This window comes from Ipomoea nil, unplaced genomic scaffold (assembly GCF_001879475.1).
Source record: "Ipomoea nil cultivar Tokyo-kokei standard unplaced genomic scaffold, Asagao_1.1 scaffold1096, whole genome shotgun sequence".
In the NCBI taxonomy this organism is placed as follows: domain Eukaryota; kingdom Viridiplantae; phylum Streptophyta; class Magnoliopsida; order Solanales; family Convolvulaceae; genus Ipomoea; species Ipomoea nil.
This window is the reverse complement of record NW_017617524.1, coordinates 774,337-845,070: the sequence shown is the minus strand read 5'-3', so window position 1 is coordinate 845,070 and position 70,734 is coordinate 774,337. Positions and strand designations below refer to the sequence as shown.

Here is a 70,734-nt window from a genome sequence, read left to right as displayed (position 1 = left end):
AAGACATTTGAAGCCTTGCCAATCCAGCTCCCAGAAGTGCCACTGCAGCATTGGTTCTTGATTCCCATAATGTGCCAATGAAAGTTCCAGTTCTATCAACATTTTCTACTTCAACCTGAGTGCAGAGAAAGTTCCAAAAAGTTGAGCAACTGAAGAAAGTGAAAGGAAGCAAAACTAATAGATAATAATAAGATTACCTCAACATCCCTCTGCATTATCTTCCGCCTCATAAGGGCAATGGCTTCCTCTGAATATGGCTCTGCCCGACCTGGGCATCTCACACCAGAAAATGAGAAAGCAATGCTGCATGTTTCTTTTGGAATGTACAACTTAAACCGATGGCCACTAAGAACATATTCCACTATAGCAGCCATCCTCCTGTTCCTTTGCAGGAAAGGCAAGAAATCCCTGGCTTTCTTCACAGAAGCCTGAAAATATTCAAATGATAACTGGTTAATTCTTTACTTCATCAACTCTCTTAAGAAATTTCAACATAAAAAAATAGGACACTAACCGTTGTCAGGTCTGTAATATGCATCACTGGTGGTTCCTTGGGAGAATGCATACCCTTCTTTCCAGCCACAGCACGTGACTCAGCAGAGAGAAGGGCATCGTAATAGTTTGATCTTTCTTCAAAATCACGGTGCCTAATAACAGTCGCAAAACCACGAGCAACCAATAGTTCAGCAAAATTCACCCCAACCTGTTGATTAGTCACAGCAGATGGAGCAGAGGAAGCTTCATCTCCATCCTTAGACACTAGGAAGACAGATCCAAAATCCATAACCCTTGAATCTGCTCCATTGGTGGCAGGAACAGCTCCATCTGCCATGTTAACCTTCCTAGAGTACTCCATTGAAACATGCACCTGAAAGGAGTTAAGATCAGTAATCCTACCTGTACAGTCTAATAGTCTATCAATGAGCCCAAAAATATTGAAGTGTGCATTCATACTTGCTTTCCAATGAGTCGTGTTCTCAAAAATTCCTTTGCTTCCTTTGCGTATGGAGCAGGTTTTTCATCTCTACGAGGATTCCCCATTTTGGGAGCCCTAATACTTGAAAGATTGACCCGTCTCTCAGCAGATGGATCTCCAAATGGCAGAGAATCATCAGCGACAATAATGCAATCCCCACTTACAACCTCAACCACCTAAAGAGAAGCAAAGCAAGATGAGTACAAGCTCTCAAATAATGTTAGTCTAAAAGGTCAATACAACACACACTTACCTTTCCTGAGAAATTCTGATCATGAATAGCTTTTGAATTTGTTGCTGGGGGAACATAGTTTGTCCACATTCTCAAACGAACCTTCTTTGCTTGAAGTTCTGCATTTTTCAATCGTCTCTTGGCATCATCTTCAAGCATGCTTGCACTCCATTCAACATATTTGGCAAAACCCTAGAAAGGATTATGAAAGTCATTAGAGTTGACAACAGTAGCTTTAGGGTAGAATCTTAAGATGCAAATATGTAAAGAAAGTATTTAGAGAAAGACATGATGCTGTTAACATCAGTCTGGGTACTGATGAGAATAACAAGAAGAAATCAAGAATATGGACCTTTGAAAAACACACACACACACAGAATAGAGGTCCTTTTTATCATTCTCAGAGTCTGGCTCATCCAAGTATGCCCATATACCTTTAGATCTTATTGCTCTTGTTCAAAATTTTATTAAATATTAAAAGAGATAGAAAGTTTGCAGCATACATTTTCCACAAGCTCCAAACCCAGGTCCTTTGGTGATTCACCATCTGAATAATATACTGAACCAATCAGATTGCTAAATTTATCAACACCCTCTAGGATGACTCTGACCTGCAATTAAATAGTCAGAACAAAAAATTCTAGAAATATGTACACAAAATCTAGAGCTATCAATATAACAAGTACACCCACATCTCTATTTAAAACACGGATTTCTGTGAAATGTTTGGCTTCTCTCCCATATGGATCAGATGCAACTTCTGTTATCGAGGCCGTTGAGGCTGCAAGTCTTTGTGCTGATGTTAGGGCAGCACGAGGCTCAGCAGATGAATCTCCATTTGCCTCATGTGCAGTAACTTCAGTTGCTATGGCAGTATCAGTTGTAGCTCTTCTGCCCATGGATGGTGCCTACACAAGCAAACGAGTAAGATTGGTAGAGCATAATTAAATATTTCACTGAAAAAATCTTCACAAAACTGGATAGAACCTGAATTCCAGCAATGAAGACTTGGACAAACTGGAAGCCTGGAAGTAAATAGACACGAAGGGTGCTTCCATCGCGAACCTGCTCCACAAAAGCTTCCATACTTCTACCTTTATTTGCAGCCAAAAGACCCATTGCATCAAAATTACTAGGATCACCAATGGCAGATGGAGGTAAGTTTCTTATGGATGCATTGGAAGCACCAGATTCCTGTGCAACAACTAGTTAGGTCATTAAGGTAATAACATAAGCCTGTCAGATGCATATTTTATCACTTCTGAGTACAAATTGATATAGAAAAACAAAAGAAATAGAAGAAGTTCAAGTAACACCAGTCATTTCACATAAGAGAGTGAGAGAGAGAGAGAGAGAGAGACTAGTAATATATTAGTCTGGAAAAGAATATTAGTTTGCAAAAGTACAATAGCAGCTTAGGAATTCATTTGACAACAAGGGTGAAGTAATATAACAAGATTACAAGTTGTAAATAGGTGTATGAGTAGAAGGGGAAAATTTTTTGTAGATGTGGAAAATATTAGCAGTTCACAGACAGAACTCAGCATGACTTTAGAATCTTTCTTCTTGTAATAGGAATCAAATATAAATCTAGATACTTATTTAACTAAAAAGTATCAATACATTGGAACTTACCTTGGACCAGCAACCTAGACCCTGTTGCTTGGCTTGTTCTTCAAGACTCAGTAGTTCTGCTAAGAAGGGACTAGCTTCTGCTTTCTGTTGATTCTGACTTCTAACCTGCAACCATCAGATTAACTGAACCATAAGAAACAAATGACAATTCTAAAACAGCACTGTAGATTAAGATAACAGATTTAATGCCAATATAACCTTTGCCCAGCCTTTAGCAACAACCATTAATGCAACATTCTTATCACCGAGGAAAACAGAGCCAAATTCTCGGCCTATGGATGGAACAGCATAGTCAACTTTGAAAGTAACCTCCTACAGACCAAAAAAGGGGCAAAATTAATGGTCATATTATATGTGCAAAAAATAAAAGTTCAAAATTGCAAGCTAGATATAGTTTAAATCATGAGCACCTTTCCAATGCAAAGTTTCCTTAAAAACCCTCTGCTGTCCCATGCAAATGGTTCATCAGTACCATCACGACGGGCCTACATGTGAAATTAAGAGCAATATTCAAATCATGTGGAGTTCATGTTAGATATCAAATGCAAATACAATATAGTTAAGCAAGCCCAAATTAATAACTTTGGCATCATAGAGATGCAACCAACTCAGACTTGCAAAATTGACACGCATTAAATGACTCTGCATAGAACACTTGGAACTACTTTCAAGTTTCAAGACTTGCAAAAAATATTCACGTATAAAAGGAAAGCACCCTAAAGTCATAAAATATAAAGGATAAACCTATAAAGGCAGTTCAGATGGCATGAAATTATGGATTGGCAAAATCATGGAAGATGAGAACTGAATGGAGAAGTTTAAATGTTTGTTAAACTGCAGACAGCTTAGCTTAATTTAAGAAATATGTAATTGATGAAAATTTAATTGCCATACCAATCTTGGTGCAAGTAAAGATGATAAAGTAATGGTCTTTTCTGGGGGTATTTCAGCCTTTGTACTCCCCATAATCACCAAGCTGTCACCGGAGGGAACTGCTTTCACTCTTCCCCTCAACCATCCTGTGGCTCCAGCTGTTGATGCCATTTCAACAGCAGCTAAAGATCTGCAGAAATATAGTCACAACTCCTAAAAGGTTTCCTCATAAGGCATGCTTGGATGCAATTAATTTATTTACCAAATATACACTAGGCAAGAGAAATTGGGGCGCACATATTCTCAAGTTCCAGACACACCAAAATGGCAAAGTGAGTGAAATTTATGCTTCTGGATGAAAGATATTTGGTCAAACCTTTATACAAAATGTCCACTAAACACCAAAAAATTAGTACTCCTAGAAGGAATGAACCTTTTTCCATAAACAAGCCAAAATAACAGTGATTCAAAAGTAGAAACTTTTTAAGTGAATGAAAAACAGGGGGGGAAAATGCATTTATTTACATTCAAGGAGCTTGTAGTTTAATGGTTCCCTTCTCTTTGAGTAACCAAAAAAAATAGTATTTTCTCATAGCTTGAAAATCCGGAAAAAAAAAAAAAAAAAAAAAAAAAAAAAAAACGGGACTTAATCTAGTAACATATAATCCGTAGATCGAAAAAAATTAGCACATATGCACATTCAAACAGCCAGTTAAAACTCATTAAAACTCCGAAACCAAACAAATGCTAATCGGTCAACTGGACTACGCCTCTATCCCAATCTTAGTTCGGACTTCAGATCACTCTCATAGAAAAGTGATAAAACGATTACTAAGAACAACTAGAGCGAGTAGATACAGATGCATGCAATACAAACATACAAATTTACAGATACGTATAGATCTAAAGATGATACATTTACGATCGATGCAAAAACAATCACAGAAAAGGAGAAACTCAATAACGAGCTGAACTCAGTTCTCTCACGCGCATGCAGAAACAGAGACATGGGGATCCGAAAGCAATACCAATTCGATCAGAGGAGCAAACCGGTCGGAGGAAATCGGAAAACGATCTGATTTGCGACGAGTTAAGAACACATCCAAACTGAGATTTGTGGTTCAAAACTGAAGCAAGGACTGGTCGGAAAAAGCCGCCGGACAGTTCAGAGGATATGCATATAGATCGTGTCTATTGTGACCGGTATATGAACGCTGGGGAAGTCAAGCGGCTAGATATGCACTGAGAGTCTGGGACAGTGTGTGTATATAGGATTGGCCTCCTCTTTGCAAAGATTTACTCAAATGCCATGGAAGCTTACGTGTGATTTCTTGTCTCCTGTAGAGTGTACACAAAAGTCATCCAAACCATTGGGAAAAAAAAAAAAAAAAAAAAAAAAAAAAAAAAAAAAACTCATATAGACCTTGAACTTTATTTGAAAATACAACTAAATTCTAAAATTTTTAAAAAAGTATAATTAAACATTTAAATTTGTTATTTTAGTACACTTAAACTCAATAATTGGTTGGTTACCCACTTAGAATAACATGTTATTAAGGTTCCGATGACAATTTTGACGACTGACAAATTCTATCGACTGTTCAAATTGAAAGAAAAATTTTGGCGACCATAACCAGTCGCCTTCTTCAGGGGAGAAGATGAACGGGTGATCATCTTCTTCGGTGAAAAAGGTCACTAGTAATTCAATTTTTTTAATGACGGTGAACATTGGTCAAAGGTAGTCTATGATGGTCAACGGTGATAATTTTATCCGTAACCTATTGGTTACTAATAAATCAGACTTATTTGACTCATATTGACAAGTTCAAGTATTTAATTGAACTTTTTTAAAATTCAGGAAATTAATTACATTTTCGAGTAAAGTTCAATAACACTATTTTTCCAAAAATAATTATATTCTTATCATAATTTTTAAATCTTCAAACAATCTTACTTTTTAGAATCAAAAAATAAACAAATTTTTGGAATATTTGTGTAGTGAGATTTTGAACCCATGAAATCCCACTGCTTTAATTTCCATTTTAAAGTAAAGAGAATCAATTTCAAGGATGGCACGTGCTGTAATTATGCATATTTTTTTTGGAATATTACGTAAGTATCAGCAGCACACTCCATTTTCACAGTTTTACTTTTAACCGTTTGATCCGACGGATGTGAAGTGCTGACATCCGAAATGGACGGACACAGATCCAACTGCACCTGTAACCGAATATCTAGTGCCCCACCTCGGTTTTATCGAATTCGTTGGGAGTTGAGAAACTGACTGCTTTGGACCGATGTGGACAGCGGGTTTATGACGACTTCAATATTCCACGTTGGATTGGTAAGCCAATGGAGTGCGGACACGTCAAAGACAGCGTTGCTTTTCGCCACGTCCGCGTTGAACGAGTAGGCCGATCTGTCGCTCCTCAGATTTTACAGCTTTACCACAGTCTCTGGGTTCTTTTTACTGAGATTGGCACTGTTTTTGGAAATAAATACGGAGTAATGTTTTTTTTTTTTATTATATACTTTCACATTCTATTCCATTTTTTTCTCTCTATTTAAATGATATTCTTTGATTTATTTAAAAAATGTAAATTACAGTTTTTTTTTAATCTTTTCATATTTCTCCAATAAAATCAAAACAGACGAGAGTTTTACTCCCCAGAAGTCTATTTATCATTTTCTGTAATTTTTATGTTTTTCTGTAAACAACGCACATCTTGCAGAAGCTATGGCGGTCAAAGAGGCCCTATCTTGGGCTAAAGAAAATAATCTGCAGCATATTGTTATTCATTCAGATTGTCAAATGGTGTGTAACCTGCTAAATGACACTTTGCAAGATTTTTCTTTCGCAGGTGGTGTTCTCCGAAAATGTCGGAATTTAAAACGACACTTTGAGGTAGTGTTTATTCGGTTTATTTCTAGATCATTGAATAAGGCTGCACATATCTTGGCTACGACAGCACGTTCATATACTGATCCTGTTTGTTGGTTTTCTTCTATACCTGATTGTATTGTCTCGTTGATTTAATAAAAGTTCTCTCTCGTTGTTTAAAAAAAAAAAAGCAATAAGTACTATCAATTCAAATATTCAATTACCTTTTTAAGATTTCGAGAATTTATATAATTCATTATTATTACTCATATAAAATTACAATCATTATTTTTAGATTTATTAACAAAAATAAACGCTTATATTTTGTTGTAATTATATTTAAAATTTTCAAATTTGTCAATTTAATACTAAATATTTATATTTTGTAACGATTTTATTCAATTATACTATTCAATTCACCATTAAAATTACGTGACTCAAATTTGTTAAATCGGACTCTTATTTAGAAATTAAGCATCTATATTATAATATGATTTGACATTATTGTTATAATTTTTTTCAATTTATGTAGAATTGTAGACTAACATAATTTTATTTTTTTTGGCTTATTTATTCATATGGAGATATTTTTCTTGCAATGTTTAATAATATATTTATTATTTTATTTGAATAAAAATATTAATTTCTTTATTCTTTGATTTTATAATCTCGAAATGTAACTTTCAAAAGTGTACTACCAATGTACTAAAAAATTTCATTCCACAATTTCTTTTAAAAATACACACACTTTTAATGATTCAAAACTAAATGCTATAATAAAATATTAAAATAAAATAATAAATTTTATTATTATGTATCGAAAGAAAAACATCTCTAGGTGAGGAAATATTTTTTTTTTTTTTTTTTTTAAACGTAATACTAATTTTCAATTCAACATAATTTGAAAAAATTATGATTAATGTCAAATCATATAATGATGTGAATGCTTAGTTGTCAAATAATAGTCTAATTTAATAATTTTAGATCGGGTCATCCTAATAGTGGATTGAGTAATATAATCGGGTAAAATTTGTTACAAAATATAAACATTTGATATTAAATTGCTAAATTTTAACTGGGCGTTTGGTTGGAGAGGGAGAATTATGTGGAAAAAGAATTGCAATTTCATGGGAGATGAATTACTGGGAATAAAGTGGGAATTTAAATTCCAGTGTTTGGTTTACAAGAATATAATTACTGAGAATTTTAATTATAATGTTTGGTATACATGGGAATTGAAAGGGAATAAGTAGTATAAAGTCAAAAATATCTATTGTTGTTGTTAGGCATTAATTTTAAGTAAAAAAAAAAAAAAAGAAGGTAATTTTGATTCATCACTCTCTTTTTTTCTTCCTAAAATTCAAGGAATTAAAATACCAGGGGGACATGGGATTTTAATTCCATGAAAATAGGGGAATTGTAATTTCATGGAATTACAATTCCTTTCAACCAAACAAATGAATTTTGTGGCCTTTGGAATTAGGTTGGAATTAAGTAGAAGAGAATTTAAATTCCCTTCAACCAAACGCCCTGTACAGGTTTGCTACGGTAAGAAAGTGTGCTTTAGATGAAACATGTCTTGTAATTCTAGTTGACAAATGAACATAATGCAATAAATCATTCTAAATTGCTCATAGTTAACTAACTCAAACCAAGAAATGCCTATAAAGAGATAAATTTAGATTGTCCATGAATGATAAACTCAAACCAATAGATAAACTTAGGTTGCCCGTAATTGATCAACTTAAATCAAGAAGGTCAATTGACAACTCCAACAGAAATTCGAACATTAAACGATATAATTACCTAATCAATGTCTCAATTCAGTTGAGGTTGCTCCAAAGTTATCTTTCTATTGATATAATAATGGATAGACACCTCCAATCATTATTCATAGATCTCTAATTACTAGCAAGAGAAAAAAACAATGACTATCTATTTTGTAATTTTCATTCCAAAGTTTCTTAATTTTTTTTAAAGACAATGCTAAAATGTGATTCAATATATTAAAACTAAAGTTGTAGCTAATTTGACTTATTTATTGTATTAGAATGTTATGAAATTGATTTTTGTCAATATTTTTTTAATCGAACTTGTCACACATAGTTTTCTTAGTGTCTCATGTTTGATTTATGTGTTATAAGTGAAATTTATTCACTGCACACTCCAAATATTGGTTGCAAATTTCTATGGTCGACCAGAAAATATTTTCGAAATACAACTATTACCACTTTTTATTTAGCAATGACATTTTTACCAACATCATTATAAGAAAATTCAATTTATATTTGTAATTTTTCATGTATTAGAAATTTAGAAAGTATATTGATGGTAAGTATATTCTCTTATAATATTATGCTAGTATTTTATATGTGCGATGCGTACAAATATATGTCCAATATTAAATATTATTAAATATTAAAATCTTAGTTATATATATTTTTTAAATAATAGTGTGTGCATGTGCGTGTATAAAATTGTAAAATCTATATATTGAAGTAAGAATTATAGAAATGATAAATTACTAAATAGAGGAAATTTTAATTTTGGCCATATGACTATAGGGGTCTTGTTAATTTCAGTCCTTGACTTTTAAAAGCGTCAATTTAGTACCTTAACTATGTAATTTTTGTCAATTTTTGTCACTCCGGCCAAATTTCGCCGGAAAAATTTTAATAACTAAAATAATGAGACTATTTTAGTTATTGCACACCCTCATTATTTTAATAATTAAAATTTTTTGACGAAATTCGGCCGACAGTTTGACCGGAGTGACCAAAATTGACAAAAATTACATAGTTAAAGTATTAAATTGACACTTTTAAAAGTCAAGAACTGAAATTAACAAGACCCTTATATTCATATGACCAAATTGAAATTTCCTAACTATGATAAAATTTAATTAAAATCTAAATAAAATTAAATTTACCATTGAAGAATGTAGGAAACAATATTGTGTATGCATGTGCATCGTAATAATAATGTGAAAAGATAACAAAAATTATAATAGTAAGAATATTTTTATTCAAAAAATGATGTACTACAATTTTTATAACATAAGGTACAAAAAAAAAAAAAAAATTAACAGAAAAAATAGACATAAACCAGGAGTATAACCTGGATTAAAGATTATTATGTTTTTAAATATAGAGAAATTGTACAATATCAATCAATAGAGTGTCTCTTTATATCTAATACTATCATAGTGAATAATAATGGCGTTAAATTTGTATAAGTACAAACTCAAATGTCTTTTAAAAGTTTTAAGACTTCAAAAGAAAGTATATTGAACAAATACTACACTGTAATAGAGTCAATAATATTTATAAAAAAAAATTCAAGAGATACGGTGAGCTTCCTGTATTGTTTATACTAGTATTTTCACTGTGCGATACACGAAATGAATTTGTTATAATATATTAAGAATATTTTTAAATCGATATATAATTATTTAAATTATAACATCACATACTGAATATTATATAGTGCAATTGAATATATAATTTGAATCGTTTATGCTTGTTGATGTTATCATTACTTGAATTTGAGCAAGTAATTACTTAAATTAATAGTTAATGTGTAGATATACGCATACGGTGATGTAACTTAAGAGATTTTATATATCATTGTTTATCATTTTTATAAATTGAACAAGCTCGTTTTTTAGGAACTTAGTTATAGCAAACAATTGCTATCCTAATTTATTTGTATAAATGATATATTTTTATCTAGATATATAGTAAATTTGTCATTTAAAAATAAAATAAAATATAATACCATTGATTGTAGTTACACATTATTGAAAACTTCTTTATAGAGCCAAACAAATTCCTTTAAGCTCAATCTCATGACTTGCCATATGGGAGAATCACTACATGCCATCTGAGAACAAGCTATTTAATAATATATGATTACTTTAAGTAAAATATATTTACTTTATAATACCCAAAACCTATAGATTGACCTTGTTAACCTCTTACAAATTATATCATAAATCTATAAAATGACAGGACCGACCTTGTTAAGCTCTTACAAGTTACAGTTATAATACAGTTCGTTTTCTGCCGTTTGCTCTTTACTCAACATCCTTACCATTGAAGAATGTAGGAAACATTATTGTGTACGCATGTGCATCGTAATAATAATGTGAAAAGATAACAAAAATTATAACAGTAAGAATATTTTTATTCAAAAATGATGTACTACGATTTTTATAACAGAAGGTACAAAAAAAAATAGACATAAATCAAGAGTATAACCTGAATTGAAGATTATTATATTTTTAAACATAGAGAATTTTTACCATATCAATCAATAGTGTATCTTTATATCTAATACTACCATATCAATCAATAGTGTCTCTTTATATCTAATACTACCATAGTGAATAGCAATGGTGTTAAATTTGTATAAGTACAAACTCAATGTCTTTTAAAAGTTTAAGACTCAAAAGAAAGTATATTGAACAAATATTACACTGTAATAGAGTCAATAATATTAAAAAAAAAAAAAAGTTCAAGAAATACGTTGAGCTTCCTGTATTATTTATACTAATATTTTCACCCTTGCGATACACGAAATGAATTTGTTATAATATATTAAGAATATTTGGATCGATATATAATTATTTAAATTATAACATCACATACTGAATATTATATAATGCAATTAAATATATGATTTAGATCGTTTATACTTGTTAATGTTATAGTTACTTGAATTTGAGCAAGTAATTACTCAAATTAATAATTAATGTGTAGATATAGTAACTTAAGAGATTTTATATATCATTGTTTATATTTTTTATAAATTAAACAAATATGCTCATATTTTAGGAACTTAGTTATAGCAAACAATTGCTATCCTAATTTATTTGTATAAATGATATATTTTTATCTAGATATATAACAATTTTATCATTTTGAAAAAAAAAAATATATATATATATATATATATATATATATATATATATATATATATATATATATATATATATATATATATATATATATATATATATATATATATAATACCATTGATTGTAGTTACACATTATTAAAAACTTCTTTATAGAGCCAAACAAATTCCTTTAAGCTCAATCTCATAACTTTCCATATGAGAGAATCACTACATGCCATCTAAGCACAAGATATTTGATAATATATGTTTACTTTTAAGTAAAATCTATTTACTTTATAATACCCAAAACCTATAAAATAATAAGATTGACCTTGTTAACCTCTTACAAATTATATCATAAATTTGTTAACGTCTTACAAATTATATCATAAATTTATAAAATGACAGGACCGACCTTGTTAAGCTCTTACAAGTTACAGCCATAATACAGTTCGTTTTCTGCCGTTTGCTCTTTACTCAACATCCTTAACCGATTATCAAGTAGTACAACGGCTCTGTGCCATTGTCCCATAAAAGGAAGAAAAAGATGGCTAAACAAATTAGTTCTTTTTCTTTTCTTTTTTGATAATAAAAAGAGTTTCTTGTTGAAACGATCATTCTGATACCATAGTGTCACAAATTTTTCATATCATTTTAATAGGTTGCAACATAAGCGACAAGAAAAGTGAACATCTTAGTTAAAATCTCGCCTAGGTAAATAAGATTACCTATGAACAAACAGCACTGCAATTCGAGCTAATAAGCACGCAGTTGTCTGGGTGGCACAGGGAATATAGGTGGATTTGGGATGTAGTCATTGGGGCCGAGATCGTCAATTGGTGGGCGCTGTTTGTGATGGTCAGTGACCGACTGATACGCCATTGCCAATGCCAAGGCCTGCATTTACAAGCCATATATACCAAACAAGTAAAGGGATGAACAACTCATAAACATCTTTAATCCACCTTAAAATTCACTACTATCCTTCAGCTATGTCTTTGAGTCCATTTAAAGAAAAAGATAATATGATGCAAAAGCAATTTTCGATTGCAAGCATGAAAGCGGTACTTACAATATGGTCATGATCGGGAGGAGCATAAATGCCGGTGGTGATTGTAGTTCTCCTCCGGGTGTCGTTTGAAGGCGCGTTAGATATCTTCTTAAACCCTGTTGGGACAACAACGACGGGCATACCCACGAGATTGCCCACGCATACTTTCTCCCAATCAGTTGCATTTCCAATAAATGCATCCACTTTGAAACTCTCTTGCACTTCCCGGATTAATTTCCCTCTAGCCCTTTGTGCCTGTTAAAAACCCGGAATAAGAGACAAATGTATCTTTGGGGTCACGAGAGAAACCCACAATCACTATCCGAGGGTATGCACAGAATAAGAGACAAATGTATCTTTGGGGTCACGAGAGAAACCCACAATCACTATCCAGGGGTATGCACTGGGTAAACAAACCCACAATCACTATCCAAGGGTATCTTTGGGGTGAGGAGAGAAACCCACAATCACATCTTTGGGGTGAGGAGAGAAACCCACAATCACTATCCAAGGGTATCTTTGGAGTGACGAGAGAAACCCACAATCACTATCCAATGGTATGCACTGGATAAACTCTGCCTTGTTACCCTAGCGGGCAAAAGATCACAAGGAGGTAAACCAACCTAGCCTAAATTGCTCATAGCTGACCGGCTCAAACCAAGAGAGCTGGGATTTGAACTCCAGACCTTGTGGTTACAGGTTTGTATCCTTAGCCATCTTGGCGGGAGTTACCCCGAAACAAATGTATTATTATAGAATGTGAATACTGTACCTGAATATAATCCACCGCAGATATTACTCGTGCTCGCCGAAGTTCAAGAGGCCATTGATCTTGAGCCTCGTACTCATCATCCTTGTTCGAGCGTTGCCATTCATCAAAATGAGCCAGCATATCGACATCCATTGTGAAATTCAGGATGCCTTGAGCAGACTCAATGGTGTAATTCAGTTCGAATGGAACCACTTTAACTCCTTTTGACTGGAGTACATTAACAACCTGTATTTGCCATGACACGAGACAGATGGGGTTACTGCATTGATATAGAATACCAACGGATTTCTAAATAACCGCAAGTTATCAATTTAGTAATTTACCTCCATCTCAGCATCCTTAAGATATCCAACAGTAAGTGTCTTGATATCAACCGAAAATGGATCAGACAGGGGAATGTTCCGGGACGAAAGATCATCGGGATCCTTACCCCTGATTGCATCCAAAACGATTGCGCAATCCGCAGCATCTCTACAGAAAGGACCTAATTTGTCCTATCAAATAGATACTAGTTGAATTTCCCAACTCCAGTCAAGGAAATAAGGGTGCAAAACAAAAAGTGGGGATAGGCTAGAAAAGTAAAACGGTGATACCAGGCTCTCGGATATGCTCATAACTCCGGTTCGACCAACAGCTCCAAAAGATGGCCGTATTGCAGTGACGCCACAACGAGAAGCGGGGTAAGTCATGGACCCAGCTGTTTCAGAACCAATTGCAAACGGTACCAAACCTGACTCACGAACCACAAATTTATGTAAAGGAATAGCCAAGACAGGTATCATCACTTCCTATAATCCGCCTAATTACGTAGAATTCATGTGTGCATTATCGTTGGAATTATAATGGTCAAAAGTATAACATATCGAGAAGAAAAAATAAAACCTAACAGGTACCTGCAGAGGTGCAAGCAGCTGGCCCAGCTGATGAACCGGTGGAGTATTCCTCAATATTCCATGGATTCCTTGTCCTACCGCCAAACCAGATGTCATCATATGCTAATGATCCCGAGACCAGTTTTGCAACAAGAACTGCCCCAGCAGCTTTCAACCTGTACTCAACAAGCCATGTATGAGCTAAATCACTCTATCAATTCCCCGTGTTACGAGTCCCACATTGAAAATATAAGAGAGAACATATGGGTTTATAAGGTCATGGGTTGGGTTAGACTAGCTAGTTGATTGGATTCAATCTGTTAGTGTGGTTTGGCCCATGTGCATTATATTATAGCCCAATTGAGTGACATTGGCTCAATCTCAGACTACAACATGGTATCAGAGGAGAGGAGGCAACCCCAGCCAAGTTGGTCAGGTTGTCGAGCCTATTGGCCTTCTTGGTTTGAGCCAGACAGCTATAGACAACCTAGGGTCGGGTTACCCAATGCACACCCTCCTAGGGTCTTATGCTGGCTAGGGTCACAAGGTAGAGTTTACCCAATGCACGCCCTCCGGTTATAGCTACGGAAAGGTCAATCTTTGATTACAACACCCCCCTTACACTTTCAGACACATCAGTTCTTACTAGCAACTACCTTTTATAAACCCAAGCCTCAATATCAAGAGTCTGATTTTTAAAAGTTCGGGATCCCCAAGTTGTCTTGTACTGTGGTACTGAAATAATATCCTTCAAACCATATGGAATCCCATGAAGTGCACCTGTTCCCATAAAAAGCAAATAAAACTTACACCTATTAAATAATGCTTCTACATCAGAATAGTAAAGCCTACCAACATATACACCAAAATAATGAAGTCCATCAGCATTTCGATTAAAAAGTAGTAAATGAGTAAATCAATCCTTTCTAAGCAATACCACGAGAATTAATTCATGTTTAAAAAGTAAATAAAAGAATTATAACAGATATATGAAGAATAATTCAGAATTAAAGAAAGCCACCTAGTAAAATTCATAGAAATAAGATGTGGCGTTCCAGAGGTTGAAATCTTGGTCCAAAAGAAACGAAAAAATGTTATGTTTGCAGCAATTGAGATTTTACTAAATTTTTTAGGCTTTCAGGAGAGATGCTAAAGAACCTAGCAGCATATTCTTAAAACCAGGTTTCTTTTTTTTTTTTTTGGAATAACTCCGAGTTTCAATTAGTGTGCCAGAAACATTAATAATGTTATGTTGCTCGGATCACAGCAACCGCTCATAATTTCACTCACTTCTGTGTAGAGAATCTATATTAATCTTCCATCCCGCTAAAAAAGCACAAATAAGTAGATAAATACTCCGTAAAAAGTACAGCATATACCCAAATAGTTTCCATTTGCAAGCAGCTGATCCGCCTCTTTGGCCTGTTGATATGCTAATTCTTCAGTAACAGTGACCACGGATTCCAACACGGGACCATACCTGTCACAGTAAATTTTCCCGAAAATGCATCTTACAAAAAGGGGAAAACAAAGCACTGCAAAAAAAGCCTATTGTTAATGTAAAACGAAATACCTTTTCAGTCTCTTCAAGAAAATACGAGTAAGCTCCTCCGATGTAATTTGTTTTGTCTTAATGAGTTCCCCCAATTCTGGGATCTGTCAAATTTATCATGTAAGTCTAAAAATGCAAACGAAGAAAACTGTGTATATTGTCTAGCAATCCAGGTAGTTCGGGACATACACTCATAAACGAAATGTCTTCATCATCTCCCGGCCTCTGTACAGACAAGGGAGAAGGATAAGAAAATCTTTCTGTCATAGGCTTCACATTTTGGTCACTCCAAGCAGCGTTGAAAACCAATGGAGATGGGTTATGCAAACCGCCATTAACAGAAGCAACTAACTTCCGGTTGGCTCGTACGATAGGAACATTAAACTCCTTCGCAGCCTTTTCAATCTCAAGCATCTAAAACATACGAAACAAACAACTTACCCACACATCCATATCGAGTAGTTCTTTAATTTGCACCAACAAAACGGCAAAAGATTGTCTAGAGTTCACACATCGATAGAAATTAGTAAATTACCTTTGCATCGCTGAAGAAGCTCGAGTCCAATAACGCAAACCCACATTTACAGAGTGAAACATTGTTATCCTTCTCCAAGGATTCGCCATTAGTTTTAGGACCCAACTTCCCACTGTCCTGATGAAAGATGTAAGATAACATGATGAAATTGAAAAGCTAAAACAGCAGAGGATTGATTGTTATCTGGCGTTCCAACAAGTCTAACCTGGAAGTATAGGCCCGGGATTGAACCCGAGCACGCTGATTTAAGATATTCCACACATTTTTACATGTACTACCCTGTTTTAAAAAAGTTATATAAGACACATCCAAACATCTTAGGATGAAGTGGAAAATAACAACAGATGATTGAATGGCTCATCATTATTTCCAGTCTTCCAAATTTCCCCCAAAAGCGTGAATACCAATTTTAGTCCCACGAGTATTAACAAAATGACAGTTTTAGTCCACATATTTAATTACTACTAATTTTCATCCGCAACTATTATTTTCGTGTCAAAATTGATTACGCCGGTCACCCCTGCAGCTAAAACATGCTGGAAATGTATAACTTGTAAGTGTATTTTTGTCCATTCATACATTAATGAAATTGGCATACTATACATGAATGGACGAAAATACCCTCACAAATAATGCAATCTGGCATGTTTTAGCCAGAGGGGTGGCTGGTGTAATCAATTTTGACACGAAAACAATAACTGTGGATGAAAATTTGTAGTAATTAAATATGTGAACTAAAACTGTCATCCATTCAAAAAAAAAAGAAAAGAACTAAAACTGTCATTTTGCTAATACTCGTGAGACCAAAATTGGTATTTGCTCTTCCCAAAATGTTGTTGAATGATAGCAATTAATACCCAATCCTTACTTTACAAACTTCCACTCTTACCATAGATTCATAACTAAGCAATTAACAATACAAATTTATCATATCCTCAAACTTGAAACATATACACATCAGAGATTCAGAGCTCTCTAAATTCTACTGAAGCTCAAATTGTTTCATAGTTTTCATGGCATTGATCCATCATTTCAAGTCACATGACATTTACCATTATTTATAAATTATACTGCAAATAAGAGCTCATATAAGCCACTTAGTGGCAGTAGAAAATGGAAATGCGATTGACAGATACACAAAAGCAGCTGAGAGACCCAAGAATTTCAAATACATAAAATGAAGAATTAAAAGAAAAAAAACGTTAAAAAGATTTTTTAAAAATGGGTACCATTTGGGTGGAATTCCTCCCAGGAAAGGTGCAATTTTCCGATGATGAAGCAGAGGCGCCGCTATAGCATAGGTATAATACGATGATGATAAGAGCGGACAACAACGTGGGCTGTGGGAACAACAATCGACGTGTAAACCGCTGCGGCTTCCATGGAAACATGTTGCCTGCGGCCTTTGCCACGTTGTTGAGCCTTTTCGCTATCCTTTTTTTTTTTTTTTTGGTTAATGTATTTGAGTATTTCCCTGTAGATCCTCTTCTCTTCCTCTGCAATTTCACCGCCTAGATCTCCGAGGCTTTGAATTTTTTTGGTCTTTGGTCAACGTTCATGGCCGGCTAATTTGGAGTATCAAGTGTAATACTTTACTTCAAAAAGGAGAATACCACTTCAATCAAAACGACAAGTGAAGAAGAAAGCTATCACAGGTAACCCCTAACAAACGGATGGTTAACAGAATGACCAATACCGAATAGTCAAAAGTTTATTTCGTCCAAATTAAAAAACAATGATCAATTTTGAAAAATCATATCATTACTGGAATTAACTCTAAATTCTATCTCAACTTTTATTCTCTCTAAAAAATTTTGGATATAAACAAATTTTTCTAGACTTACAAGATGAAAATGTCATATTCATATTTATTGAAATATAATTGATGGAGTAGAATTTAAAAATCCTCATAATAGAACTCAAAGAAAAATCCAAATGCATTCCAAACTGGCCAAAACACAGAAGAAATTTGGAGAAACCCAGAATGGTACCCAAAACGATCAAACGTTGTTGGTTTCATAAGCTAATGACTTCTTCCAAGTTGCTTCAAAATTATAAAGAACTCAAAACGCAACCCAAAGATGAAAGATAAGAAGTGACAAGTTAACAGAATTTTTGTTCACTTCTGATCCCACCACTATTTTAAATCATTTTTATATCTAATTCCTAATTATTAATTTTTTACAATTAGTCCTACGACTAGTAAATCATTTTCATAATTAATTTTCGAATACGGAGTATTAGTTTTCCACTTTTTTTTTTTTTTTTTTGAATGCTACTAGCTCTATTACATTGTAGTATCTGTTCATATACTTTCTCAACCTACTGAAACACAAAGAGCCAATAACGCCTCAACTGAGGCTCGAAATCACAACCTTCCACTTGGAAGTCCACCCCGGATACCATTAGACCACATAGTCCTGGTAGTTTTCCACATTTAATCTAACAACTTTTAAAACATTATCACCTTTGGTCTTCCAACCTAATTTTCGATCACCAGTAATTATATTTGTTTATATATATTATTTAAAATGCATAATAGGTCAAGTGTCTTATCTTGAAAGATAAAATTATCATTTTTATAACATTTTTTAATTAAAAAATTTGATCACCGGTGATAAAAAATAAAAAATAAAAAATAATTATGTCGAAAGATAAAATGTGGCAAGATTTTTAAAGTCATGGGACCATATATTGAAAAGTTAATAGTCCAAGATTAAATGTGAAAATGATCTAATAGTTGTGGGACTTTAAAAAAATGAATAGTCAAAGACCAAATATAAAAATGATCTAAGAGTCGTGAAACAAAAAGTGAAAAAAAAAAAAAAATTAAATTATCCGGCTCCAACCACCTCACCACAACTGCCATTGTCGACTCAATTATTATATCATGGACCATGGTCACCTTGCATTGTAAACCTTGGTCCAAAATGCATTCAGATTATATCCATGTAGTTAATATATTATGTATTTTTACTTTTTTTAGTTAATAAATTGTATACCTATTATAATTAACATATTATGTGCGTGCAATTAACATATTATTTACATGCATTTAATAAGGTATGTATATGCACTCCTCAAAAAAAAAAAGTAATGTATATGCATATAACATATTATGTACTTTCAGTTAATATATTATTTACCTAATATGAGTAACATATTATGTACCTTCAGTTTATTTGCAAGTACATAATTTGTTAACTGACAATACATAATATTTTATCTGCAGATACATAATTTGAATGTCATTTTTGAATCAAGGTTCACAATGTAAGGTGAACCCTAATCATAGTATAATTTGCCTCTTGTATTGTGTTGGACGCGTAGGTCATCCACAATAGTTCTCCCCCGATCGTTATACCCTACACCACGGCGCGCGTAGCACTGTGCGCCGCGCGCCTCTCAAAACGACGTCGTTTTGGGAGGCGCAGTAGGAAGTTGCTGTGATTATGTATATTTGTTCATACAATTATGTATATTTTTTATACAATTATATACACTTTTTTTTATACAATTATGTACATCCGAATCAGGAAATTTTTGTGTATTATGTTAAGAGTTGATGTGTATTAGGTTAAAAGTTTATGTTTATTATGTATTATGTTAGATTATGTGTATTATCTTTTAAAAACAGTATGTATATTTTGTTATACAATTATGTACATTCATGTATACAATTATGTACATTCATGTATAACATTATGTACATTTTTGAACATGGATTTTTTTTAAAGAAAACTTAGCTGCCAAACACTGGGGCGGAAAATTTCAAAAAAAATAAAAAAAATAAAAAAAAATTGAAACGACGTCGTTTTGCATCTGGGCGCACAATGCAACGCGCGCCGTGGTGTAGGATATAATTTGCCGGTTCTCCCCCTTTTGTGGGCCCAACTCTTATTTCTCCCCTTTTAATCCCATCTCTTATTTTCTCTCCAGAGTTCTACTACATGGACTTCAAAATCTTACTCTCTAAATGGAGTTAAACCCACTTTTGATCCTACATTTAGTGTAATTTGCCCATGTGTATTAGGTCATCTCCAAACCTATGCACCAAATTTTACACCAAAAGAAATATTCCTAGCATATTCTTACACCAAAATTTTTTCATCTCCAACTCATTACACCAAATTTTATTTCTTCACTAAAATCATTTGTTTTTTCATAAATTAAGACTTTGAATTATCTTTAAATATTTTAATATAAAATATAATTATATACAAATATTATTTTATTTCGCAATTAATAATAAATCATAGCACACTCAAATGATATTTCGCAATATTTTATGTCGTTTAATTTTTATTTAATTTATATTCAATATTAGTCTTGTTTTAATCGTCTTGATGAAATATTTCAAATGATATAATTTATTTTTAATAATATATAATTTATATTTAAGTATTTAGCAAAATAAGTAAATATAACCTTAAACCAAAAGGATATAAAAAGAATTAAGAAAAAAGAACAGGGGTAAAACAGTAATATATAAACTCCACAAAAAATAGCGCAGGTGAACAGTACAGCGCCATTTTTATGCCACAATAGTCAGAGACGGAGCCAGGAATGGATAGTGCGGGGGCCAATTACCGTTCAAGTGCTAAATCAAATATATTGATATCCATTTAACATATTTCAAAATAATCATTATATTACAAATTTACTAAAGTTTAAAATAGATTATTTATAATTGAATCTATATTAAATTATTTTGCAATATACTTTCTAATGTACATTGCTTTGTACGATTGAAAGAATAAAAACATTCTCGCATGTTTTAAAAGAGTATTGATTATTTATTGAAAATATAATAGAAATTTTTTTCTCAAATATAAATACTACATAATAGCAATTGTTTTCCTCAAATATAAATACTACAAATTTTTTACATTATTATGCATGTTAAATTAAATATAAAATTTACCACATAACTACAAATCTACATAACTAACCAAATAAATATATCCATTATTTAGAATCAAACAAAAAAACTGTTTAAAATAAAAAAATATAATATAAAACAAAAATTAACCAAACAAGTAGTTAGAAAATAATTCAAAAATTAACTTGAAAAATATGCATAGATTTTAATAATGTGAAATTATCTTGTTATAACGTATATGGAGTATATATGTATGATTCTAGAGAGAGAAACTAGTAAGTAGGTTAAATAAGGTTTGAATGTGAATGGACAATATAGAGAAAACATAATTTGAAATAGGAGAAATAGGAGAGAATGGGAGAAGTTGAGAATATATATGAAGAAGTTTATAGCTTAACTTGCATTGTAAGATTAATTTAAGTGGGAGGGGGCCAAATATTTTAATTTGATATTCTATATAAAAACAATTTAAAATTTAATATTACATTTTTTAGTACATTAAAAAAATTAGGGGTGGGGTGGGGGGGGGGGGGGAGGGGGGGGGGGGCCAAGGCCCCCCACGAGATACACTTGCATCCGTCCCTGACAATAGCGACTTGGTTGGAGCAGTTTTACGCTAAATTTTCTTGCATTTTGGTGCTTTAGCGCACCCCTTGGAGATGGTCTTATAGCGGCAAACTATGCCGTGGAAACGTGTTCACCATGCTTGGTGAACACGGTCTGGAATGGCAGCGTTTTTACGGGAAAAAAAAATTAGTTAATGTGCTGTTAACAGCATTTTGCATTCTATGTCCAGATTATGAATTTACATTTATTAAATTATGAATTTTCTGTTACGAGATTATGAATTTACAGTTATGTAATTCTGAATTTTCTGTAAATTCATAATCTCATAACAGAAAATTCATAATTTCATAACAGAAAATTCATAATCTCATAAAAGAAAATTCATAATTTCATAACTGCACATTCAAAAATCCATGTCTGCACATTCCAAATTTATGAGTATTGAAGAAACTTGCGCGAAGAGGAAGTGATGTTGGAAAAATTAGCTTAAAATGGCATATTAAGTGGCTATTTTGTGGTACAATTATCAGTGAGGTCCACTTCCGATTTGGGTCGGGTCAAAGTGGATTTGGGTTCTTCGTAGTAAGACGAAGAGATTGATATATTGTACGCTCAAAACGGATAATGGGTGAATGAGATATTGATTCTCAAAGTAGACGCATTTAAGTTGGGAAATGAAGGGAAAATGTAGGACTTTGTCCCACATTGGTTTGGAAACAAGATTTGCCCCCCTTATATACATGAGCTCTTTTCAAGCTTGTAGAATTGTATAGCATAGAGGCTTTCTCGTGCGGGGGGGGGGGCCTGAGCTCGCGTGCCCCAGCACCTGCGGGCACGAATGTCGTCCGGAAATGGGCTGGCCTTGCGGGCTAAGTTATGCCTAATTTCGGTATGCACCGAGAGCACAACTCTCGTGCATCTGTGACCACGAGAGATGTACTCTCGTGTTGACTGGTCCGTGTGCTCTCGTGTGAACCTGCACCCCAACGGTCTGAGTTTAATCCTACTTAGTGGTGACCGTTACAGGTGTTACACAATTGGTTTTAACACCAATTTAATGGCCATGTTGAATGCTATCACTCCAACATCCCTATATAAAGAGAGGTAGAAGCAGTAGCATTTCACACAGTGAGAAACAAAGGAATTCCAGTAGCTTTTCATCTCAAAACTCTGCTTCTACTCTCTTCTTTTAGCCAACCAGTGTTCTAAGCTTTGCTTTGTTTGCCGGGTTCCTTGTTTAGGTGCTTAAACAAGGAATCGTAGCACGTTTTATCCTGGGAAACCTAGGCTACAACGCTCCTAGCACTTCTGGGAGGTAGCAAATAAGGTTTTAAGGAAAAGAACTTTGTGTTCGAACTCGTGTTAAACCTTTACCCAAACACTCAACCTTTTCCTTCCCAATTCTTTCTGTTTTCCCATATAATATTAATCTTTTCGTAGGATTATTATTTTTGGGAATTTTCAACCATATTACCCAACAAGTGAAACCGCAAAATGTGAAAATGAAGAAGAAAAGTCGCGTGCTTAGTTAAGGAAAAAAAAAAAACAAAAACAAACGGTGGCACCATTACCATTTGGGACCACGGTGAACACGGTTCCATGACATAACGATTGTATTATAGCCTAATTGAGTAACATAAGCTCAATCTCATATTACAACATAGTATTAGAAGAGAAGAAACACCCCTAACTAAATTATTTAGATGATTGAACCTATTGACTTTCTTGATTTGAGTCACACAACTATGGGAGTACTTTTATAAAGCCAAGCCTCAATATCAAGAGTCTGATTTTTAAAAGTTCGGGATCCCCAAGTTGTCTTGTACTGTGGTACTGAAATAATATCCTTCAAACCATATGGAATCCCATGAAGTGCACCTGTTCCCATAAAAAGCAAATAAAACTTACACCTATTAAATAATGCTTCTACATCAGAATAGTAAAACCTACCAACATATACACCAAAATAATGAAGTCGATCAGCATTTCGATTAAAAAGTAGTAAACGAGTAAATCAATCCTTTGTAAGCAATACCACAAAGAATTAATTCATAAGTAAATAAAAGAATTATAACAGATATATGAAGAATAATTCAGAACTAAAGAAAGCCATCTAATAATTAAAATGCATAGAATAAGATCATTAAGATGTGGCATTCTGGAGGTTGAATATTTAGATTCCAATATTATTCCAATTCGAATATGAATCAGAATATATTTGATTCGACTAATATTCGAGTATATATATATATATATATATATATATATATATATATATATATATATATATATATATACTAATTCCACGTGTTAAGCGGTCAAGGTACTTAGATAAGATCAAACAATAACAAATAGAAGTCTTTTATTGATCAAGGAGGACCTAATACAATCTAAGTGATTATCCCGAGCGCCGACTGACTGCGGTCGGGCAGCTCTGTAGATAATCTATCGATCATTCCAAAAATCCCCCACACTGTAGCCGCCGTGGGTACTTATAGCCGCTAGGTCCGAGACACAGCTCCGGCCGGCCGGCATGTGACCCACGTAGCATCCACGCGTCTTCACCCCGCGAGCCCTCTCTGTCAACGTGTAGCATTGCCACGTGCCTCTTCTCGAGATCCTTGACTCTTCGTAAGATAAGGGCCACTAATCGGGTGATAAAGACCCCGGTCGGGAAGTCTATCGATCGGGTCCGACCATCTTCCTTAATGAATATCCGACCTGTAAAACCTGCACAAAGAACGAGAGAAACCAAGCTATGTCGGTCGGGATATACCCTACCAAAAGCCCCCCAGCCCGGGCCTTTTTGACCGCTCGGGGAAAAATGGGACGGGATGAAAAGGTCCAATCACTCGGCCTGCGATCCCGACCGGACAGCTGTCGCTTGTCGTACCACGTGTCGGTCTCTACGCGCCTCGGAGTCTGCAATGATCACGTCGCGCAAGTGGGCCGTTTTCCCGCCCAAACTTTTCCTATAAATAGGCGCTTCTGAGGTTCATTTGAACTTTTACCATTCTGCAAGAATCAACCGGAGCTTCCCGAGTGAGCAACAGCTTCCAATCTTCTCGACAAACATCATTCAACCGGTAAGCTTCTTGTTTCCCTTCTCTTTCTTTTCTTCTTTTATCTTACTGCACAACGGCCGACTTCGACGTTCCACTAACCCCGACCGAATAATAACTGACCCCCTCCGCTGAACCCGACCATCTCCTTTATGAAGGGGACATGTCAGACACCGACAGCCAAAACGTTTCGGGAGCGGATTATGACGACGCGGTCGAGCAGCTTAGCGAGGAGATGATGATAGAAGCGTCATCGCCTGAAGTCGTCGAGGTCGTTCAACGACTGAGCAAGGTTCCTGAGCAACAAAGCTCATCTAGCTCGGAGAGCTCATCAGGGTCGAGCGGTTCGAGCGATTTGAGTATTGATAGCGATAGCGATAGCAGCAGCGACCCTTCTACGAGCGGGCGTGAACTCCCGACTAAGGACGTTCGGGAAACGCCCACGCGAACCATCGGGGCTGATCACGGCGCTTCCATCGCTACACCCGATCGGGAAGCCACCCCAGCTCTGATGGACGAAGAAACGACCACAACGGCAACCGCCGCGCCGGAGTTTATGTTTTTAAACAGCGAGAGTGTCGAGCGGCAAGAATGCCTGCTGACGACCCACGAAGCGGCGAAGATCGCCGCAAAGTTGAGCGGTCGGGTGCAATTCGACAGCCGACGGAGCCTCGGGGGAATTAGGGAACGTCACCAAGGAAAATGGATCGGGCTACATTTCGACGCGCTACTAGCCCCGATCACTTTCCCCTTCTCCCCCCTACTGACCGCGTTCTTGGGCTATTATCGGGTATTGCCCACCCAAATATGCCCGAACGCGCATCGCATCTTGGCGTGCTTCCCGCAAATTTGCGCTCGGCATGATGTTACATGCTCGATGGAGCTCTTCAATTTCATATATCAGGTCAAGCCCTTGGCGGCCAAGTATGGGGGTGGCTTCCTAATGGCTCAATCCCGGGCTGATCTGTGCTCGATCGAGGACTTGCCCGGGAACAACCGAGGGTGGAAAAACCGGATATTCTCGGTCAAGTACGACCCGTGGAATATCCCGGTCGACCGAACATGGGGAACGCACTACAGGAAGTAAGTGCAACCGGACGAGACCCAAGCTCTTCGTGCCGCGACCTTCCGGATCTCGAGTGAAATCTACGAATATAAGATATTCCGGTCGAGGGAGAGCTACGACGCTGCCCGATTACCGCCACCTCGATACGACCTGAAACAGAAGTACAAACCCCGACTAACGGGCGTACCGGTAACAGTAGCGGCTCCTCAGGTCGAGCCGATCAACGAAAGTCTAACGCTAACCTAGCCTTCCCGGCCATAACTCTCCCGATCGTAACTTGATTTGGGTTTCTAACCATACGGTTTTTGTTTGCAGAGATGGGTCCGCCACGCAGCTTCCAGACGGCCAGCGCGCCCCGAGCCCCCCCGAGCTAAGATAACGCTTGGGAAGAAGAAGGCTGACGCCGGGTCATCCGACGATAGGGAGATTGGAGGTGACTCCATCCCGGACACTCGTCCGTTGGGGGCTTCGACGATTACCACAGCCGAAGGGGTCGTGGTCGTGGAGACAACGATCGATGCACTGGCTCCACGAGCGGCCGGCCGTAAGGGCAAGGAAAAGATGGTCGTGAAGGACACTGAAGATGGTGGCGCACTAAAGCATCGGCGGAAGCAGAACAGCCCCTCGAGCGGGGCTGTCACGGGCGATGAGTCCATCCTTACCCGGATCGGTAATCTCCGGCCGATCAAGGAGGATATCTCCAAGCTGACGCCCGAGCAGGTGGGCGAGAAGAGCGGTCACGAGCTGGTCGAGGTATAACTTTTGCTACTTCTTTATTTTCATGTATAACTGCACTCGCTCGAGCTAATACATTTTCTTTTGCAGCTATCCCGAGCGATCCAACATCTCTAGCGCCGAGCGCTGTTGGCCAACGAGGTCGAGGCTCTAAGGGACATCGCCGAGCGGCGAGGAAAAGAGAATACTGAGCTCCGCGACAAGCTGAAGTCAACCGAGGATGCTCTGTCCATTGCCGAGAAAGCCGCTCGGGAAGCACTGGTGGAAGCGGCCGAGCTCAAGTCCCGACTGCGCAACCTCGAAGGCCTGGCCAGATTCCTCTGCCGAGACGAGGCCTCAGCCGAGAAATTCCTCAAGGAGTTGATGAAGAATAAGCTCTGGGAAGATATGATCTGGGTCTTCGGGCATTGGGCATTCAAGTCCGGTCAGCAGACTATGCGGGAGGAGACCCGATCCATTATGGAGGAGGTCTTCGAGGGCGACGATCTGAAGTCAGTACTGTCCACTCTCCCGGACGAAGTTCCCGACCCCGGCCCGGCCCCTTTCACCGACCCGTCCGCCTCCGAAGACACGGCCGAGCCCAGCAGTGCTGCGAAGAATGTAGACAAGGTCGTGTAGTTACCGACCATGTAATAATTTTTTTTTTTGCGTTTTTATGAAGTGTACTTCATCGGGAGCCCGGTCCTGTTTTGTGCCGGTCACTTTTATTATCAAATATATTAACTTTTCGTCAAACTTTATTTTTGCTTGACTTTTGCGGCGTTAATCGATCATTTCTTGGTCGTTCTTTGCCCGACCTATTGGCCTACTGGCCTCCTTTTGACCTGTTGGCCTTTTCATCCGGGCGTTGCCCGACCTCTTAGCCTTTCTTCCTCTCACCCTTGCCCCCACACTGCCGTGCACATGAGGCACGAGTGAGTGCGACAGTGGAAAGAAGTGAAGCTAATCGGGTATATATCTTGAAGCTCTGCTTTTCCCGATCGATGGCGTGACCCGAGTGTCCGCCGAAGATGAACGTTATAAATCGGGCGTTGTTAATTGTCCGGCTGAAATGTAGATGACTTTTTAAAGCCAATTTAGGTTTATACCCCTATCGGTCGAGACCGAGGGAGAGGTGTGTACCTTTATCAGTTATAACTGAGATTAAACCCCGGTATATTCGGGCAAGTTTAAGCGACATTGTCGTCGTGGGGCTTACGCCTCTCTTCGATTGTTGATGCTGAGTCTCGGTTGGGCGAAGAACGAGCAAGACCAACTTCCGAAGTGGATTCTACTAAACTACTTAAGATTTAAATGAAGCGCAAATCGATCGGGCCGCCATATACAAACGGTTGAGCAATCACCAGTCGATGATACATTATTTGTTCCCGTACGCAGACGGTAAAATATTTACAAGTTTTGCAAAGGCGATTAACGATGGACGTGCCCACTCGCAGGTTGAGCCCCCACTCCATCTACAATTACACGATTACATCAATGTCTAAATAACACAAGATTTTCCGAGTTCCATGTGCCCTCGATTACTCTCCCGGTCGTTGTCTCCAACCGGTAAGTACCCGGGCGAACAACGACCGTAATAACATAAGGGCCTTCCCAATTTTGGGCTAGCTTGCCTCCTTCCAATGGTTGGCTTGCCTCTCGACGTCGTAATACGTAGTCTCCAACTTGAAAATATCGGGGATTGACCCGGACGTCCTTTGTGCTTTTGACCCTCTTTTGGTACTCGGCCATGCGCCGAGCCGCAATCTCTCTTTTCTCCTCAACGCCGTCTAGATCCACGGCCATGGAGTGTTCATTTTCTTCCGCATTGTAAGATCGCTCCCTGGCGGTCGGGATCCATGCCTCGATCGGTAACCATGCTTCAGCACCATAAACTAACGCGAACGGCGTCTCTAACGTTGCTTCTCTCGGGGTCGTGCGATATGTCCAAAGCAAGTACGGAAGCTCATTAGCCCAGCTACGACCGGCTGAGTGCAACTTCTTCTTCAAGCCCTCTAAGATAGTTCTGTTGCATTCTCTACTTGTCCATTACCTTGCGGGTAAGCCACCGACAATCGGATTGAGGTTGTTCCGATTGTTGCCAAGAAATTTTGAAAGTACTCACTTACGAACTGCCGACCGTTGTCACTGATCAGATGAACGGGCACGTCGAACCGAGAAATAACATTTCGCCATAGAAACTGGGTGCATTGTTGAGAAGTGATCGTGGCTAAAGGCTCGGCCTCGATCCACTTGGAGAAATAATCAATGGCCACAATGACAAAGCGTCTCCGACCGGATAATTGCGGAAAGGGTCCCAAGATGTCCACCCCCCAACGAGCAAAAGGAATCGCGGTCGTGACCGGCTAATAGAATGTCGCCGGTCGTTGATGTTATCACATCTGTTCTTGTTTTTATGGTTATTTTGAATCATCACAGTAATTAAGCTCTTTCATTTTGCTTATTTAATACATGTTTTCCTTGCTATTATCATTTAATTATGGTTCGCACTTGTTTTGAATGTTTTACGTTGTTTGTTAGTGTTTTTGAACCATTGTAGGTCAATTCTATGAGCAAGGGAAGTTCAAGGATGAGTTTGGAGCAATTTTGGACAAGTTCGGGACCCAGAGGACTCGACGCGTCGAGAATTTCCAGAAAGGTTTATGATCGAGACCAGCAGGTCTCGACGCGTGGAGAATTGGCTCGACGCGTCGGGCGCAGCACGAAGTCGCGAGATATTTGAGTCCAATTTGAGTCCAATTTTGTACCAGATTCCTATTTCGTCTCAACTTTATACCTACTATAAAATCCCTCCTTCCTCAACCCTAAAAAACACCGAGAGATTTTTTTAGAGTTCGACAAGAGAGAGAGAAATCAAGAGGCTCAAGTCGTCTTTGGAAGCAAGGAGGAAGCCAGGGAGATTTGGGAGAATCGCTTGGTTAATTCTTGTACTCTTCTGATGATTTGTATTCCTTTATTCATATTTGCTATGTATAATTTAGCCATGCTCGGCTAAATTCCTTAGGGATTTTTGGGTGAATTTGTTTATGAACCTATGTGCCTAGTTCGTTAATTTCTTAATATATTTATGTTTGGTTTTATGATTTGTGTTGCAATCTTGTTTTAATCTGTTGTTGTTGGTAGTTAAAGGCCTAAATTACTAGCTTCACAGTCATGTTTGTGTCACCAATGGGAGTTGGGGCATAAATTAGGGCACACACGATTGCACCTAATGGTTGGTCCTTGGGAAAGGGGAACTTATTAGGGGAAGTTTATTCTAGATTATTGCTCATCGGGAGATGGTAGTAATTAGGAATAATTGAATGCTGATCTTTGATCTTATTGGGTGTTTAAGCCATGGGAGTGGAAATTCACTAGGAATAGAGATTACGGGAGTAATTCGATTCCACTTTGCATTCCCATACAAATCTTAATTCCAAACCAAATATTACAAACGTTAATTGGCACTAGGTGATTAAACATTGTGATCCCAAGAATCCTATTTTGCTCTATTGTCTACAAAACCTTGCTACTTATTTTGTTCTGCTTGTTATTTTATGCAATCAATCAACCTTCAAGTTTTGTTCGGACTAGTTTCATATGAGTAACCTAGTAGCTAGTGATTAGTACACCACCTCTCTGTGGTTCGACAACCCGAATACTCCGGGTATTATTTGTTTGCCCCAAATTACAGCAATCAGTCGTCCAGGCATCCGGGCATATAGTTGACATGTCTCACACCCTCTGGCAAGTTTTTCGCAATCCAACTGAATAGACGGCCAATAGTACCCGATCACCATGATGCGTCGGGCAAGTGACCAGCCCCCTTGGTGCGACGAACAGATACCCGAATGCAATTCGTTCATTACTAAGTCCGCTTCAAAGGCAGTCAAACATCGCATTAACGGACCCCCATATGACCGTCTATATAAACGACCATCTTGAACTTGAAATCTTGGTGCTCTTAACTTCGCCTTTCGGGCCCGCTGAGGGTCGTCCGGTAACCGACCGTGTTGAAGATACTCCATTAGATCAGAAATCCAAGTTTCTTCGCCCCGGTTGGATAGGTGCGACCGGCAAACGGTGAATGCTGTGTCTCGGAATCATCAAAATCCGAGCGATCTTCGACATATGTTCAGGGGCATCTTGTGCCAACTTGGATAAGATGTCTGCATCGGCATTATTTAGTCGGGGAACGTGACGGACGGTATACGCCAGAAACAAAAAAAGCTTCTCCATGGCGAGATCACGGTAAGCTTGTAGCCGTTCCCCGTTGACTTCATAATCGCCTAATACCTGCTCGACGACTAATGCAGAGTCGGTTTGAGTGCGGATGTATTCAGCCCCCAGTTCCCGAGCGCATTGCAAGCCATTAACAAACGCTTCATACTCGGCTTCATTGTCGGTCGGGTTGAATTGGTACATCAGGGCATAATACACTTTGAAGCCCTCCGGGCTCGTTATCACGACTCCTCCACCGGCTCCTTTCTTGCTACTTGACCCGTCGGTGGCCAACGACCACCACGCCGCCTCAGGATCTTCAACCTCTGGAGGTCGTGTATCCCGAGCGATGCACTCGACCAAGAAATCTGCCAATGCTTGGCCCTTTATAGCTGGTCTCGGTCGGTATTCAATTGCATACTGTGTCAGCATCAACGCCCATTTGACCAGGCATCCAGAGGAAGAAGCGGTACGGAGAACCGCCCCGATTGGTTGATCGGTTAACACATGGATCACTCGACCCTGAAAATAAGGGGCCAACTTCTTTGCTGTCGTGTACAGAGCGTAGACTACCTTTTCCAGCCGGGAGTACTGGAGCTCGGGACCATGGAGCGCGTGGCTCACATAGTAAACCGGTCGCTGCACCCCCTCCGAATCTGTTCGGCATAAAATCACACTTACAGCTCGATCGGAAACGGCCAAATAAACGTCTAGCTCTTCCCCGAGCTCGGGCTTTGACAAGACGATCGGTGACAACAGATACTCTTTGAGCTCATCAAAAGCCGCTCGACATTCCTCATCCCATACGAACCCATTGACTTTACGCAATACCTTAAAGAACGGCAAAGCGCGCTCGGCCAGCTTTGAAAGAAATCGGCTCAGTGCCGCCAACCTCCTGGTCAATTGTTGTACCTCCCAGACGGTCGTGGGTGGTTGCATATCAAGAATGGTTTTGACCTTGGCGGGGTTTGGCTTGATTCCTCTCTTCGTCATCATGTAACCGAGGAATTTTCCCGTTTGCACAGCAAACGTGCACTTGTTGGGATTCAAGCGTAGCTGGTACTTCCGCATGATCTGAAAGCACTGTCGAAGATCCTGGGTGTGGTCTGATCGGTCCCGACTCTTCACCAGTATATCGTCAATGTAAGCTTCCATCGTTCGGCCTAGCAGGTCCTCAAAAAGCATATTGATCATCCTTTGATAAGTTGCTCCTGCATTTCGGAGGCCGAACGGCATGACCCGGTAACAATATAACCCATCGGGCGTGACAAAGGCCGTCTTACTCTCGTCTTCATGGTTCATCATGATTTGATGATACCCTTTGAATGCGTCCATGAAGCTCATCAACTCAGCCCCGGCCGCCTCATCAACCATCTAATGGATGCTCGACAACGGGTAAGGATCTAGCGGACATGCCTTGTTCAGGTCGGTGAAGTCTATGCACATCCTCCAGGATGGAGGCTTTGGCACGAGTACAATATTGGCTACCCATTTGGGATAAGTGACCGGGTGAATGTGCCCAATGGCCGCCATTTTCTTCACATCCTCTCGGACAAACTCTCGACGATCGGATGATAGATACCGAGTCTTCTGAACGACCGGTTTTGCCGCGGGATCTACAGCTAACTTGTGACAAATTATGGTCCGATCAATCCCGGGCATGTCTTCAGGTCCCCATGCAAATATATCAGCAAATTCCCGGAGGATCGCTAACACTTCCAACCGTAACTCGGGGGTGAGGGCCCGACCGATCTTTATCTTTCTCTCCGATCGTTCCTCAGACAAAGGAACCTCCTCTATTTCCTCAGAGGGCTCAGGTTGTTCTTTCCGATCTCCGACGGCCTCCTTGATGATGGTGTTCACTCGGGAAGAACCGGCATCACGTCGATTGACTGCCCGGGAATAGCATTTTCTCGCCGACTGGACATCGCCTCGCACAACTCCGACCCCAGCGGGGCTAGGGAACTTTATGCACAAGTGGGGCATCGATATGATTCCGCCGACCCTCATAATGGCCGGTCGGCCCAAGATGACGTTGTGGACACAATGGAGGTTGACCACAACAAATTCCAGCTCCGTTTTAACTGAATTTGGAGGGGTGCCAATCTCAACCGGGAGCACGATCTTGCCCTCGGGGCGAATAGTGGCCCCGATAAATCCTGACAATGGAACCCCGACCGGAATCAGCTCCCGCTTGTCCAATTTCAGCTTCTCAAACACGTCCAAATAAAGGACGTTCACGCTGCTTCCGGTATCCACTATCACTCTCTGGACATCGGTTCCCATGATATCAATCGTGATAACTAGGGCTTCCATCCCATGATCACTGCTTTCCGGCTGGTCTTCTAGAGTGAAGGTGATGGGCTCCATCTTTTGCCTCTTACCGGTTTCCCAGGAGTCAACGATCGCAACCGGTCAACTTCCCCGAGGTCGGGAAGCATCTTCCAAACCTCCGAATATAACGTGGATGGTCGGTTTGGATGCCGGTCGACCACTAGACGGAGGATCGGGATCTCTGCGGTCTTGATCTCTTCGGTCAGAGCGATGATGAGACCGCCTGTGATCTTTTCGCTCACCCACTCTTTTGTTCTCTTCTCTCTTGCCGACACATTTGTATAACTTTCCCAACTGAAGCAAATCATCTAACAGCTGTTTCAAATGCGTGCACTCCTCCGTGTCATGCCCAGCACACCGGTGATACGCGTAGTGTTTTGACTTATCTGGCCCATCCGGTCCGGGAGGAGGTAAGCGAATGAGATTGCAAGATTGGGCGTACTGCATGGCTTCCGCCGCTGACCGGTTTAACGCCGAGAACTCTCCCGGTCGGGTTCGAGGTCGGGGATGATCTTCGCCCGACCGAAAGGCTTTCGAGACGACGTTCCGACCTCTTGTGACCTCTTGACGGCGTTTGCCTCACCGGCGTTGGCATAATCCGTCACTCGGCGGAGGGCTTCTTCATAAGTGACAGGCGGATGGAGTATAAAATCCTGGTACAAATAACCAGCTCGTAAAGAAATGTGCAACATATGAATGGCCGTCAGGTCGTCCATCGGCTCGACCTCCCCGACCGCCGCCTTCCACTTGACTAAAAATTCGGTCAAACTTTCTCCCTCCAATTGCTTGGCCTTCTCGAGATACATGTAAGACTTTCGGATGACCTTAGAAGTTACGAACTTCCGGTTGAACTTCATCGCCAGACTGGCGAAGTCAGAAATTGAACCCGATTGTAATGTTCTGAACCACTCCGCCGCCCGACCAGTGAGCGTGGAGTAGAAAGCCCTACACATCACGGCGTCAGACACGCCCATCATCAACATGTTGCCATAGTAGGTGTTGACATGGACTTCTGGGTCTGTCCGCCCATCATATTCCTTGTTTCGGGGAATGCGCAAATCGAGCGGGTAAGGCTGAGCTATAATCTCCGCCGTGAAGAGTGTCCTCAATAGAGAGGCTGAATGATCGGTGGGAGGCCTCACAGCATGCTCGTTCTGCCAGCGAGTGAATTCTGCCCGGAGTTCATTGAGCATTCCTCGGGTTTCATCTTATGCGTCCGTTCGGGCTAGGTCCCGAGCCTGGCGTCGTCGGTGCGATTTAGACCCACTATGCCCGGACGACCCCTCCTGGCTTGCCGCTCGCATAGGCGAATCAATCGAGCGTCTGTTTGGATCTTGCGGTCCCAATCTTTGCCGCATTACTAGTCGGAGCCGCTCGAATGCCATCGCCCGGTTGGCTTCTATCTCAGGGTCTTCAACCACCTGAGCGTGTGTTTCCGGCTGAACATGTGGAGCCTGCCGTGGTACCTCTATGGCCTCAGCCCCCTGCGACCCCAACCTCGAACGAGCCGAGCGCCTAGCCCGGGCTCGGTCGACATGGTCGGGTAAATCGGAGTAGCGGAAGCTGGAGCCGTGTACGCAGGCGTATATTGTGGATAGCCGGTCGGTGGTGGATAACACATCGGTGTCCCCGGCCAACACCCATATTGAGGAGGTGGAACTGGGTATGGATATTGTCCGGGAAATTGATATTGCGGCCCAGGCGGTGGATATGCCGGTTGAATGTAATTGACCGGGTTCTGGGCCGCCGAATGAGGTGGTGACAGGTTGAGGTTCAGGTCAACTGTTTGACCTTGATATTGTGTACGTTGATGGTCGGATGAACTTGCTGCGTCCGCTTGCTCATCCTCTAGTTCTTGGTACATGAATGGATACATGATGATAAGAAAGATCGGGTACTCGTCTGCGATAGCTTTTGTACACGGATCCCCACAGACGGCGCCAAAATGATAGTACTAATTCCACGTGTTAATCGGTCAAGGTACTTAGATAAGATCAAACAATAACAAATAGAAGTCTTTTATTGATCAAGGAGGACCTAATACAATCTCAGTGATTATCCCGAGGGCTGACTGACTGCGGTCGGGCAGCTCTGTAGATAATCTATCGATCATTCAAAAAATCCCCCCACACTGTAGCCATCATTTTATATGCTACAAAAGATGTACGGCACAGACATGTAAGCAATGTGAACAAAATGCTCAACCAATGCATATATGACACGATCCAAGGTAAGTAAACTTTTATTTATCTCTCCAACTTCTCTTGCACGAGCCTATTTTCAACCCAAAACATTACTTTCATAAGTTAAGAATCCATAAAGATCTCAGCAGCAAGAGATTAAATACATTTGAAGAATTTCTAGTTCATAGGGAAATGCTAAATATAGAATGAGAACAAACAGAATTAAAAAAAAAAAATAGCAATTATTGAAAGAAACGATTAATACAGCTTGGCCATCATTGAATCTTAGTAACAGAATACCAACATCATAAAACTCAATTACTCAAATATAAATTGAATGAAATGAGACAATAAAAAAGGCATCCCGCCTACTCCAAATTCAAAACATATGTAGCATCTAGCTAAAATTTATGGCATGACATTTGTGCATCGTGACCACTCTTCGGATTTTCTTATCTTATTCCTAACTAACCACACAATATTAGGTAGATGCATATGCAAAAAAAAAACTATTCTCCACAATATAGACAATTTCAAAACCAAGTTCATAAAACACATACCTTCTTTTCAGCTTCATCCTGCTAAAATCTTTCTTGTGGAATATAAACCCCATTCTTCTCCCTCGCAGCTCGAACATCTAGATAATGGAACATCATCTCTGACAAGTATGATACCATGAATTTGATAGTTACTATTTAAGAAAATGGAGCCCAACCATACTGTTTAATAAGTTACTAAACAATATGCATAAGCAAATTGTCAAAATATTTCCCACAATATTGATAAACCTAATTGATGATAAGCTTATCACCTGGCTACCAGTGTCCATGCAATTCAAATGAGTATTAGTGGTAGTATTCCAGAAACGAATGCATCGGTCAGCTGTGCCACTACCAGAAGCAAGAAGTCCATGAAGATGGAGTGACCATGCAATTGCTTTTACAGCAGCAGTGTGCTCACAATATTTTAGCACAGGTTGTGTTGAATGGTTGTTCCATACAAAAAGCTATCCAAGAAAAGATTCAATCAAGAGCCATTCTTTTTTTTTTTTTTTTTCCTTTTGAGGTAATTAAACATAAAGCAAGCATTAAGAGCATACTCTATTATCATTTCCACCAGATGCCAATTCACGGTTGTCATATGACCACTTCAGTCCACAGACCTAAAATCCAATAAATTTGATAGCATGATGTAAAAAAATAACTTAGGAAAATTAATCTTCCAAATGGCAATAGAAACAGAAAGATGAATAGATCATATATTAAGAAGAGAGCTTGACCCCTGACTTGTGACCACTTAGCTTGCTGACGTAATCATCTTGAGCTCGTATATCACGTTGAAGAATGCTCTTGTCATGGCTTCCTGAAGACAACACAGAAGAACTCCAAGCTAGTGCCCCAACTCGTAATCGATGTCCCTCCATGATTCTTATTCTCTTACACCGAGTTGCATCCCATATCTAACCAGACAATATGCATAATGACTTAATAACATGCTAATGGACCTTTGATCTAAAGAAAGAGTGCATCTTTTATGAATATTATGGTGTTAAAGGAGCACAATATTGTTGGTGTTTTCTTATGTAGACACATGAAACCCAAAAAAATTAGTAAATAGGAGTAGAAAAAAATGTTCAATCATTGAAAGAAACGGTTAATACAGCTTGGCCATCATTTAATCTTAGTAACAGAATACCAACATCATAAAACTCAAATATAAATTGAATGAAATGAGACAATAAAAAAGGCATTCCGCCTACTCCAAATTCAAAACATATGCATCATCTAGCTAAAATTTATGGCTTGACATTTTTGCATCGTGACCACTCTTCGGATTTTCTTATATTACTCCTAACTAAACACACAATAATAGGTAGATGCATATGCAAAAAACTATTCTCCACAATATAGATAGATAAATAAAACAACTTCACAAGAAAGCATTATAACCAGATACTCAAAATACATCCTCGGATGGATTCGTGAAGTACTCTGGTATTAAATTGCCAGACACTCAGTTTTCATATTGGTTCAATAGCAGTATGAACCTTCAAGAGTGTGAGCAAGTTTGCCTCAACAATTGCTCTTGTACGGCTTACTCAAAGGATAGTTCAATTCTATTGTACTCCCTAATCTTTATTTGTTCAATTCTACTCATTCTATTCTACTCTAGTTAAAATTCTGAACTAACTTCAACAAGAAATCACTGAATTTTTATAGGTAAAAAAGATTACCTCAATACATAGATCCCTTCACATATTCAGACCTTCAGTACCAAACTTAAGATCATAGTACCTGCAGAATTAGTATTCCCACCAGAAAAAGTCAAGTATAGTAATTATTATAGGAAATATAGGGAAGTCCAATAAACATTTTTACCAACTTCCTCTACCAATGGAGATTCCTTAAGCTTGTTCCAACTCAAGATATACAAAATTGAATCTTGTTTCACTGAAAAACTCATTCCAAGTTAACATATATTCTACTCTAGTTAAAATACTGAACTAACTTCAAGAAGAAATCACTGAATTTTTATAGGTAAAAAATATGACCTCAATACGTAGATCCCTTCACAGATTCAGACCTTCAATACCAAACTTAAGATCATAGTACCTGCAGAATTAGTATTCCCACCAGAAAAAGTCAAGTATATTAATGATTAAAGGAAATATAGGGAAGTCCAATAAACATTTTTAACTACTTCCTCTAGCAATGGAGATTCCTTAAGCTTGTTCCAACTCAAATATACAAAATTGAATCTAAATGGAAAACCCAAGACTGAGTTTAGACCATTAGGAAGTGCAAGTAAACCTAATTGATTAAACCGAATAGAACCTAAAAGACGAGGTTTGGATTGTTGCCTCTGAAGATGGTGAAGAGCATAAATTGAGACACACAAATATCCAACAAGAAATTCAAACACATACCTCAAATTTGGAAGTGACCGGAGGCGCAGGGGAAGTGGGGCCCTCGTTGGCGGCTGTGGCAGAGCAGGAGGAGTCTTCCACCGTCGTCGTTGGCTCTTGCTCGCAGGAGAGGAGGAATCGTAGGGGAGGCAAAATTTTTTAAAACTGCGGTATCCTTGGAAGAGGAAACATAAGGGCTAAATTCCAACAATGACTGACGAGTATGAATCCCTGCGATATTCTGCGAAGTACTAAACGGAGAACTAACGGAGAAATCTAAGATTATTAACAGATTCAATAACAGTGTGTAGGTATTTAGGGAAAACTCTTCAAAAAATTAAAATTGTAGTAATCTGAGCTATTCATTTAATCTAATTATTTGAAAAAATTAAAATTGGAGTAATCTGAGCCATTCATTTGATACCGCCATTTTTTCTACCCATTATAGGTCTAACTCTCTTGGGCTCTTATTAGTATATATATATATATATATATATATATATATATATATATATATATATATATATATATATATATATATATATATATATATATATATATTTGAATTCGAATTATTCGAATACGAATCAGAATATATTTGATCCAACTAAATTAATATATTAATATAATATTAGTATAATTTGTTTTTTGATCAGAAAGGAAGGAGACACCCAAACAAAACGCTAGCTTCGATCAGTCTCCCTAGCTATACTCCGGGGGTTCTTGAATAGTTAACTCCAAGCTGGTTGAGTTGGATCGCTTCTCTTAGCTCCAGGGTAGAGCTGTAAGTATTCGAAGCCCAATCTCATGGGCAAGCGCCTTCGTGGCCAAGCTATCAGCAATTTTATTCTACTTTTGTGTTCTTTCTTAATTATTATTACTTTTGTTCATTTGTTGGGGGCGTATATGTCTTTATACTTGTTATTCCTTATAATTCTAAATCCAACCAAATAACGGGATAAGTATTTCTAATAATTTTTCCACCAACTAAACAATAAAATTCATCTTCCTAATAATTACTTTTCTATGAAATTTCAATTCCATTTTTCATTTTCCACGAACCAAACGAGGCCTTTGGTTTACTGGTTTAGCTTCTACTGAGTCAATTCCATTTTTGGTCCTACTGTTATAGGGGCGTTTCCAATTTTAGTCCACCTTAATTTTTTTTGCCACTTTACAACCACTGTTATGGAATGTGTTCCACTTTTTGTCCACCGTTAATATTTCTGTCAAGAGGCCGTATAATCCAAGAGTATTGTGATCTTTTTATGTTTGTCTCTTCTCTTTTAATCCAGGCGCTTCGTCCTCCTCTTCCGATATTCGAAGATGGCTCTTCGAACAACGAGAATGGGAAGCCAAAGCTACATCTTTTCGTTCGTTCCAACATGGGCCGGCGAGGTGTCTTAGGTTTTAGGTTTAATGTTCTCATTTCTTTAGTCAAACATAGTCTTGGATGAGAAGAAAGGTCAAAATACACCTAGATTACATGACCTCTTGGTCGAAATACTAACGGTGGGACTAAAAGTGGAACACATTCAATAATAGTGGTTATAAAGTGGCAAAAAAATTAAGCTAGACTAAAATTGGAAACACCCCTATAACAGTAGGACCAAAAATGGAATTCACTCGCTTCTACTTCTTTGTTTCTCCCTCTAATCCACTCAGCCCTATTCGCAGCCACCACGGTCCACGGCAAACAGCATAGCCTACCTATCGCATCTCGCAGCCACCCCGGTCCACGGCAAACAGCATAGCCTACCTATCGCATCTCGCAACCACCCCGGTCCACGGCAAACCGCACCACCCCACGACCTCATACTCTCGGTCCCGCGGCAGACGGCACCAGCGACCGCCGCCGCTTCCCCCTCAGATCCTCGTTGCGGCGCTGCCATAGCCACCGTCGCCAGCTTGCGCCTCCATTTTTTATTTTTTTTGATTCTGTGATTCGCGGTACGTGAAAGAAAAAAAACATTTTTTTTTATTACAGAGGAACATATACAATCTATGTTTAAGGGACAAGTTGCTGAACCACCACACCAACTATGTTGGTTAGTTAGATAATATATTAACTTACCATAAATCTTGTCCATCCAGATCGAGAAAATACCAATTTTGGTCATACGAGTATTAGCAAAATGACAATTTTGGTCCACATGTTTAATTCCTACCAATTTTCATCCACGACTATTGTTTTAGTACCAATTTTCATCCATAACTATTGTCTTAGTGCCAAAATTCATCACGCTGTCACCCATTCGTTTAAGACATGCCGAAATATGAAATTATTAAGGGTAGTTTCGTGTTTTTCAAATTAGGATCCCTATTTGAGCATTAATAAAGGGATTTAAGCCCTAAGATCTATCCCAATTCGTAGTTTTTTTTCCTCAAATTAAGGTTGGATGAGGAGGGGAACTGCGAATTGGGATCGATCTTAGGGCTTAAATTAATTTATTTATGCTCAAATTGGAATCTTAAGTTGAAAAGGACGAAATACCCTTAAAATTTTTATATTGCGGGATGTCTTAAATAAATGGGTGACGGATGTGATGAATTTTGGTACTAAAATAATAGTCGTGGATTAAAATTGGTACTAAATCAATAATCGTGGATGAAAATTGATAGAATTAAACATGTGTACCAAAATCGTCATTTTACTAATACTCGTAGGATCAAAATTGGTATTTGCTCCATCCAGATCTCCTTGCTGCCTGAGAACTGAGAAGGATCAAAATTTAAATTTCACAAAGTTCGGGGCAAAACTTAACATTTAGCCATGAGAATAACACAAATCCCGAGGCCGCAGGATCTATTCTATTGCTAATTCAATCGTTGAATGTTCCTTCCAGCTTCTCTCAAAGTTTCCATCCGCAGGTATTTTTAAATTGTTTATTTCATTTTTCATTCCTAATTTTTGTTTTATTTCTCATCTTTTTCCTCCTTGAATTGCTCTCAAAGTGTTCTTCTTGGCATTCCAGGGTGATCACAGGAAAGTTTTGTAAAAAAAATTTGAAAAAAAAAAACTACTAAAAAGCAAAAAGTGATAATAATATATACTTCTTCGTAAAAGAAACGCAACTTTTTCGGGAAAGCTTCAACAAGTAGATCCATTGTGTAATTAAATATGCCAATGCAGTAATGTCATTTTCTGGTGTTTATAGTTTGTTTAATCTATTATTTTTGGTTTAATTTGTTTAATCTATAACTTTTGGCTCTTTAAAAATCAAAGCTTGAACTTTGCCATTACTTTATCCCAATGCCAGCAAGTTTTTTATTTGCATTTTTGAGCTGATCTTGGGTTTATACTTCCTGATTCTTTTAATTTTCATCTGATTATTTGTTATCTGGATTTGGGTGATGAATGAAAGTTAAAAGAAGAATCTGGATTTGGGTGATGAATGAAAGTTAAAAGAAGAAGGGGGAAATGAACACTTTCCTGTGTTTGCTTGAGTATTTGTTGTCTAGATTTGGTAGGCTTCAAGAAAAGGAAACTATTAGGATATGCTCTTTTAAATCTTGAGATGAGCTTTGTTTTGTCTTTGTTTCAATAGGAAAAGGTAGAGTTTAGTACTTTATGATGTTATCTATTTGTTTTTTGTGGTCTGCTTTAGCAAGTTAAATCCATACTTGTGTATTACTTTATTATGCTCTTGGCTTCTTCTTTTAAGTTGTCATTTTCTATATTGGTGATTCTATTAGATTATAACAAGCTTTATATGCAGTTCTGATTTTGTCTTGGGGCTAAGCTCTGAATTGATGCTCTTAATTTGGTGTCAATGTGACTAATTAACCAATTATCATACACTTCCTTGATAAACCTTGTATTCTATGGCATTCTGAGTTTGATTCTATTGTTTCTTTTGTTGTGAAGCCTTTCACCATCTGTGATTGAGTGGACATGCTTAAGGTCCCTGAACATCAAGTTGCAGGACATCAAGCTGGGAATGGGAAGCTCGGACCCCTTGTAGATGATTCCGGGTTTTTTTACAAGCCTTTGCAGAGCGGTGACCGTGGGTCCCACGAGGTTGCATTCTACACATCCTTTTTTTCGAATGCTAGGATCCCGGATCACATATCCAAGTTCTTCCCAAAATTTCATGGCACCCAGCTTCTGGAGGCGTCCGATGGCTGTGGTCTGCTACCTCATCTAGTTTTGGAAGATCTCACTCTTGGTCGAGCCAATCCGTCGATAATGGACATTAAGATTGGTTCGAGGACCTGGCCCCCACAGGAATCCGAGGATTACATCAATAAATGCTTGCAAAAGGATAGAGAAACATCTAGCATTACCTTAGGTTTCAGGCTATCGGGCTTGCAAGTCTATGGGAGCAAAGAAACAGGGTATTGGAAGCCTGGAAGGAAATCTGTTCAAAACCTTTCTGCAGCTGAAATCAGGTCATTTCTAAAAAAGTTTGTTTCTTCAAACACATCGGGTGGTATGGATTTGAAGCCGGATTGCTCCTTTGCATCAATTGTTTACGGTGGATCCAATGGAATTTTGTCGCAGTTGCTGGATCTGAAAGCTTGGTTTGAGGATCAAACCATTTACCATTTCTACTCTTGCTCAATTCTAATGATGTTCGATAAAGAACTCGCGTTACAAGAAAAGAGTCCGGGTGCAGTTATCAAGCTGATTGATTTCGCTCACGTTGTGGAAGGTGGAGGGGTCATTGATCATAATTTCCTCGGTGGGCTTTGCTCTTTGATAAAGTTCATTTCCGAGATTCTTACAACACCCGATGAGCATATTAATGAAGTTTCTTCAAATGATGCTAAGAAGAGTGTTCCTGCTTGACTCAACCTCACTAATGAGATCTTTTAGTAGCCAAGTAGATTACTAATCCTTTTATTCTGCTATTTATCAATTGATGATGATTGAAGAAGTTTGAACTTCATGAATAATGGTGTCTTGCCATTAATTAAATAAAGTTAACAGAAGATCCATCCTGCTAATTGGAACAAAGTTGGACTTAAATTTTCTGTTTGTACTGTTGCTTCCAAGAACAATCTGAACACTAAAACAGTACTCCATTTGCTATGAAGTTTCTCATTTGCTCTTTCTTTTGGCTTCTAAATGTCATTCTTGCTTGGCATATATGGTAAACAGCAGATCATCCAGTGTGTTTTAACTTGTCCAATGGTATACTTTGAATGTTCATGAAGCATACTAATTAGTATTTTCCATCTACTTGCCCATTAAAATTTAAAATCTTTAATAGTCAAGGGGATGTTTGGTAAATAGATGTTAGCTGATTGAGTTAGTGGGTTTAACTAATTGATAGGATTAGTTGATTGTAGAAAAGTGTTTGGTAAATTAGTTGTTAGTTGATAGCTAATTACATGTAAAAATTGTTTATTTTTTATTTTTTATTTTTTATTTTTAAAGTTGATCGAAAAAGCTATTTTGAGTAGCCTTTTAAATTTTAGCATTTTGGAGCAATAAACTGTTATAGCAAGTTAATTAATCAAGCACTTAACCATGTTATAACAAGTTAATTAATCAAGCACTCAACCAAGTCAAACAGCTAATAATGGTCAAATAAGTCAAAATATATTTATAGTCTAACTATTTTACCAAACAGGGCCAAATACTCCATTTGTCTAATTTTATGTGTCTAATTTGGTTACTGCTATTTGACTGTAATTATTTTTAATTCAATTTTTCATCATATTAAGTTTAATATTAGTATATAAAATTTATATAATTAAAAAATATTAAAGAAAATTATTTTTTAAAAAAAATATTAAAGAAAATAAACAAAAAGAAAGTTTATATGACCAACGAATAGTAAAATATTAGTATATAAAATTTATATAATTAAAAAAATATTAAAGAAAATAAACAAAAAAGAAAGTTTATATAACCAACGAATGGTAAACATGACAGATAAAATGAGACAGAGTAAATATGAGTTAAAACAATTTGACACAAACTTTACTTGCAAGACTAGCAAAAACAAAAGTCCAAAATCCCTGCATTTGAACAATATTATTGGGAATTCTACATTGAGAAAAACATGTCCATAGGATAGAACAAGGACATCCTGCCTTCCAGATAAGAGCAGCTCATCTTTCTTTGTAAGCATTGTGTTTCTTTCAAGCTTCAGCAAAATCCACTTAGGAATTCAGTGAAGTGGACTCCAAGCTTTATATTATTACTTCACAACTATGCATACTTCAGAACCTTTATATATATATATATAGAGTCCCCCATCTGGTAGAGTAGATGACTGTGATTGTACACACACTTAAGTTTGTCTATTCAGAAAGCATAAATAGAAAATAGTATGAAGGCCTCTGTTTTGTTTGGCATTGTCTTGATACTATGTGCATGCATTTGCAGCAAACTTATATGGGCAAAGGATGCAGATAATCTCCAGGATACCTGCCCAGCAGACACGGCTCGCAAAAACATCTTCGTAAATGGTTTTCCGTGCAAGAATCCAGCTGAGGTTATAGCTTCGGATTTTAAAAGCTCACTTTTGAGCAAGAAAGGCGACACGGACAACTTCTTGGGGTCTTCGACAAACATACTCACTGCTGCAAAGTTCCCGGGCCTCAACACTCTGGGCTTATCGGTTGCAAGGACCGACTTTGAAGTGGATGGCCTGGTGTTGCCTCATTCTAACCCGAGGGCTTCTGAGATGGTGTTTGTCAGCTCAGGCAGGGTGGTTGCCGGGTTCGTGGACACCAAAGGTAGAGTGTTCCAAAAGATTCTCAACGAAGGTGATGTTTTCGTGTTCCCTAGAGGGCTTCTGCACTATTTCTACAACATCGGCTTCGAGTTTGCCACGGTTTTCTCCGTTCTGAGCAGCCAGAACCCTGGCGTTGTGGGCATCTCGGATGCCCAGTTCACACCTGATAATGATGATTCAGATTCCATGAAAACGCTGATCAAGAAATTGAAGTCTCTTTCGAACTTGGATGTTGACCGGATTGATAACGCAACATTGCTTTCCTATGGCGACCTTCCCAGCAACCCATGGCATCTGCAAATTTGAAGCTACTTCAGTGATATCTGGTGGATTGGTTACTGAATATATATATTATGGGGAATTCCAAACACCACATTTCAAATAAAATCTTCTCTTTCCTTTTCTAATTACAATGTTTATTAAGTTATACATCACAACACTGAGTAATATATTAATGAATGCTTTCAACTATAACAAATAAAGCACCTTTAGGGAATTATTCTTGACAGAAAAAAAAAGTTGGGTGTGGGCAAAAAATTAAAGCAAATAAGATATTTTCTTTCAGCAGCAATTGATTGTGACTTGTGAGTAGAACTATTCAAACTCTGATCTCCCATTTTTCAGCATGGTATAAACTTTACAAATGCAAGAATAAGAGGCAAGACTAGGAACTGATCAAACTATATTCCACTACCTAATTCTCCGAAATACATGAATGAATTCATAATCTATTTAGAAATCAGGAAAGCGAACTCTTTCCCATGATTTATGCAGCTCCAACTTCAAATTATGTCACATTCTATTATTCTATTTTAGGTATTTCACCAGGAGGTAAAAAAAGAACTTAAAGCCCCATAAGAGAATTTAAAAGCTATTTAAAAACTGTTGAGCATATAATATATAAACATAAAACTATTTCAATCCTTACTCTTTATCCCCATCTTCGCCCAGGCTAACAGGGCCTTACTTATTCAGGGGAGCCTCGAAAAGCACTGTTGAGAAGAATATCCTTGGCCCCTCTTCATTCTCTACAAGGTTCCAAACCTTTCTTCAACATAGGTGACAACGAGCCAGGCAGAGATGGAAGAGATCAAACACGGGAATAAGAAGCATGTTGAAAACTCTTGCGCGAACAAGCTTAGGAAAGAATAGATTTAAGTCTCAATTAGTTGTTGCTTGTTGGAGCAAAGCAAGGAATCCAATGGCTTCTTAAAAGACTTTTAGTTGGGATGGAGCTCTTGCTTCAATTTGGTATCAGAGCTAACACCGTGCCAAAGGCCATAGGTGTGATGGGGCGTGTTGAGCATGAAATTCAACTATCAGTTTAGGCTTTTAGTTGAAATGGAGGCATAGAGCATATACTTCAATTACCAACCCATTCCAATTCCATCTTGTTCTAGAAAGAGTAAAAATCCATTTATAACTGTTCATGCCTAAATCCAGGAGAAACAACAAGAGTATTACAAAAGACATACAATCTATCCAACTGACAATTTGTATACCCAAATTAAGATCATTTTTTCATGAAATTAAAGAGATAGGTACAACCCCATATACCAAAGAAAAGAAACCCATACAACTAAACACGAAGACATAAATTTACATGGGACATTGGTATATTGCGAGACTACAAATAAACTAACTTGATTCTACAAACAACACTAAATATCAGTGGGATATTGGTACATTGCAAGCCTACGAATTAACACAATAACAGTGATTACCAGTGAGATTTACAAATACAAGTTAACTTTTTTATTCATCCATTTCCAAGCAACTCTTTTGATAAAATTTACCATTCTAGAAAGGAGGATAACACTAGGTTTCTGAGAAAAATAATAATATACCTGGGACGTCTGGCTTATTGGCGGCGGCGGCGCTTCACCGGTGGGGCGGTGGTCGCTGGTGGCTGGCGTCGTTAAATTGTCTCTCTCATCTCCAGATTGGCTAGAGCTCTGGTCTCTCTCAGGTCTGTGGAGGCGACCGATGAACGGTAGCTTTTACTTGTCTCACAAATTATTTCTTTTAAACCACACCTCTCAAACGAGGTCGTTTTATTTTGTAGTTTAATCCAGTAAAATTAAACATGTGATGAGAAAAATATTTTATTCTTCTCCCATTCAAAAGGTTGAATCTCCAACCCCAAGGCTCTTTATACTCCGACTCGACAGAGCATTTGGAAGGATGCGATAAAAAAAAATATTTTATCAAAATACATATGGAACAACAACAACAACACAACAACTAATTGATTCATATTTCCTATAAAGCTAACCTTTGAGGACCTAAGATAAAATGGGTACCTATATCTGAAAAACATAAGCTGTTTTGTAGGAATATTCTCAATACTTACAATGACATATAGCTTGGAATCAACAAATGTTATCAACAAGTGGTATCATTGAAGTCATCCGGACGAAGCAAGAGTCATATTTAGGAATAATGCTCGTTTTGATGTTAAAGACGAAAGAATTGATTTTGATGAAATCATCTCTCCAATGGCTAGATTGGAAGTTATATGAACCTTTCATGAAGTGATACAAACACTAATAAGTTTCTCAAAGAGTAAGAATAGTTTGAGAAATATGATCAGCCAAAAACAAGTTGCAAAATATTATCAGATAAAGATTAGGAAGAAATGCCTTATCATCAATAGAGGAAGAAGATAAAATGTGAGGAGAAAGAAATAAAGACACCTTAGTAGTTATCTTATTATTGTATTATTTTGTACCTAGTTTGAAAACTTTACATGTAATAGTTATCTTATTATTGTACTAGTATGTACCTAGTTTGAAAACTTTTCATGTAGTAGTTATCTTATTGTACCTAGCTTGAAGACTTTTCTTGTAGTAGCTACCTCACTATTTGTTACTTGTGTTTTGAAAAGGTCTAAAAAAATTATTTCCTAATAATAAATGATGTTTCATATTATTCTCTTGGTATACTATTGGTATTTTAAATATTAATTTATCTAATAAATTTTTTACATCTTCATCTATTACATCTAACTCTTTATTATGTTTATTAAATCATGAGACTTTTATTCTATGTCTATTTGATTTTTTCCATCTGTATGGTGCTATTATATCTTTTTTGGCTAATCATATATCTGCTCCACTATCTATAAATATTTTTTGTATTACCATCTTATTAGATTTATATTCTACATATATTTTTATATAAACTGCTACCATATTTCATCTTTATATAATAAATAATAATAATAATTTCCATAATTTTATCTTTTAAATCTTCTCCTAATATTTCTTCTAACAAATTTTCTACTCTTTTTAAAGTTATCATTTGTTCTATAAAGTTTGTTTCAATATTTTTTTATAAATTCTATTTGCATTAATACTAACCATCTTTTTTCCATTATTCTGAACTTTCGTCTTTTAGGGTCCGTTTGGAAAGCAGGAAAATGACTTCTGGAAAATGTTTTCTGGAAAATGAGTCATTTTCCATAAAACATTTTCCTTTCCAGTGTTTGGTTGCATTCTGAAAAACTGTTTTTGTGTGTTTGGTTCATTTTCTGGAAAATGAGTAGAATTGTTTAATTAAACATTTTAATTATTTTATTTAGAATATTACAACATGTATAATAATATATAATAATAATAATAATTTTAAATATAATAAAAAAAACTAATAATATATCAAAAATATTATGGTGGTGGTAGTGGTGTTATTTGTTATACAATAATAATAATAATAATAATAATAATAATAATAATAATAATAATAATAATAATAACTGGTGGCAGTGGTGGTGGTGGTGGTGTGGTGACGGTGGTTGCAGTGCTATGATGGTGGTGGTGGTGGCGGCGACGGTGGTTGCGGTGGTATGGTCGTGGTGGTGGCGGCGGTGGTGTGGTGGTGGTGGCGGCGCCGGCGGTGGTAGTGGTGGTGGCGGCGGCAGCGGTGGTATGGTCGTGGTGATGGCGGCGACGGTGGTTGCGGTGGTATGGTGGTGGTGGCGGCGGCGGCGGCGACGGTGGTATAGTGATGGTGGTGGTGGCGGTGATGGTGATTGCGGTGGTATGGTGGTGGTGGTGGTGGTGGTGGTGGCGGCGGTGGTATGGTCGTGGTGGTGGCGGCGGTGGTGTGATGCTGGTGGTGGTGGCTGCGGTGGTATGGTGGTGGTGGCGGCAGCGGTGGTACGGTGGTGGTGGTGGTGGCGGCGACGGTGGTTGCGGTGGTATGGTGGTGGCGGCGGCGACGACGGCGCCGGTAGTGGTGGTGGTGGCGGCGACGGTGGTAGCAGCGGTGGTGGTGGTGGTATGGTGTTGATGATGTTGGTGATGGTGTGATGTTGGTGTAAAAGTTGGAAAATGACTTCGAAGTCATTTTCCTCCAAAACAAGCCTATTTTCCAAAGTCAACGAAAAATGATTTCCGTTGACTTGATTTTCCAGACACATCCAAACAGTGAAAACTTGGAAAATGATTTCCAGAACTCATTTTCCAGGTTTCCAAACACACCCTTACTTGTCTTTCAAATTATTTCTTTTAAACCACGCCTCGAAACCTTCGTTCGGTAGTTTAATCCAGTCCAGGGGCAATTACGCGCCAGAACTCGAACAAATTTTAAAAGCTGCCATATAAATACCGAGAGAAGCAATATTGCAAGCAAATGAGATTGACTGATTGAGTATCAGAATTCGAAAATGGTGATGCTTTGCTTTGTCTTGGATCTTCGATGCCTATCGCCTCCACTACTTCGCGATTTGAAGCAGGTAACATGCATGTACAACCTACACAGTGTTCACATATTCGTAAAACTGTGTTCGAATCCTCTGAAGTTAACAGTTAAAAATAGTTGTTGGTTTTCTGATTATCTGCGTTTTGGATTTTGTTTTTTTAAAAAACATTTGTCTTGAAATTGTCTCCTAATCGCGATTGATGTGAGCTGAACGTATTATGCGATGCCAGTCGTTGTTGCAGATAGCGAATTTCCACGCAATATCTTCTTCAGCTAGTAATGGTAATCGATCGAAATTGAAACCACTGCTTGATCGGATCGGACTGTGCTACGTATTCAAAAATCGGATTACATGCGCCGATGAGGTACAGTATATACATACATCTACCTCTGTATCCGAGAATATAAGGGAGTATATGTAGCTGTATGCTATACCTATATGGTACAAGATTATACACAATGTTTAAAGATACTCCGAATAATTTCATGAATGCCTCTGTAGAAGGAACAAACTACTATGGCTGGAAAGCACATGGAGATTATAGTTCGATTTTATTTGCATATTGTTGCTTGTCTGCTGGTGTAAATGCATTGTTTTGGAGAATTTGAACTGTGTTCCTCTTCTGATTGCATGTGGGCTTCAATTGCTAAATTCAGGAGCTGAAATGCTTAATTGATGCTTCTGGTTTTGTAATTGATGGATACAGCTGAAGGTAGCATATAGTCCGAGAGGCAACTTCAATCTACGTGATTTCCACCATGCAGTTAGCAGTCTGCCTACTGATGCCTTTACTCCAGAATTCAACAATTCCATGGCTCTCTGTGGTGGTGGTATGCTTGTTTTAAAATGTGCTTGAATGTTTCCTCAAGCAGTTAAAAAAAGTTAACTTCTTAATGAATTTTCATACGTTGATTTTCTTAATTATTTGCTTTCTTGATATTCAATTTTGTCTGGATATGCTCTTTGCAGATATGAAACTTTCAGGTGTTCTAAATGACAAAGTTCTATATTCATGGGGAAGTCAGGATAAAGATATCACAAGAAAAGTCGTGTTGATAAGCTCTTGTATAGTTGAGAATCTGGACTCAGTAACTAGAAAGGCTCTAATGGTGAGCCACCTACTTGCGTCTAAGCATCTTGTATTTGTGGTCACTGTGATTTTCACTTCAACAGAGATCTGAGTTCACTACAACTATGATATAAGCTTTGAATTCAAGAAATTTGGTGGCTTTCATGATAGGATGCAGCAGACAAGTGTGTTTCTGTTGAGTTTGTTTTCCTAGAGCAAAACTCAAGTCACCTTGCAGATATTCCTGGAAATATTAATAGCTTCCTGAAGAAAATAGGCGATCTTGAGAATTGCTTGTTTCAACACTGCATTCCAGGTTAGTCATTCACCTTTGTATGAAGTATTTGATGCATGTGCCCCCTTCTAGATAATTTGAACTAGATTTCTTTGTTTGGACTAACAGAGAATAAATTTCTAGATGGACGTGCATTTTTTCGTCTGGTGAAGCAGTGGTCCCAGGAGTTGAAGGATGACATGGAAGAACCATTACAGGCTCGTTTCATCTTCAAGATCAATCTTGTAGGGTCTTCCAACCAGATATTGTGTAATATGTCCACACCTTTCAATCAAATAATTGACGAGTTCCTTCCTTGTCAGGTATTCCACACAAATTACATTATTCAAATAATTTAATTTACAGCTGGGGAAGATCTATTTATGATTAGGCAGAAGCTCTTCTGTATCAAAAATATTTGTATCAGCTGGATGATAACAACTGTGTACTACAGTGTTAAAAATCCTAGTGAGGAAGTGGAAATTTCACAGTGAGTAAGATTACTAAGATACAAATTTACTGATATTTTGGTGCTTCAGAAGTTTTTCAAGGAATTGTTGAGTTTAGTAATTGTAATGTTTTGGGCTTCTGAACTGTGTTAAAAGTTTTTATATGAGAAATGGTCATGAGGCTTGCTGAAATTTTCATGTCCAGCACTCCAGCCAAGGGACATGTAGCATTTACACTAAACTAAGGTAGATAAAATGAAAAATGTCACTAAACTGTAATTGCAGTTTATATAGTATCCTTGCTAATCTTTCACATGAGTTGCAAACCTGCAATCAGAATGTTTCTTTACTTAATACTTACCTTTATATGTTCAAAGGTTGCATACTTCAGTCTTGCATGGGTTGTACTTTTCACATTCACTTCACAATGACTGGGACTGCCATTTGTTTCCATTGCCAACAGACTTGCAGGTGTCATGGCATTCCCTTTGAGAACTCAAACAAGAAAGAGACCAACACAAATTCTTCTTGTCCAGTAACTGGGAATGATCTCGGAACACTAAATGTGATTGAAAACTCTGTAAAGATTGGGGAAAGTATAATCCTGTATCTGCCTTCTTTTCAGTGCTTTCAGGGCATCCAACAAGTTTCTTCACCTATTGACTTCAATGTCATTGAAAGAACTAACTTGCAGTCACTTAATGAAGGTGGATTTTTGAAAACCCAAAATTTCCATATTTTGTTACTAAAGAGAAAGATAACTGAATCAGATGTTTTGGATTTAATTAACTTTTCTTTTTTAACTAATATATATATATATATATATATATATATATATATCTTTAGCCCATGGTTTTGATTAAATTTCAAGACCTTTTAGTGCCAAATGCCTTCATATCAGTGGCACTTATTACAAATTTATGAATTTAATCATTTATTTGTTAGTATTTGGTTTGTATGAGATGTCAACAATAGAATCTTATACCCCTGTTTTCACTTCTTATCAGGGGTTATTTTTGGTTCTTCCTTCACTGTTACTCCAGCTTATCATGAATCAGATATTGAGAAATCAGAGCTAAACTGTAAACGTGTGTAGACAGCCTCCTTTCTAATACAGTGCTTGCAGTTTCAAAAAGTATTTCTATAATTAAGATTCAGCTGTGTTTGTTCATGAACATAAATTTGATGTTTTCTTGTGCTTTGGCAGTTTTTCAAGTGCTTAGTGGCTTATTGAATTCCCTTGACCAGGGCTTAGTTTGCTCATCAAATTTTAACATTGAAACTGCAAGGAAGACTTCCTTCCTATGCTACTATATACTTTTACCTTCAGAAAAAGGAGTGATGCTTCTTAGAGTGAGTTTTTCCCAAATCCTCTTTTCCCAGCCTGACAAAAGGATCATTAGGGATTACTTTTTTTGCCATCTCATTTTAGTTGGCATTGGTTTTTCTTCTTTCAAAATTTTAATGAAATTTATTTTCTGCTCTTTCAACTTCATTCACAATCTTCAATTACTTGGAAGTTAATAGCAAATTCTTAGCAATGCAGTTCCCCTCTTCTGTTGATCTTACTATCTGTATGACAACTGCAGCGGCTTGCCGGATCAGAGGAAATCCTGCCTGTCCCTGATGTCCCTTTCATCCATATGAAGGTAGCTAAAGATATTGAAAGTTCTGTTCAAGCCTCTTTGTTTAAGGTTAGTGGCTTGGTTCTTCTATTTGGAAAGGTGGATTAATATCCATTAAGTTGGTCATTTTGGACATGTGCATCCCACATTGATAGTTTGCTAAATTTGATATCTTAATGTAGCCAGTCTATATATATTACACCAAAAGAAATGTCATTTCACGATTTCAAGATTAAATAATGGAGGTATAAATTGTTCTTAAAAAAATATTAGCAGTATTATTTAGAAAGCACTCACAAGCAAATATATGGAACTGTCGATATAAAATGTTGACCTGTATATTCTTGCCTACAAGTGCACTTGCACTTCATCAATAAATGAAAGGTATTGAGCTCTCATTTCTTTAGCAAAGTTATTTGAGTATATAATTTACACAATTCTTGCTTGTTATTCACAGATGGAAGTGAGTGACTATGATCCATTTCATCATGAGAGAGGCTTCCATCAAAAACTAAACCTTCTTGTCAAAGAGAGCCTCCAATTTGGGTAAATATTTACTCACAATATAGTTATTCATCTTCTAATAAGAAAAATTGTCTTCTACTTGTAAAATAAACTAGGAATAGATTTGCAATTCACTTAGGCCCTGTTTGGTAAAATGGCTGTTAGCTGATTGTGTTAATTAGAGGGTATAAATAGTTGATAACATTAGCTGATTGTAGAAAAGTGTTTGGTAAATCAGTTGTTAGCTGATAGCTGTTTGGTATAATTTCTTTTCTCAAAAAGCTAATTGAAAAAGTTGCTTGGAGTAACTTTTTGAATTTTAGCCTTTTTGGAGTTGCAAAAAGCTAATTAACCAAACATTTATATTGATATTTTAACTAAATCAAACAATTAATAGTGGTCAAATAAGCCAAAATTGGCCTATAGGCCAATTTTTTACCAGACAGGTTAGTCTAGAAGCCTAGAACCAATGGAGACTATTAGATGTTCATTATTTATCATGTGATAGGAGAAGCATAATTAAAAGTTTAAAATCTAAAAGTCAAGTGGTTTCAGGGCTAGTAAGATAATCTGTTACTGAAAACTAAGTCTGCTTAAAGAGCTGTAACCGGATCCTCCTCTGACTGGAAGAGCATCATAGTTCATTTTAGTTTCTTTGCAAGAGCTTATGTGAGACTTAACTGGTTGTCAATTGAAATCGTTATTGCCTAATCTTCCAATATTTCAGGGCAATACCTCTTAGAAGTAAAGATGTGGCAACTGTCTTAAATTCAAGCTACCAAGATTCTACAGCAGAGGTTCCACCATCAGTGCAGTCAACTGATGAAGAAATGATCGAAGGAAATATCTCACTTTTGGATAGCGAAGTTGGAGATAAAACCAGTGAGCTAATTGCAGAAGAATGGGAACAGCTGATTGTATCAGAGGATCCCAAAATTTGTTCTCCCTCCTGCTACTCAAAGCCAAAGCTAGACCTACTGGTTCTGTCTGCACCACAGACATCTAGGCAACTAGACGAGAAAACTTCAAGAATCCTCGAGAGACTGGAGGTCCCAAAGCAGCTTAAGAGAAAAACATCTTCTCCTGTAACGTCAAGCAGCATTCATGTTGATACATGCGCATTGAATAAGAAGCCACTTGTTCCGTTTGGACCTGTTCATTCAATGGATCAGGGCATAACCTCAAGCCAGCCAATAAAACCAAACTTCCAGAGGATAAGAAGGAAGAAGTAAATCAAGCCCCTACGTATATTCCATGAGGTTGGCCTCTTATCTTCTTTGCACAAGTACATTTTTATATTTCTTGCACCATCGTTCTGAATCATCACTTCATATACACTATATGGTTTCATAAAATATCGTGAAAGACCTGGATTCATTAAGATTTGATGGCACCAGAGTACATTGAAGTTCATGCATCGATCAACATTTGAATGTGATCAGTCACTATTCATAACTAGGCCTTATTAGAGCACCAGAAATCGATTAAACCTGGAATATGATCACAGTTACTGTATTCTTCTGCTTATCACATTTTATAAGTTGCTATCACACAAGCACTTAGAAATTCAAGAAATTTAGGAATCGTGCAACTTAACTTTATCTCTTAAGTCTTGTCTGGACTTGGAAAGGACTAATGCTGGATTTGATTTTATTGGTTGTCTTGGTAGTTAGAATCCTCCATCTCAGCATAATTAAACTTGAACTGATTCCAGCTCTTTAGTTTCTTATGTTCTTCCTTTTCCCAAAGTGAAATAGAATCTGTTGCCTTAGACTGAGTATGACACTGAGATAAGTTTTTAAAAAGAAACCTACAAATTTTGTTGAGCTCACTGCTTGAATACTGCTTGAATAAAAGGAACAAAAAGAAAATCCTTTTCTGCTAGGTTTAAGGCTTCTATTATTTGTAAGTCAATCAGATGTTATAACTTTGTAGCAAGCATATTAACATTCTGGTATATAAGTTGATCATTAAATTACAAAACTCAGAGAAAGTCAGGCTGCTACAAGTTCAAGAGATATATCGTCTTAGTATCAAAAAATTATAGGTAGAAATACCAGCTAATATAATATTATGTGATACTTAATCTTATCTCTTAGTGCAATGGGCGCTTAACTCCTTATAAGTAGTATTTAATAAATTCTTTAACATAATTTTAATTATAGCACCTATTATATCTATAATGAAAAATAAAAGAAAATTTTGATTAAAAATGGTTCTTTCCCATCGTAGTGACACAAATAGTTACACACAACTGTTTGAAGTTTGGAGTAAGAAGAAATTTACAGGTCATTTCAGTTTAATTTCATTTTAATGTAAAATAAATATTCAGTTTATGTAAAATGAAAACACAATTAAGTTGAAATTAAAATAAAGTTCGTTCCAAAAGGATAGCCTCTTCAATTGAACATGAACATTTTTTTTTTTATTAAAAAAAGTTTTTAAAAATTAAAAATTGATTGAAATGAACTTATAAAATACAATAAATGAATTTGTGCAATGAAAATAGAAATCAAACGTATTAGGACAACAAAAGTATTATTCTTTGTATATTTAATATACTCCGTAATATTTACTTTGTAATAATATACCATAGTCAATAGGCATGACTGCATGAGTGGGTTAGAAAGAATTTTGGATTAGCGTTATGAAATGAAACGCAATTATACTCTGGACCGCGGTCCATGAAGCTTTGTAGCCATAGTTCAAAACGGACGACACTATACTGTATCTTGTTAGGATTGATACGGTTCACAATACCAAAATACAATAGCAACTTGAAATGAAAATATTGAGAATAAATTTTTAGTGTAAGATTTAGAATAAATCATACACAAAATAAGGCAAATTGAAGAAGAATTTTCTGTACTGACAAAATGATATTACAATAGGAATTACAAATATAACTCTCTATTTACTCTCTACAGAATTTGCTATGCTACTGAAATTTTCGAATGGGATGATATAAATCTGATAGGATAAATGAATGAAGAGATGTTGCATATTTATAGCAACCCATGTGCCTAGAGATTTCCAAGCTAGCAACCCATGTGCCTAGAGATTTCCAAGCGTTTAATGTTATTCTTTTCCTGCAAGCAAAAGCCTAAGCTTTTCTCCTTGCACAAACCTATGTCCAAACTTTTCCCCTCGCACAAACCTATGTCCAAGCTTTCCCCTTGCATTAAATGCTTGGGAAGAGGTTTGTGCAAGGCAAAGAATGAAAATCTACTCTTGCATATTTTCCCCTTACTCAAACCTTTGCCCAAGCAAACCTCATCTCATACATTTACTCTTCCAAACTTCATCCCAAACAAAATCTTAGCCCAAGGTTTTAAACCTCTGCCCATTTCCACATTTTGACTTTAATATTTACATATCTGACACTGTTTTACGTATTATTTTTATTATATTATCAAATGAAATTATAATTGAATTGAAATGAAACTGTAGTTGTGTTGAAATGAAACTGCAGTGTATACAAAATGAAACTGAATAACAATTTCACATATTTGAGTGTATATTGTCTAACGAAACTTTAGTTATATCAAAATGATTTTGTAGTTGGGTTGAAATGAAACTGCAGTGTATATTTGATGTCTGGACTATAATTTGCCAATGAAACGGTTTCCATATACTTTTTCATCGTCATTTATTATGTGGGCATAGGCTTGTTCAACGCAAATAGGTGAAATAGGCAATAGTATGAGTATGGCAGTACAATTATCTTCAAATGAATAATGGTTGCACGTAGACTGTACGTTGTTTACAAGAACACCTACCCATTTTCCAGAGTAAGTGATGGGTTCCACCGGGTCTTCATGGAATATAATATTTGAATCGGTAAGATGGAGCAAGGAAACTTCTTCTGTGTGATACTACAGTTTGGCTACCGAAAAATTTACATAAATAGGTGGAAATAGAATGAGATAGTTGAACAGACGCATTTTAAAATTTGAAACAATATATATGTAAAATAACTTTTCCAAATGCACTTTAGTTGTATTTTTTTGGGGGTTATACTGCATGTATTCTCATCTTATTTTATATTCTTTATTATGTTAATTAATCATTGATTTAGAGATCAATTTGTTTTTTCTCTATTGTTTGTTTACCTCTCACCTAATCGATATAAGTTACGAGTTAAGGTAATACTTCTTTTGAGTACATCTACCATTTTTCTTTGAAAAATACTATATGTATTCCCTTTCTCTACTCACAACTTTTACTCAACACACTTAAAAGTTTAATGTAGACAATTTTACCGGGACTCACATGAAAAAAATAACATATTAGCTCTCACTACACCAAGAAATAAATTTAAGAGAGTAAGATTTGAAAGTACAAATAGTATAACTCTTTTCATTCGTCGTTTCATAATGTTAATAGTCAAGAATAAAAGACTCGTCACATCTCGCTTTAGAAACTCAAACTAGGTAGGACCAAAATTTAGTCCACCAATTGATCAAGCATTTTTTAATTATATTTTTCATGTCACATGAAGTATCATTTTGAACTAAAAAAAAGTATCACCACGTATATTTATTCAGTATTATGATTATGAGTTAATTATATTTTTCACATATAAACATGGTTATTTTAAAAAGAAAAACAATAAAAACTAATGATCAAGAAAGTTGTTCCAAAAGTTCAAATGAAGTTTGGCCCCTTTGGATGGGCTCAACTAAGGGAGTTTTTAGCCAATCGTTATACCGTGCACCAGGGCGCACATAGCAATATGCGTCCTGCGCCTCCCACAATGACGTCGTTTTGTATTCTGTTATAAAATTATGTGTTTTAAGGTATAAAATTCTGTACATTCGAAACAGGGAGTTTTTGTCTTTTTAAAAAAGATTATGTGTTTTTAGGTATAAAATTATGTGTTTTTAGGTATAAAATTATGTGTTTTCTATTATATAATTCTGTACATTCGAAACATGGGGATTTTCAATTATAAAAATTATGTTTTTTTAGGTATAAAATTATGTGTTTTCTATTATACAATTCTAGACATTCGAAACATGATTTTTTTTTTTAAACAACAAACACGCGAAAAAATCAAAATGACGTCATTTTGGACCAAGGTGCACAATGCACTGCGACGGTATAATTTGCCCTTTTTAGCCCATAAATTCAATCAATATGACTTAATCCAAATTAGTCATTGCGAATTTAATTTATTGCTCATAAAAAGTGAAATTCTTTTAACTCCAGAACTCGGTAACTCAAATCATTGTGAATTTGTTATGACACTAAGAGTTAATGTTGGTCAATTCAGTCGGTTGGTGTCCTTACCTGTTATAACTATTATTAGTTTATATAAATGGTAATTATTCTCCTCTCAAAAGGTTATATTCCACCCTGGTCTGATATAACATTACGGAGTATGTAAATCACGGTGACTCAATGGTTTAACATATAGGGCCAAATGTCAGAGCGGCATTAGGGAGAATGTAAATCATGGTGACTCAATGGCTCAATAGACAGAGCTAAATATTGTCGTCATTGAGATTCGAACCTTAATCTCTTCTCTCAAATACTGTCTAGTGAACCATTGAATTAAATCCGTGTGAGGAAACATATAATCAAATGTGGTTTAGCCAGTAGATGTGATTTGCAGTACTTACACTTGTAATCAATCTCTTTGACTGCTAATGTCAACACAAGATTTTTGCTTTAATCATTTCCAAATTACATTTGTTCCATAAAAGAACAATTATTCTTTCTTTTTAATACAATTTTTTTTAAAAGAACAAACTTAATTATAATCCCAATATCTAATGCCATGACTTATTTTAACTAGGTTAAATAATTTTTTTTTAAAATCATTATATATGGACAACAATTACTATTCTTGTTGCGTCATTTATTTTTTAGTAACCCGCAATTTCACACTTTCATATAAAAAAACTCAAAGGCTACAAATAAAGATGAACAATAACAACATCAATTGTCAAACTTCAAACTATTCAACTTCATTAATTTATACAGGTAAGATCTTACTTACTACAATTATTACAAAAAAATAAAAATAAATAAAATAAATACAAATCTTGGTCAACTAGTCGGTACACGGTGGTTGGTGTATATTCTCCAGTGTCATGCACTAACCATAGCCTCCCCACTATTTGGCCACTATCAAAAAAACTTTTAAAAAAGAAAAAAACTTTGTTTCCATATGCAAATCATGACCCTTACTTTAATATTATATTCTCAAATAAAGATGACAGTAAATCAAAAGTGGGCTATATATGTCTTCTATGCTCTAAATCATTTTGTTTTCGAATTTTTTATGAAACTATATATTTAACGTGTATATATATATATAATATATATATGAAATTAGAAATATATGAACTTAGTATATATGAAACAATTAATTAATTAATGTCTGTACAAAAGGACAGGAATTAAGGTTGATGATCTGATGATGGAATCCAGGGCAGGGCAGAAGAAGTGGTCTCAAAAATTTTCCTTGTGGAAATCAAATTTGGTGGATGTCTTGTGAGAAAAATCCAATGCTAGCTGTTTCAACTCCTTTGTAAGTGCTGGTGCTCCACAGTAGAAAACTCCTGCAATTTCGAATTTCTTTATAAATTAATCTCCATTTTAACTCTTTCATATATACAAGTATTCCATATATATATTTTTTCTTTATATATATATATATATATATATATATATATATATATATATATATATATATTGCCTGTTATTTTCATAAAAACAGGAACAGTACCCTCACATTGTAGCATCATTTTTTTTCAACTTTTAGGGGGTCAACATCACCCAAAAAAGTAGCTTTAAAGATAGTGTCATTTGACCCAAAGTTTATTTAATTAATTTTCAAAAGATTAATTCGAGCAACAATTTAAAAATAAAAAAGATTTTAAATTCAAATAAGAAATAAAAGTTATTATTATTATTATTATTATTATTATTATTATTATTATTATTATTATTAAAAAAGTTTATGTTCAATAAAATTTTAATTAATCAGGTCATACTATCAATATATTTAGTTCCATGTTTTATTTGAAGGTATTTTTTTTAATATTTACATGAAAGCACGTAACTGCTACCCATACATGCGCACTGAAGAAGTTCACTTGCCTACCCTAGCACTAGCAAGCACTAGCAAGCAAATGATCACAAGGAAGAAAATCAGCCTAAAGTTAATCATAGCTAATTAACTGACACAAATCTAGAAGGCCAATAGACATGCATGACCAACTTGGATGGGGTTCAATCATTATACTATGAACTATGGTCTACCTTACAAAATAGACCACTGATATAAAAATTCATTTTTATTATATATTGAATGTTCATTTTCTGTGTATGTTCATTTTTAGGTACTATTTAAAATTGAACTTTCAATACATTAAAAATGAATCTTCAATGTATTAAAAATGAAATGAGCATTTATTCGTGATCCACACTAAGACTGCCACATATTTAAAAGTTTTACTACGTGTATGTAATCCCTATTTCTACTTCATCACTTTTACTCCATAATGTGACAATTGATGATTAGTTATTTTCATCCTATGGGTCCCGGCCCAATGAGAATGTTAACGTCAAAATTTTGTGATATAAAGTAAAAGTTGTGAGTAGAATTTGGAAGCCATATTTATAGATCATCCTAATAATAGGATCTTCTAGAAATTAAATAGAAATTAGTTGTGTTATCTTACATATAATAAAGCTATATGGTTGGGATGTAATTAATGTTACAATTAATTACCAACATTATTATTATTACTAGCTATAACTATAAAATAGCCACAACATCTTTTACTCTAAAAAAAAAAAAAAAAAAAAACACAACATTTGAAAAATAAAATCATTTAAGCCATAAATAAAAATTTAAATATATATAAATGTATATATCGTATGTGTCTTTAATGTTTTTCTGGATGTCTAAACTTAGGACTTTTAAAAGAAAAAAAATATATATTTGAATTATCTCCACAAAAAAGTGGTCTTGGACTTATAAAATGACATTTGAGTTTATGAAATGCCATGTGCATAAAGAATATATTATATAATCATATAAAAAAATGTGTTCAATTAGAGTTTAAATTTACTCATACAAAATTTGAAATTTGCTTTCTAAATGTAATTATCTTAGTTATTATTTGTATTGTGAAAATTATAATATAGATGAAATACAATTAGGAATAAATCAATGTAATTATGTAAATTCTCTCTATAAGTTTATTTGAATATATAGATAATTAGAGATTATATTAACCATACAAAATTTTAATTATAATTTTGTATTCTATAAAAATAATAAATACTTGACCAATGGAAGCTCAAAAATATTATTATATTAAAAAATTTAAAATATTTTTATTTTTTTATTTTTTATTTATATTTATAATAACATAATTTTTCCCCGTGCATCGCGCGGGTGAATTACTAGTTGTATTAAAAGGAATAATAATAATAAAGAAAAAGGAGTAAGTGTACTTACCAACTCTTGAATCGGAGTGATTGAGAGCGATGCGTTTGTAAACGTTGCGCCAGTTGGGCTTAGCGAAGTGGGACTTAACGCGGGTGCCGGAAACAATGTCGACGCCGCTCTTAGCGAGGTGGAGGGACTGGAGCATGGCGATGAGGGCGGAACGAGCGTCTCCTTCCTCGTACACGCTGGTGCAGTAATTGTGCATCTCTATCACGTGCTTCTCATCCATCTCCGCAACCTCATCCATTATCCCTTTGAACCAATCGAACGACCCTTGTTCCCTTGTGACCCAGTAGAAATAAGCCCTTCGAGTCTTGAAGTTGTTAACGTTGTTGTTGCTTCTCCCCGTTGTTATCCCGCCGCCCTCTTCCTCGCTGTTCTCCATGGCCTTCATGTTGCTCACGATGTCTTTCACTATGCTTATCATTGGGGTGGCGCCGATCCCTAGCCCCACTAGCAGAACCACCTCGTATTTCTTGTAGTCTTGTGCCGGCGCTCCGTATGGCCCATCAATCAACACCCGTGGGAAGCTGCATGCAATGCGCCCGCCCATTGTTATTACAATTCTTTAATTACTTTCGCTCTCATTTTATACTCTCAACTTTCAACAATTCTACACCACTGTGGACCCTGATCCAATACACAGAATTCATTCATAATGCACAAAATTCATGTTCATAATATACATACACATACATAAACACGATATAATGAACATGAATTCTGTGTATTATATAGCTGATGATACATAAACACTTAACATAATACACAAAATTCATGTTCATAATGAATTCTGTGCATTATGAACATGAATTTTATACCTTATGAAATCAAATTCTGTATATTGGACCAGGGTCCACGATATAAATTGCGGGCAACTTTTACTCTCTAGAGTTGTCAAAACGGGCTTTATCTATTGGGTCGGCCTGTCACGCCCCTACTTAGGTAGGGGTGAGTTTCGAAAATAGCAGCCCGCCAAGGAGCAGGCTTTATTGGCATGCGGGCTGGCGGGCTTTGGAATGCCGTGCCGCGCCATCCTATATTGACAGTTCTAACTTCCACTCACAAGTTTTTGATGTAGACACTTTTTTGTGAATTCACATGATGGAAATAATCAATAATTATTGTTTGCTACATCAGATAGTAGAATTTGGGAGTACGTATGTATAGCAGAACTATAATTAATCCCTCTTAAATCAGGTCCATAGGTTACAAGTAGTGTATAAAATCTCTGGGAATTTCAAAGGTTCTGATCTGATTACTCTCTACGTCTCAAATTTATTTGTCTAATTCGGTTAAATTAAAATTATTTTTAATTCAATTTTTTATAATATCAAATTTATAAATATCTGGGAATTTATACGGTGCTGATTTAATTACTCTTCCTGTGACATTTTGGTCATGTTTGGTAAAAAAATTGGCCTATAGGCCAATTTTGGCTTATTTGACCACTATTAATTGTTTGATTTAGTTAAAATATCAATATAAATGTTTGGTTAATTAGCTTTTTGCAACTCCAAAAGGCTAAAATTAAAAAAGCTACTCCTAGCAACTTTTTCAATTAGCTTTTTGAGAAAAGAAATTATACCAAACAGCTATCAGCTAACAGCTAATTTACCAAACACTTTTCTACAATCAGCTAATGTTATCAACTATTTATACCCTCTAATTAACACAATCAGCTAACAGCAAACAGCTATTAGCTAACAGCCATTTTACCAAACAGGGCCTTTATGTGTTTATAATGAGGTTTCACTAAACTTATTTTTAATTCAATTTTTTTTAATAATATTAAATTTTAACCCTTAAGTATTTACAATAATGACTATTCCCGTCCTTCAAATGATGATCAAAATAGTGACTTGTGATAGTAGCACTTTTGGTCCTTAATATATCTCAAAAGGATAAAAAATTAACAATTGCAATTAATCAAAGGCCAATTTGGCAACTCAAAATAATTAGAGACTATACTTACACTTATCTTATAACTTAAAAATAAAAATAATAATAATAATAGTCATTTTAGTCAATATATTAAATATAATTTACTAAATTTGTGTATTTAGTCAAATATGAGAATATAATACTCCGTATATAATTAAAGTTGGTGGGTTAGTTAATGAGTAACTATCGAATGTGGTGTACAGTTAAAGTTGAACAGTAAAATGCAAATTGCATGCATGGGGTAATAAAGGAAAATGAAAATGACTTACTTGGGGTTATTCTGTCCCTGCAAGCAGTCAGCTCTTAGGAGACCACTTTTACCGTTAGGTGGGGGCTGGCAAACCTATAATATTACCATCAATTTCAGAACAAAACACTAAAACCAAAAAGTAGCAGCCACTAAATGTTAACATGGAAAAATAACAAATTCTGTTTGATGAGTATGATGTGATTGACCTCATGATCAAAATTTTGTTACACATAAAGACACACATTATCTGATTGACCTCATGAAATCTTATCTTTATAATATATATATATATATATATATATATATATATATATATATATATATATATATATATAACCCAGCTCATTCTTAAAAATTGTAATATTTATGAAAATGACTCCCATTCATTTTTATTTGATTTTCATTTTTTATTTGATTTCCGATTCATAAGATCTTGCAAATCAATAGTTTGAATTTATCCACAAGTTCTCACTTGGAGAGTGATTCTCATATGATTAGGATTATATATATATATATAATACACACACACTTCAACGGAATAAAACTCTTGTCACATACCGTGTTTTTATTGATATAAGAGTGAGAGTAATAAAAAACCGTGACACCTCTTATTTAATTTTTGGATCGATCAAATTAAAATATGTCACATAAGCTGGGAGTAAAAACTTAAGTATGAACTAAAAGAATGTGTAGTGTAGTGTGTGTGTGTGTGTATGTGTCTATATATATATATATATATATATATATATATATATATATATATATATATATATATATAATTTATACGTAATGTATTAATTATTTAAATTTGTATTTATATATTTTTTCTCATAACAATTGTAAGATTATATAATTTTATATTTATTTTGACTTTATATAATTCCACCATTATTTATGTTCATCGAATATTTTTTTTATAATTGTGAGATCAATCTGAGTATTTTAAATGATATTTTTTTCATAAAATATATTAACTTGGTGAGATAATTTCAAATAATTTTACCTCAGAGAAAACAGTTTTGAGTTGTCTTGTCCAATCACCAAGAGTGCGAATGTGGACACTGAGGTAGTCATCCCCAGGGGCAGAAGTGATTGAAAATGGGTGCCTATAATATGAAACATATAGATAAATATTCAAAGAAAAAAATTAAAAAAATTGAGAGTTCAAAACATTAGGCCACCAAGAAAAAGAAATTGTAAGTTGTAAATTAGTAAAGGACAATTGTCTTACCATTCAAACGGAGAAACCGCAGCACAGTTGACAAACATATATTGACCGCTCTTGTATCTAAATCCTTGGGGCTTTGACATTTGAAGTGTCAAGACATTTCCGTGGTAGACTGCCACCTTCATAGTTCAATTTCCAAATAAATATATATATTTAAACTTTAAAATATTCTTGAAATTAATATCGTCATTAATAAGCAAGATATAAATAAATAAGAGTGTCCAATATATGTTGAACTTACCTTAAGAATTTTAACGGGTTTGATGCTAGATCTAAAGGCTCTGATCAACCTTTCACCACCGTAAAGTAGGAGGGGGATGGCCAAATACATCCATGTCTACAATAATCCAAAATGTGTTAATTGATTATATAAAATTCAATACTAGCAAGATTTTATCATGAATAGAAAATGTGTTCATATAATCAGCTACAATAATAACTTGTAGGCTATGGCTTTCTAGCTTTCTTGTATACTTATAGAATCTTTCCAATTTTACCCTTACTTTTTTTTTCATCCAAGTTATTAATTTTGTTAAATAATACTGTTAAATATAATAGTTTAATTTCTTTGGTTCAGGGAGAAACTCACAGTCGCTACTTTACTCTGCCAATAGACAATTCCAATAGGGAGTCTAACTTAGAACCTGTTCGTTACCAAGCCAACTGTTACCCTATAACTTACTTTCTTGTATACTTGCAAATTTTTTTTTTTTTCAAACTTTAATGTTTTTATATTCAATATTTATTTAATCACGCAATAATGCCCAATATTTTACGAATCATAATAACAAAACGAAAAGATTAAAAAAAAGGGAGTAACTAACCGTTTTCTTGTACCATTTGTGTGTCAAATAGAGCTTGATACCATGGACAATGAGGAGAGAATAGACAATAACAAAGAGGTGGTGGGAGTACCAAAAGGCATTAAAACCAGTAATCTTGTTGAATGGCTTTGGCAATTTCACTTTGTTCCTCCTAAACCATGGAGTTGCCAGTGTAAATGCTATGGCCATCAACACCACCATTATTATCCCTGTCACCCCTTCCACCCCCTTCACAAAATGCCAGTAGCTATCTGGCTGCTCCCCAAAGAACTGCACCATTGGCTTGTATTTTTTTGAGTCCGCGTGTAGCAATCTCGGGAAATCACACGTCAAGTGAGATATCGCATGTATTCCTACTCCAATCGAAACCGCCACTGCTATCACCTATTGTCAAACAAAACAATTGTACGTGAAATTTGGCACAGTTCGTTACTCAAAGTGAAATTAAGTCTTATTTTTAGAATAAAAGTTATAACATAATTGTCATTGACAACTTGCGATGCAAATGTCTATAGTGCATGGTTTTTTTTTTTTTTTGGGTCAGGCCATGAGGTGTCCTGAGCAGGCCCTAACTATAAGAGGCATCTTTAAATCCATACCATACTCAAACTAATCTCCATTCGCACCGAGTCAGCCCAATTAAGGGTAAAGTGTTTACCGATACAAATAATTATGTATGTTTTCTATATTAAAAAAAATTAAAATATTGATCGGTACAAATACATAGGTGTAGCGAGTTGCACTAAGTACTATCAATAGTACCAATATAATTTGCTACACGAGTGTTTGTATTTGTACCAGATAGAGTACTAATATAATTCAGTGCACACTTTTTTCTTACTTTTAAATTGAGAGAACAATATTATTATTATCTAGAAAAAAACGTACACAAAAGGTTTTATGGAAGTGGATGTACCCTGTGCTTGAAGTGGTGTACATTTGAAATGGCATAGATTAAGGGTAGGCAAATTCAACTTTATTTGTTATATTTTGACTCGATTGCTCCGTATATTACAAGAGCAAGGCACGACAGTGACGTGTTGTACCTAGTGCTTGACGTGTTGTACCGAAATCAAGAATGAGTTAGGGGGGTTGGTTGCGAATTGAAGAAGTCAAATATACCTTGTGAAAATTGAGGTTATCGTCGAAGGGAACAGCGACTCCTAGTTTGGTTTTGTTCCTAAGCCAAGTAAGTGTGTTTCTGCAGACTGGTAAGAGGATTATAGCCATGTTTAGCTTAAGCGTTTCGGCTGCGCCTTTAGCCAAGCAAACACACGCACCCATAACATCATATGCAGCTCTGTTCTTGTACTGCACATATTTCCAAGTAAACAGCCCAGCCATGGTACCAATCCATAGTAAAAGAACCCACACTCTCTGCCAGTTATCCAACAAAAAGTACCTAAAATGAAAATCATAATTATACTCTCTCAACAAAAAAAAAAATAAAATTTGTCACGTTAGAGTATGACACGTTACGAGTAAAAAGTAGGAGTCTATCATAGACTAGCCCTTTAAATAGAAGGAGCAGTGTCTTGTGTCCACCGTATTGGGTATGACACAACTCCTACACTGCAGCTGTTAGAATTCATTGCCTACAATCTACCATCTGAGAATTAACTAAGCTACCTATGTGGATTTAATGTAAGAGTGTTGTCCACAAATATAAAATTCTCCCACTTTAGGATCCCACGCCCCAACCAGACAGGATAGTGGAGTGACAAATTTAGCAGGCCCATTTCATTAAGTGGAAGGACCAATGCCTTGTGCTCACAAGGAGCCCACCAAGGCCACCATATTGGGCACATTATTCTGTGGAAATATGGTACATTATTCTGTGGACCATAAATATCAGGTACATTTTTAATATATTTAAAATATATTATTTTTGTACTGAAGGTACATTATATAAAATAATTTACCCTTAGGATATTAATAATATACTTTTCAAAAATGTACCTTACCTACATAAATAATATACTCCTAGTATATTAAAAATGTAGTACTTTTTATTTTTGATCCACACAATTGTGTGGATCATGATCCATGCAATAATGATTGACCATATTGGGTATGACTCAACTTTTATATAGAATCAACTAAGCTATCCGTGAGCGATGATGTAACATTCTGGTACCTGAAATCTTTGTACCATCTGACTATTGGGTTTGGTTCAATTGTGGGCTTCAGTTTCTGGCTCAGCATTTGGCTTAGGTTCCTGCTCTCATGCCCTCTCACTGTTTGGTTTGGAGCTTGCAGCAACAGCGTCTCCAGATTCTCTATCTGCACCCAGGCATATATATATAATTAGTGTTCCTATTAAGTTAATTCACCAATGATTGGAGTTTAATTTTAAGATTAATTATATAAGTTGAAGTACCATAATGTATCCGAGGTTGTTGGGGTCCAACTCTTCCATTATCATTGCCGCGTATTCGTCTGCCTGTTTCTGAATGTTTGACAGCTTGTTCGCAGATGCACTGAGCCCAATAATCTGCGATTTATTGAAACCGATTATTGATTATTAATTAGTCAATGAAATCATTAATATTTTGCTATTTCCATCATTTCTACCTCTTTGACTTCTTCTTCTGTGATTCTCCCATCTGCATCTTTATCAACCCTGCAAAAATATTCATCATGTCGCCATCATATATACAGAAATTATTCTTTAACTTATGTGTGTATATATATATATATATATATATATATATATATATATATATATATATATATATATATATATATATATATGTATGTATGCATGCTTACATATCAAAGAAGGTTTGAAGTCGAGAATCGAAACTCTGATCTGCAAATTGTTCCCAGAACTCTCTGAGCTGTGATTTGTTGATGGAATCTGTTGTGATGTTTCTTCTCCTAGACAGAGCATCGAACAGTTCTCCGGCGAATTCCTTCGACTCCTTGTTCATACCTATCATCAAATCCCACATACATTTTCTTGTGATTTCAACAAAATCGATAATTGAGGCACACAATCTCAGCTAAGTTGGTCAGATCATGATAATTATAAAATTATAAATTGTGGAATTTCGAGCTGGGCATTGCTGGTCAATTATGGACAATTTAGGCTGGTCGGAACATTCATAATTAATTGGTGAGTAATTTGAAGAAGAAATCTAGTATTGTACTGGTGTGAAGTGTGAGTGAAGAAAGTTGTGGGGTGGTTGAGAGTTTTTTTTTTTCGTTTTGTTGATTTTACCTATGCATTCACCGAACTTTGATTTTGGGAGAAGGCCATTGGTGGAGGCGGTGAGGTCGTCGAAGCGCTTCTCGACGGCGGCCCATCCGGCGGCGCCGTCGGTCTTGCTGATGAACTTGAGGCCTTTGAGAGCATGGGCGGCGGCGGATTTGGTCCGGTCGATCCGCCCCGGGTACGGCCGTTTGGTGAAAGAAGTGAGCCGCTTTAGCTCCTGCGACACTTGCCGGAATCTCGACGAAGCATTTCTGGCCAAGCTGGATCCCAGAGAGGTCTTCTTCTCCAATCCCCTCGCCAGAAGCGCCAGCTCCGGGTCCTCCCCGCCGGCGGCGGCCTTCACGCTGTGCACCGCCACCGAGTCATCCCGGACGTCCAGCGTGATCTCCACGTACGCGTCTCCGTCATTGCCGGCTGCTTTCGCCGCCGCCGCAGCTAAGTCGGAGGATTCCGGGATGTTGAACCGGGCGCTCTTCTTGCCGCCTCTCTTGCTATTCAGCGGCCCGCTTAGCGGACCGCTGTACGACGCCGTCCCATCAAACCCGACAATCTCCGTGTCGGAGTGGCGGTGGCGGTGGTGCTGCAGATTCCCACTGTCTTCCATTTCCACTTTACAAAAATTCAAAAAAATAAACAAATTAAAAAAAAGCCCTTTTCGAAAATGAAGAAAAAACAAATCAAGCTATATTTGCATGTAAAATGGAAGAAGGTTGAAGAAGATCAGAGGATAGTTATGGGAGTAGTTTTCCCTTGAAGATGGAGGCCTTTCCACTTTATATAATAATGGAGGTAAGGCGGGTCTATTGAAAGAAAGAAGGAATATGGGTGGTCTGACCAGGAACAGAAATAATAATATTGATTTATTCAATTCAGCAACCGTACTATATACTTTTAATTTCATGCATATTTCAACGGAGGATCATGCGTATGTTATACACGTTCTTTCATATATCATTATATCCTATGGTCGTATGCAATAAATTGGTTGGTTATTTCCTTTTAGAAAAATTAGTATGCCACATGTTTGATACACAATTATATTCTAAGTTAATATTAGTAATTGTTATAACATTTACAATAAAGAAATAGAAGCATATGATTTATATTAAAAAGTATTGAAATATTGTTGAGACATAATCTATACTATATATAAAAACAAAATCCTGGAATTTTAACTTTCCGCCCAATTCTTAAAAAATCTCTCTTCCTAATAAAATATATTGATTTCTACTTTCTCATTAGTACAATAATTCTGCGTTAAAATTCTATTCTAA

The 70,734-nt window shown here is 36.5% G+C and overlaps 8 protein-coding genes across 14 annotated transcripts in view; 3 read left to right on the top strand and 5 right to left on the bottom strand.

Moving 5' to 3' along the window:
* LOC109183071 (ribonuclease TUDOR 1) overlaps positions 1–4,942 on the bottom strand; it is a 7,275-nt gene extending 2,333 nt beyond the window's left edge. The window contains exons 1-13 of one of the 2 annotated variants that reach the window (XM_019333283.1): positions 4,745–4,942; positions 3,738–3,906; positions 3,254–3,328; positions 3,042–3,155; positions 2,844–2,948; positions 2,196–2,402; positions 1,901–2,116; positions 1,712–1,819; positions 1,230–1,400; positions 955–1,152; positions 515–868; positions 198–428; positions 1–115 (exon numbers count right to left, since the gene is read on the bottom strand). The exon at positions 1–115 is cut by the window's left edge and continues 74 nt beyond it. In XM_019333283.1, the coding sequence (XP_019188828.1) occupies positions 1–115; positions 198–428; positions 515–868; positions 955–1,152; positions 1,230–1,400; positions 1,712–1,819; positions 1,901–2,116; positions 2,196–2,402; positions 2,844–2,948; positions 3,042–3,155; positions 3,254–3,328; positions 3,738–3,887 (2,044 nt within the window). In that variant the 5' untranslated portion in view covers positions 3,888–3,906; positions 4,745–4,942. The remainder of the gene's footprint in view (positions 116–197; positions 429–514; positions 869–954; positions 1,153–1,229; positions 1,401–1,711; positions 1,820–1,900; positions 2,117–2,195; positions 2,403–2,843; positions 2,949–3,041; positions 3,156–3,253; positions 3,329–3,737; positions 3,907–4,744) is intronic. The other variant, XM_019333282.1, reaches the window with a different exon arrangement.
* Positions 4,943–11,892: 6,950 nt separating this feature from the next.
* LOC109183004 (glutamyl-tRNA(Gln) amidotransferase subunit A) lies at positions 11,893–17,895 on the bottom strand. 3 transcript variants are annotated; one of them, XM_019333217.1, is made up of 13 exons: positions 17,508–17,895; positions 16,484–16,557; positions 16,279–16,390; positions 15,933–16,157; positions 15,765–15,847; positions 15,571–15,671; positions 14,848–14,971; positions 14,213–14,367; positions 13,913–14,049; positions 13,643–13,813; positions 13,320–13,544; positions 12,569–12,802; positions 11,893–12,393 (listed from the first exon to the last, which is right to left on the bottom strand). In XM_019333217.1, the coding sequence occupies exons 1-13, from the start codon at positions 17,667–17,669 to the stop codon at positions 12,253–12,255; spliced, it is 1,944 nt and encodes a 647-aa protein (XP_019188762.1). In that variant the 5' UTR covers positions 17,670–17,895; the 3' UTR covers positions 11,893–12,252. The 3 variants fall into 3 exon arrangements, with proteins under 3 accessions (XP_019188762.1, XP_019188763.1, XP_019188764.1); XM_019333218.1 differs by lacking the exon at positions 16,484–16,557 and having other exon boundaries at positions 16,279–16,395; XM_019333219.1 differs by lacking the exon at positions 17,508–17,895 and having other exon boundaries at positions 16,279–16,395.
* Positions 17,896–33,591: 15,696 nt separating this feature from the next.
* On the bottom strand, positions 33,592–34,317 carry LOC109183037. Its single transcript, XM_019333252.1, has one exon. The coding sequence runs from the start codon at positions 34,315–34,317 to the stop codon at positions 33,592–33,594; it is 726 nt and encodes a 241-aa protein (XP_019188797.1).
* A 1,053-nt stretch (positions 34,318–35,370) lies between these two features.
* On the bottom strand, positions 35,371–36,915 carry LOC109183036 (protein FIZZY-RELATED 2-like). Its single transcript, XM_019333251.1, has 5 exons — positions 36,587–36,915; positions 36,407–36,469; positions 36,083–36,313; positions 35,868–35,944; positions 35,371–35,398 (listed from the first exon to the last, which is right to left on the bottom strand). The coding sequence occupies exons 1-5, from the start codon at positions 36,728–36,730 to the stop codon at positions 35,371–35,373; spliced, it is 543 nt and encodes a 180-aa protein (XP_019188796.1). The 5' UTR covers positions 36,731–36,915.
* Positions 36,916–40,950: 4,035 nt separating this feature from the next.
* LOC109183005 (inositol polyphosphate multikinase beta-like) lies at positions 40,951–43,306 on the top strand. Of its 4 annotated transcripts, none has more exons than XM_019333220.1 (2): positions 40,951–41,083; positions 42,081–43,306. In XM_019333220.1, the coding sequence occupies exon 2, from the start codon at positions 42,108–42,110 to the stop codon at positions 43,002–43,004; it is 897 nt and encodes a 298-aa protein (XP_019188765.1). In that variant the 5' UTR covers positions 40,951–41,083; positions 42,081–42,107; the 3' UTR covers positions 43,005–43,306. The 4 variants fall into 4 exon arrangements, with proteins under 4 accessions (XP_019188765.1, XP_019188767.1, XP_019188766.1 ...); XM_019333222.1 differs by lacking the exon at positions 40,951–41,083 and adding an exon at positions 41,155–41,310; XM_019333221.1 differs by lacking the exon at positions 40,951–41,083 and adding an exon at positions 41,155–41,323.
* Positions 43,307–44,097: 791 nt separating this feature from the next.
* Positions 44,098–45,311, top strand: LOC109183010 (germin-like protein 11-1). The gene has a single exon (XM_019333228.1). It carries the CDS (start codon positions 44,497–44,499, stop codon positions 45,208–45,210), a length of 714 nt encoding a protein of 237 aa, XP_019188773.1. The 5' UTR covers positions 44,098–44,496; the 3' UTR covers positions 45,211–45,311.
* Positions 45,312–49,554: 4,243 nt separating this feature from the next.
* Positions 49,555–54,873, top strand: LOC109183057. Its single transcript, XM_019333271.1, has 12 exons — positions 49,555–49,639; positions 49,836–49,970; positions 50,313–50,436; positions 50,576–50,715; positions 50,847–50,991; positions 51,094–51,272; positions 51,862–52,105; positions 52,406–52,486; positions 52,606–52,751; positions 52,988–53,092; positions 53,481–53,569; positions 54,255–54,873. The coding sequence occupies exons 1-12, from the start codon at positions 49,571–49,573 to the stop codon at positions 54,757–54,759; spliced, it is 1,962 nt and encodes a 653-aa protein (XP_019188816.1). The 5' UTR covers positions 49,555–49,570; the 3' UTR covers positions 54,760–54,873.
* A 4,822-nt stretch (positions 54,874–59,695) lies between these two features.
* Positions 59,696–70,258, bottom strand: LOC109183083 (respiratory burst oxidase homolog protein C-like). The gene is made up of 13 exons (XM_019333305.1): positions 69,467–70,258; positions 69,016–69,178; positions 68,818–68,866; positions 68,624–68,737; positions 68,381–68,526; positions 67,366–67,645; positions 66,244–66,627; positions 65,661–65,756; positions 65,423–65,538; positions 65,195–65,297; positions 64,211–64,284; positions 62,007–62,527; positions 59,696–60,096 (listed from the first exon to the last, which is right to left on the bottom strand). The coding sequence occupies exons 1-13, from the start codon at positions 70,062–70,064 to the stop codon at positions 59,987–59,989; spliced, it is 2,754 nt and encodes a 917-aa protein (XP_019188850.1). The 5' UTR covers positions 70,065–70,258; the 3' UTR covers positions 59,696–59,986.
* Positions 70,259–70,734: the final 476 nt, after the last annotated feature.

Coding starts and splice junctions, on each gene's coding strand:
- LOC109183010 (XM_019333228.1), top strand. CDS start 44,497: ATGAAGGCCTCTGTTTTGTTTGGCATTGTCTTGATACTATGTGCATGC.
- LOC109183057 (XM_019333271.1), top strand. CDS start 49,571: ATGGTGATGCTTTGCTTTGTCTTGGATCTTCGATGCCTATCGCCTCCA. Junction 49,640..49,835: donor TACTTCGCGATTTGAAGCAG/GTAACATGCATG, acceptor ATGCGATGCCAG/TCGTTGTTGCAGATAGCGAA. Junction 52,752..52,987: donor AAGGAGTGATGCTTCTTAGA/GTGAGTTTTTCC, acceptor TGACAACTGCAG/CGGCTTGCCGGATCAGAGGA.
- LOC109183036 (XM_019333251.1), bottom strand. CDS start 36,730: ATGGAGGGACATCGATTACGAGTTGGGGCACTAGCTTGGAGTTCTTCT. Junction 36,470..36,586: donor TAAGTGGTCACAAGTCAGGG/GTCAAGCTCTCT, acceptor ATTGGATTTTAG/GTCTGTGGACTGAAGTGGTC. Junction 35,945..36,082: donor CAATTAGGTTTATCAATATT/GTGGGAAATATT, acceptor TCCATTATCTAG/ATGTTCGAGCTGCGAGGGAG.
- LOC109183037 (XM_019333252.1), bottom strand. CDS start 34,317: ATGCTCAATGAACTCCGGGCAGAATTCACTCGCTGGCAGAACGAGCAT.
- LOC109183005 (XM_019333220.1), top strand. CDS start 42,108: ATGCTTAAGGTCCCTGAACATCAAGTTGCAGGACATCAAGCTGGGAAT.
- LOC109183004 (XM_019333217.1), bottom strand. CDS start 17,669: ATGTTTCCATGGAAGCCGCAGCGGTTTACACGTCGATTGTTGTTCCCA. Junction 15,848..15,932: donor AAGACATTTCGTTTATGAGT/GTATGTCCCGAA, acceptor TAAATTTGACAG/ATCCCAGAATTGGGGGAACT. Junction 15,672..15,764: donor TTCTTGAAGAGACTGAAAAG/GTATTTCGTTTT, acceptor TTACTGTGACAG/GTATGGTCCCGTGTTGGAAT.
- LOC109183083 (XM_019333305.1), bottom strand. CDS start 70,064: ATGGAAGACAGTGGGAATCTGCAGCACCACCGCCACCGCCACTCCGAC. Junction 65,757..66,243: donor ACAAATGGTACAAGAAAACG/GTTAGTTACTCC, acceptor GGATTATTGTAG/ACATGGATGTATTTGGCCAT. Junction 62,528..64,210: donor CAGGGACAGAATAACCCCAA/GTAAGTCATTTT, acceptor CATTGCATGCAG/CTTCCCACGGGTGTTGATTG.